A 72089-nucleotide genomic window follows, 5' to 3' on the forward strand; every position below is an offset into this window, starting at 1 on the left:
GATGAGGTTGAAATATCGACTCAATCGGTCCACTCCTTCGGGTACCTCCCACACAAAATTTCGGAAAAGTTCAGTTTAGAACCTGCTCTCGAATCTCTTTGATTTTTGTTGTAGCAACTTGTATTTACTGTTCCCCATACGACGCTAAAAGTTTTATCAGGGGCAAGTCACTACTTCCTGAGAAAATAGCCTGAAATGTACAAAAAAAACCTCTGACACCGATTGTAGCGGTTGGAGCGCAAGATAACTCTCGAACGAATCTGCCGATTCGGTCCAAAATGTGGTCTTCGTAACATTTTGTCCAAACAAAGTATAAGTTCGAATAGCACCATATCGGTCCACTACTTCAGGTACCTCCCCACCAAATTTCAAAAATTTTCGGAAAATTGTGCGCACGATAACTCTTGAAGGTAGTTACCGGTTTGGTCCGTACTTTACCCAATATTGTACCAGATATAGATCAGGTTTGAATATGGAAAAATGGCCCCCGAAAACAGGCTACATATTTTATTGAATTTCAGAGGAATTTACATATTATTCTACAATGTAGTACTTCTTTGGGGCCTAAAGACCCGACCACGCCTGTTTTTTTTTAACGTTATATCTCCTCTCAAATTTGCAGCAAAAGCTCAATGTTTGCTGTTGCTGTGTATATTTTATGAATTTCGGAGGAGCTGGGGTACCTTCCCCATGCCTTTCTTTTAAACGCTATATGTATAACCCAAACTTATGATTATATCGGTTTCAGCATAAATTTTGGCCGACAATGGGGTTGTGTGAACCCTAGGTACATATTTGGAGCCAAAATACAGGACCACACCCACTTTTTTAAATATGTTATATCTTGAAAGGTGATGACAACGCCCACTCTTTTCATTACGGTATTTTTCCAAAACTACTGAAACTAATTTCATGCAAATGTTCAGGAATATCCCGTGGCCCAAAATGCGGGAGCCTGTTGTTTTATAATCGGTATATTTGCTAAATTTGTGAGTGTAGCGGCTTGCAAGTTAATATTCGAGACAACGGTGGTTGCCCCCCCGATCAAGATATATTTACAAATTTCCTTAAATAGTGAGGTTCAACGGTCCATCAGCCATGAAAAACTAAAACATATAAGTCTCAATAATCTTTAGAATTCGACTTAACCATTTTTTAACTTTTATGAATAGACCGATTTAGGATAAATCCTAAACAGCATCAATGGGCAAAAAAATCCGACAGTCCGTAAAAGAAAACAAAGGTTACAGACAAAATCTGTTGGTAAATTTAAAATCCTACTCGGTTTGACAATGGACCCAAGAAGTGAGTTAGAAATTACTTATTTTTGAATTGTCAAGCGTAAAGTCCATAAAAAGTTGTCATTAAAACTCATTACGACTGCTAGTAAACAATATTTATATAGTGGAGACTGAAAATGTTATGGTATTAATACCTAATTTAATTATTATTATACTTTAAATATTAATACACAGTCGAACTGCTCTATATCGAATACTTCACTGCCACAGATTGCCTCATATACAAAAGAAGTGAGAAAAGGTTATAGTCGGTACGGGGCCGACTATGTGATATCCTACACCACTACCTCTGTGCATAATCTTTTCACTCGAAAACATTTCTTTTAGGGAGATACGAAAGTTTTCACCTATCTGGATTTTATACCAAATGACTTCAGGAGAACTGAACCAAAATAATTAATATTTAGTTTTATATTTGACTACTCTCGACATCAGCAGCATCAATAGGCTTCTATATCTGTCGTGATTATCCGATGAAAATTCCGACCTATAGTGTGATTGCAGAAAAAGTGGAAAAAGGGATGCATTACCGACTATTGTGCTAATTTGCTTTTAGAAGGTCCCCAACCAAAGGTGTGATATCCGTCATTATTATTAAAATTGCAAAAATGAAAAGTTGGGTTCTATTAGCGACTATTGCGATATCTTCGTTGTGTGACCACCTACGACAACTTACGTTACATAGTTTTAAAGGTGATATTTTTAACTTTCATTGCCAAGTTTTGCTTTTGGTATACCCCATATAGAAGCTGAGATATTCGCTTTGGAAAAAAACATTGTCTTTTTATCCACATAAGTTTTTTGCCCATTCCGACCCCTGAATATTATCCGACCATCACCAAAATCAATAGGCTTCTTCCCCTCCGGGACCCTCAACACCCAAAATTTCGTGACGGCCCGATCAAAATTGCGACCTGTAGCGTGATTACAAGGTTTAGATGGACAGACGGACAGACGGACGGACGGACACACATAGCCAGATCGACTCAGCTCGTCGAGACATTCATTTTGGTATATATAAGTATGGGTCTACGACCATTATTTCGATGCGTTACAAACTTTTTGGGCAAAACCAACTTATAATACCCTCCCCACATAGTGGTGTAGGGTATAAAAACGCATTTTGACACAAATAGTCTCATTATAACAAAGTTTCTCTATAATGTATTGATATGTCGTTCTCAACAGATACCTTATAGGGAGTCAAACTTGTAAAAGTTGTTGAGGTGGACAAATCAATACTTTATAGTTTAATCAAGTAAAAAACATTAAGTTCGTCCGGGCCTAAATTTGGTCCAAAAAATTATCTAACAATTTCTTCAATCTGTTGATACCTTTAAAATTAAAATGTCAAATTTAATTTATATAACAAGTGAGCAAAGGATATGGTCGGGACGGGGCCGACCATGTGATACCCTACACCACTACCTCTGTGCATAAGCTTTTCACTGGTACACATTTCTTTTAGGGAATATAATCCGACTACCACTAAACACAATATGCCTCTTTCTCTCTTGGACCCCCATAAGCAACCAAAATTTCGTGACCATCCGATCAAAATTACGACCTGTAGCTTGATTGCAAAAAAATGGAAGAATTGGTTGCATTACCGACTATTGTGGTATCTCCCTTGTTTGACCACCTTCGCCAACCTGCTTTACACCAATGTAAAGGTAATATTTTCTTCTTCCATTTACAGGCATTGCCGTTGGAATACCACTACTAGAAGCCGATATATTCACAAAGAATACAACTTTGAATTTGTCTCCAAATGAGTTTTTCCCCATTCCGACCCCTAAATATTATCCGACTATCACCAAAATCAATAGGCTTCTTCCTCTGTGGGACACGCATCCACGATCCGATCAAAATTGCGACCTGTAGCGTGATTACAAGCAAATCAGAAAATGGGATGCATTACCGACTATTACGATATCTCTGTTGTTTGAGCAGCTACGACAACCTGCTTTACATCGTTGTAAAGGTGATATTTTCTACTTTCCTTCCCATGTATTGCTTTTGATATACCTCTTAAAAGACAGATATAGGCTTTGAAATAAAACGTAGACCTTTTCTCTAAATAATTTTTTGCCCATTCCGACCCCTGAATATTATCCGACCATCATTAAAATCAGCAGGCTTCTTCCTCAGTGGGACTCCCATTAACCCCCAAAATTTCGTGACGATCCGATCAAAATTGCGACCTGTAGCGTGATTACAAAAAAAATCGGAAAATGGGATGCATTATCGACTATTGCCATATATTTACTATTTGACCACCTACGACAACATACTTTACATCGTTGTAAATGTGATATTTTCTACTTTCCTTGCCTAGTTTTGCTTTTGATATACCTCTTAAAGAAACAGAGATATTGGCTTTGAAATAAAATGTTGACTTTTCTCCAAATAAGTGTTTGCCCATTCCGACCCCTAAATATTATCCGACCATCACCAAAATCAATAGGCTTCTGTGTGACCCCCATTAACCCTCAAATTTCCGTGATGATCCGAATTGCGACCTGTAGCGTGATTTCCAAAAAAATAGAAAAATGGGATGTATTACCGACTATTGCAATATCTCCGTCATTTGGTTACCTACGCCGACTTAGTTTGCATCATTGTAAAGACGGGATCTTCTACATACTTTCATAGTCAGGCTTTGCTTTTGGAAAGTTTACAACTAAAGCTGTGATATTCGTCAATATATGAAAATTGGAGTTTTATTTGCTACTATTGTGATATCTTCGTTGTTTGATCACCTTAGAGCACCTACATTACATCATTAAAAAGTTGATATTTTCTACTTTAATCGTCAGGTTTTTCTTTTGGTATACCCCATATAGAAGCTAAGATATTCGCTTTGGAAAAAAACGTTGTCTTTTTATCCACCTAAGTTTTTTGCCCTAAATACTATCCGACCATCACCATCTTCCCCTCCGGCACCCCCATCAACGTGCAAAATTTCGTGACGATCCGATCAAAATTGCGACCTGTAGCGTTATTACAAGGTTTAGATGGACAGACGGACGGACGGACACACATAGCCAGATCGACTCAGCTCGTCGAGACATTCATTTTGGTATATATAAGTATGGGTCTACCACCATTATCTCGATGCGTTACAAACTTTTTGGCCAAAACCAACTTATAATACCCTCCCCACATCCCAGATGGGACAAGGGAGACTTCTCTCATATCAATGAGTGCACCCCGATTCATATTAGCTCAATGATATGGGACCTACTGTTTATCGCCGAGTCCGAACGGCGCACAGTGCACTATAGGTCAAACGGGCCATTTTTTGGCCAAAAGTCTTAAAGTTAAAACAAGTATTTGGTTTAAGTTTTTAGATTCAGGGAGAAAAATGGAACTACATGGGCCAAAAAATTAACCCTTTATGGACCAAATACACAACTGGTACCTTAACCCTTTGGGGACAAAAACTGGAAGGTCTGTTATTTGTCTACAGAATTGAGGGTATCGACGTCCGATAAGTTCAGAAGCTTTATTGTTGTGTTTCGTTTTAGTTTTAATGTGAATATGCCTTAAAATTATTACCTTGAAAATCCCACAATATGATGTGACATATTTTGACTATAACTGTATATATTTATAAAAGATTTGTAAATAATTTGACTTTAGAACACAGCAGGATGCTATAGACTCCAATTTGGCTAACATTATTTGGTAAGAGGTTTAACCCTGACTTCAAAAAAATCAATATGGTAACCTAAAAAAGTTGTATAATTCTTGTTGAGCAAATTTACGCAAAATCACATAAAATTTTCTGCATTCGGCACGAGTTAATGAACCAATTTCAATTTTCACTTTCATTGCCGAACGTTGCCGAGACTTTAAAAGCGTACATAACCTCAAAATGCTCTACTTTGTTCGAAAATTCAAAGTTAACACCCATTTAATAACTATTTATACATATAAATGATGATAGGAGGGCATTTTTGATAAATAGATATCGAATACTTTCTAATCAAATTGTTACTTATGCTAATATTGTGGTTTTGTTTTACCCTGAACGTATACAAGTAAACATACATATTTCGTTAACAAGTTTTTTTTAAAGATATTTGGATATTTGGCAGCCTGCGATGTAACGGTATAATTTCTCATACAAAAACAAAATTTGTTTTTATTATATTTGAAGTGTTTCTTACAAGAAAGTAACACAAAATAAGTGAAAATACAAATTGCGAAATCTGACTTTTGGCCAGTAAAATGGGCTGTTTGACCTATAGTGCAGTGTCACGACCTTGGCAAAAAATGGTAAAAACTAAATACTTCGTTGAACAAATTTATTGATGGGGAGTGATAGAAAACATATTAGTTAAGAAGAATCTGCATTTTGGTACTGATACGTGAAGTAGTTTTTGCTATATGAGGATTTAAATCCGACAATTTTAGTTAATACGTATTTTTGTGTTTTTTTTTTTATACCCTCCACCATAGTATGGAGGGTATATTAAGTTTGTTTTTCCGTTTGTAACGCATTGAAATATTCATTTGCGACCCTATAAAGGGTAAAATTCTGAGTCGATCTGTGCAAGTCCGTCCGTCCGTCCGTCTGTGGTAATCACTCTAGCATCCACAAAAATGGATATAGAACGCTGTAATTTTGGGAAAATGCTTCCTTTGTTTGCAGGCAGGTCAAGTTCGATGATGGGCTATATCGATCCACGTTTTGGTATGGGGGCTATACGGGCTATAACGGTACCCCCCGATTTACGGTATTTTGCCGTTTTTAGCTACATTTTCAGACCGATTTAGCAATAATTTGACAATTAGGGTTCTTAAGTGCCAATAAACTTATATAACAAAAGTTGTGGACATAGGTCCACGTTTTGGTATAGCCCCTATATAACGGTACCCCCGATTTACGGTATTTAGACGTTTTTAGCAACATTTTCAGACCGATTTAGCTATAATTTGACACTTAGGGTTTTTAAGTGTCAATAAACTTATATAACAAAAGTTGTGGACGTAGGTCCACGTTTTGGTATAGCCGCCATATAACGGTACCCCCCGTTTTACGGTATTTTGACGTTTTTAGCTACATTTTCAGACCGATGTTGCTATAATTTGACATTTAGGGTTCTTAAGTGTCAAAAAACTTATATAACAAAAGTTGTGGACATAGGTCCACGTTTTGCTATAGCTCCTATATAACGGTACCCCCCGATTTACGGTATTTTGCCGTTTTTAGCTACATTTTCAGACCGATTTAGCTATAATTTGACACTTAGGGTTTTTAAGTGTCAATAAACTTATACAACAAAAGTTGTGGACATAGGTCCACGTTTTGGTATAGCCCCCATATAACGGTACCCCCGATTTACGGTATTTTGACGTTTTTAGCTACATTTTCAGACCGATGTAGCTATCATTTGACATTTAGGGTTCTTAAGTGTAAATAAACTTATATAACAAAAGTTGTGGACATAGGTCCACGTTTTGCTATAGCCCCCATATAACGGTACCTACAAGTTTTAAACGAATTAGCTGTAATTTGAACATTTGGCATTTGAAGTTCTTTGTGGTCACCACACCTCTCCACCAAGATTGTCTGAAATTTTGGGAAAATGCGTCTTTTGTGTGCAGGCACGTCAAGTTCGATGATGGGCTATATCGGTCCACGTTTTGGTATAGCCCCCATATAACGTTACAGGTATTTTGACGTTTAAATTCACATTTCTAGACCGAATTAGCTATAATTTGATATTTAGGGTTCCTAGTGACCAAAAAACTTATGTTCGAAATAATTATGAATGTAGGTCCATGTTTTGGTATAGCCCCAAAACAAACCTCCCGATTTTCCGTACCTTAACTTTATTTTTTGGATGAACTTTCTGTAATTTGAAATTTAAAAGCCAACAAAAATTGTTCATTTAAGTTCATATTTTCGTATAGCCCACATACCTCCGAAGTTCCCACGTTATGTACCGATTTTCGGTATTTTGAGGATTCTAGCTACAATTTTTAACCGAATTAGGAGTTATTTGACATTAAAGGCCCCCATCAAAAACTGTCAACATAGGTCCATGTTTTATTATAACCCCTATATAACGGTACATAGTTACATACATAGTTAGATATAGGCACCATAAAAAAGGGCCTCCCGAATGAAGCATTTTATGTACATTATCTGACATTTTAACGTACCCACTTAAAGTTGGGGACAGGAATGAAAACTAATTATTCCATTTTAGTTCAGAATATTTTATGGTGGAGGGTATGAAAAGTTCGGCCCGGCCGAACTTAACGCTTTTTTACTTGTTTTTTCTAAAATTAATAAATTATATTATGCGTTAATATTTAAAATTTAAAAGTAACGCTCGCTGCAAAAATGTTTCCTAAGTTCTCTTGGGATGTAATAAACTTGGATACACTTTTGTTTGCATGTAAATATTAATCATATGGTGTTTACATTTACCCAAACACGTATTACTAAGTTTATTAATTTTCTGAAGCAAATTTTAAATTTAGTGGAGTGGGAAAAAAATAAAAGTGTATATCGATATTTTTGCTGTATAAGTAGTAAAAAGTGAGTACTTCAAATATATAAAGGTCCCAGCTGCAGAGGTTTGCAGACGAATGTGTCATTTCTCTTTTTCAGCGACCACCTCACTGAGAGGATACCCCCTTTTGAACATATCGTTTTGCGGTGTTGGCTATTGTGCGAAAACGAATGAACCGAGCATCATATATTTTTGTGGGCTTATTAAGTACCTAATAATCTTGTTTTAAAACGATAGAATTTTAAACATATCAATTTAAAAAAAAAATTGTGTACAGCGAAAATCAAAATTCGATTTTTTACAAAAAATTTACCGACTTTTGACCACTAATCGGTCAAAAAAAATTGTTAAAGGAAATTTCTCATATATAAAGACAATAGTTTGATATATTCATTACGCTCACAAACAATATGAAGACTAAACACCAAATTTCAGTCATATCGGGTGGATATTGAGGCCACAATATTCAAAATACCGAAAATGACTTAATACCAATTTTCAGTCATTTCGGTGTGATAATCAGGCTAAAACCTCCAAAATACCGAAAATCGGGAGGTACCGTCCTATGGGGCTATATGAAGGCGTGGACCTAAGCCCACAATTCTATGTTGGAATGTTTGATACCTCTAACCACAAAATGTGAATACTTTCGGTTGGTCATTGTGTCTAAAACATTCCAAATACCGAAAATACTATATCGAAACGTGGACCGACCAACCCAATTTTTTGTCCTGAAGATTGTAAGTCAATAATAAGTACGTGTACCAAAATTGATGCACCTACGAGAGCTCCTTCTATTTTTGGCCACAGTTAATATGAACTCGCGACATTGTGCGGCGTGTCCTAAGACGCCACTTGTAGAGAAGTTTCACAAGGCACGGTGCGCCTTAACTAATTTTAAATGGAAGGTGCTTACACATGAGAAGTTTTTGCAAACTCTGAAACTACAGTGCCCATAGATGAGAAATATCAAGAAACAAAAAAAAAATCGCCGGAGGGATTTTCAAATAAATCGCGATTTAAGTTCACATTTTTAGGGGTTCTTTAGGTTTTCACGATTTTGCTTGGAAACCGCGAGTACTATGTAAATAGGCCTAAAGAAAATGTTGTAGCTGTTCTGTTTCTTGTCCCGATAAATCTTTTTTATGTAAATATTTAATGACAGCACGCATTTCTAATTTTTCCATTGTAAAACAAGTAAAAAAGTATCAGTCGGCTTTACCGACAGAGATATACCCTCAGCCTGTGTGTATTGAAACAATTTGTTCCCAAAATACGTATGTATTTAGGGGGTTTTAAAAATTGTGGGCATTTGAACCGACAATCATTTTGATTAGGATTAAATATCAAAAGGAGATACTAAAAGAAATGGATTGACATTGACCGTTATGGAAGTGGATCTCCACTCTTCGGGCTGTTTGCTCAAGAAGTATGGACTTGCCCCTCAAAAAAATTTTACCATCGTAATTGAAGCAGCGAATACAAGTTGCTTCAACAAAAATCAAAGTGAATCAAGAATCAAAGTGAACTTATTCGAAATTTTGTGTGGGAGGTACCGGATGGAGTGGACCAATATAGCCCATATTTGAACCTGATCTATATCTGGTAGATATATTAGGATGTGTAAAGTATAGACCAATTCGGCCACTCCCTTCAAGAGTTACCGTACGAACAATTTTTCCGATCATTTGTGGGGAAGATACCTGAAGGAGTGGACCGATATGGCTTATCTTCAAACTTAAACTATGTTTGGGCAAAATATTACTAAGGCCATACGTTGGACCGAATCGGCAGATTCGTTCGATAGTTATCTTGCGCTCCAACCACCTCACACGGTGTCATAGGGTTTTTTTTTGCAACTTTCGGGATATTTTCTCAGGAAGTATGGACTTGCCCCTGATGAAACTTGTACCGTCGTATGGAGGCCAGTGAATACAAGTTGCTAAAATAAAAATCAAAGCGATTCGAGAGATGGCCCTAAACTGAACTTTTCCGAAATTTTGTGTGGGAGGTACCCGAAGGAGTGGACCAATTGAGACCATATTAGAACCTCATATTACTCTGGTAGAAAGTTTACGCTATACAAAGTATGGACCAAATCGGTCACTCCCTTAAAGAGTTATCGTGCGCACAAATTTTCCGAACATTTTCGAACTTTTGTGTGGGAGGTACCGGAAGGAGTGGACCGGTATAGCCCATCTTCGAACTTAAACTAAGTTTGGGCAAAATATTACGAAAGCCAAAATTTGAACCGAATCGGTTCATCCGTTCAAGAGTTATCGTGCGCTCCAGCAAGCCAGACAGACAGACAGACGAACGGACATGGCTAGATCGACTCCAAATTGTCTGAAACACATTTCGTCCAAACATACTTGGGGTTTTAGACCCCAAGGCACATTTTCATCGTATCAAAGTGTATATACCCTCCTTAGCCTAAAGGCTGAGGGTATAAAAATTGCGGATGCGTCTTTTTTGAACACCTGTTTCTATATGAAGGAGTTGCCAGATCGAAACAAAATTTAACATGTGTTCATAACAGAGATGGAAGTTTCCAAAACACTTAACTTGTTTCTGTTTATACCGCGCTGTTTGTGCTAGGCTAAGAAGTTTCCGAACTGCCCTCGTATACCAATACGTAGAGCTTTCTTGATAAAAGAAGTTTCTTTTTGTAGAGAAGTTTTTTGGTCATTGGGAATATCAAATGCCAAATTTCAACTAATGTAAATTTCAAATTTCAGAAAATGTAGCTAAACGCCTCAAAATACTTTAAATCGAGAGGTACCGTTATATAAGGGCCTATACCAAAACGTGGATCTACCACCATTTTAAGTACAGACGTTTTTTGGCCTCTTGAAATTGCCAATTTGGGCGGAAAATTTAGGTAAAATCCTCAAAATACATTATATCGGTAAGTACCGTTACATATGTGCTATACCAAAACGTGGACCTATGTCAACGATTTTTGGTGGAGAAGTTTCGAGACTACTGAAAACCTCAATTGTCAAATTACAGCCAATTCGGTCGGAAAATGTAGCTAAACGCCTCAAAATACCTTAAATGGTAGGTACTGTTATATGGGGGCTATACCAAAACGAGGATCTATCTCCACCATTTTTAGTACAGAAGTTTCTTGTAGCTAAAATCTTCAACATACCTTAAATTAGTAGGTACCGTTATATGGGGGCTATAGTAAAACGTGGACCTAAGTTAACGCTTTTTTGTGGAGAAGTTTCATAACCACTGAAAACTTCAAATGTCAAATTACACTTGGTTCGGCTACAAATTGTAGCTAAAATCCTCAGAATGTCGAAAATCGGGGGTACCGTTACATGGGGACTATTCCAATATTGACGATTTTTGTTGGAGTAGTTGCGGGACCACTGAAAACCTCAAATGTCAAATTACCTGGTTCGGTTAAAAAATTGTTGCTAAAATCCTCAAAATGCCGAAAATCGGGGGTACCGTTATATGTGGGTTATTCGAAAACATGGACAATATTGACGATTTTGGTGGAGAAGTTTCGGAACCACTGATAACTCAAATGTCAAATTACAGCTAGTTCGGTCAAAATTAGTAAAATACCCAAACCTCAAATGTCTAATTTGAGCTAATTCGGTCGAAAAATATAGCTGAAATACTTTAAAGCGGGAAGTACCGTTACATGGGGCCTAGGCCAAAACGTGGACCTATATAGCCTATCGTCGAACTTGACCTGCCATGGAAAAAAGACACTCGATTGCAACATTTTAGCGATCTATCTCAATTATTGCGGGCGTTAGAGTGATTACAATCGACAGACGGATCAAGATCAAGAATATACATATCGTCACCATAAATGCCCGAAGACGTAACCCACAAAATCGAAACTTTACAGGAGAAGCAAAAAACGTTATAAAATGAAAAAAACTGTTTTATGGAATATAATTCTTATGAGGGCGACTATTCGTGATATTATCAATCCTATACAAATGGGAGTAATAAATGAAACCAAAACAGCGGAAACGCTTGGTTTTGGGATCCGTCATTACAACAAAATCTGCAATATTATCCCATTTTCCGAAATGCCATTTCTTGAATAGGATCGTTGCTTTTGAACGTAGAAGCTTGCCAGAGCATGTATTTTAATTTTATGTATCAGATCCCATCAAAAAACGAATTTCGATTTGCGTGTGGGTTTCGTCTTCGGGCATTTTTGGTGACGATATATCCGTTATATGTTCGCAAATAATTAGTTCAATGTGTAAAAATTTAATATATGTACCTTCTATACTATGGTGGAGGGTATAAAAACAGTTCCTTTCATTTAATAAAACCCCTCAAAAACACAATTTACTATTCCGAAAAATGTGTACATGTGACTTAGGACTTACATTTTCACACCCACAAAATCGAAAAGCCGCGTAATTTCTATTCATTTACCTATAGTCGGTCGACGAGAGTATATCACTTTAGGTGGTTCTTAGATGCCAAGTATGTTTGGACGACAATTTAGAGTCGATTTAGTCAAGTCAGTCCGTCTGTCTGGCTGGAGCTAACTCTCGCACGGATCATACGATTCGGTCCAAAATTTGGTCTTTCTAATATATTGTTCAACCTTAGTTTAAATTCGAAGATGGACCCATATCGGTCTAAACCTTCCGATATCTCCCTCAAAAGTTAAAAAAATTAATTTTAAGTGTAGTTTAGAATCCGTTCGAAGATCCTTTGAAAAATTATACCGAAGCTATTCCTTGTAGTTGTGTCTATAGCGATATTGTGTTTTTCGTGGGAAAGTCCATGCTTCCTGACATAGTGGTTCAAAACCTATAAGTTATACTGTGATCAATTGAAAAGACTGGTGGGCGCGATATTGTCGACATGTTCATACGTCCAAAGAGGGTCACAAATCTGAAAACCTCCTAAACACATAATTATTAGGTAAAGAGATTTTAGTTGTGTTACCGGCATTCAATTCGATATTGTCAATAGATGAAAGTTTTAATTCACACAAACTAAGGGTATATCTCTGTCGGCAAAGCCAACTTATACTTTTTACTTATTTCAATAGATTTTAGGCTAGAGGTTTTTAATCCGATAATATCGATGTACAAGACTATCTATCGATACATAATTGTTTAAAAAATAATCGATACTATCGAGAGTTCCATCGATTTTTGACATTTCAAGTGTAGATGATTTGCCGTCAATCACAAATTTCTTCACTTCTAAAATGAAATTAACCACTGTGGACACGGAGAACGATTTTTGAACCTTAATTACAGTAACTCAGACGCTTAACACAAAAGACTTTGGTTGAGAGCGGGGACAACACGTCAATATTACAGTTTAACTAAGCAAAGTGACTCTTCAATCTAATCAAGAAGATTGTCCGCCAAAAGTTAGTTAGAAGATATGAGCCTGACAAAATTATCCTTTATAACATTAAGGCCTCAGGTCTTTAGGCGCCCATAACCGCTAAAGTGGGTTATGGTCTTCTGTCACGCTGCGGTGTCAGAATATGGTTAATAAACCATGACTCAAAAAATGACACACAGTGTAATCATTACATTAGAAAAGATTTCGGGAAAAGCTAAGCACATAAATGCAGTAGAGATGTATAGTTCACGAACGAACTAGTTCAATTGAACGATTCATTGAAAAGAGTGTGTGAACTGGATCAGTCGATATAGTTCATTATAGTTCAGTAGTTCACTGGGCACAGACCGTAAGACAAAAGAAGGATCAACGAAGGCGCGAAAGATAACCAATCTAGTTAAGCAGGTTTACAAATTCAAACACACTCACTACCTACTTTGTTCCTTTCGGTATATGTATGTATACATGTGTTTGTATACAAAGGAACGAACTTGCACGCGAACGATTCAGAGCCGTTGAACGATAGAACGAAAAGACAGCTGACTGACAGAGCTTATTGACGAACGATTGAACTAATGAACTAAAAAAACGACCTAGTTCACTTAAAAGAGCTGAACTAAAATGAGCGATCCGCTCAAAGAGCTAACAAGTACAACTCTAAAATGCAGTCTGAGAATGGGAAACATTCATTCAGAATAAATAAACAATAGCTGATAGTTCAGTGGAGTTGGGATGAGAATTTCATTAATATCTGTAAATATATACATAAATATCCGATTACCCATGGAAAGAAAACTCAAATAAACCCCCTAATTTTTCACACACAAATGTTTCAAGGACTATGATCGGAGGATCATTTCGAAAATTTCACCGACGGCAGTCCTTGTTTTCGTGGGGAAACTTCGACGAAATCGGCGATTAACTCTACTGGTTTGTGGACGCTATAGTTATCGAAAGGAGTGTCTCCCAAAGATGGACCAAGTTCCACGATGTTAAGTTTTTTTCAAGTAACTCCTCCATTAAAGTTCATCAGTTGTAATTTTAATACCGGAGAGAATATGTGATGGCCACTACAACAAGTTTTTTTTTTTCTAGAGGACGCCAATACTTCCCAAATAATGGGCTACTCCTTCAGATATCTTCCTCAAATAAGAAAAGTTAAGACCAGTGTTTTCACTGCAGGTATGCTTTATGGTATCTATTTAAACGCTATAATTTTATTCTTCCCATCCAAGAGGCCTTATTGTAATATTACGTTGGAAATTTCCAAAACTTCCTTGTCCATTAAGTGCACGTTAACTGTCGAAGGCAGTAATCGATTTAGTCTATACTTTGCACATGGTAATATTTCTGCGAGACGTAGATCATCTTCGAATGTGGACTATATCTATTCACACCTTCGTCGACCTTCTACATAAAATTTCGGAAAGGTACAGTTTAAGAGCTGCTCCCTAATTGCTTTTTTGTTGTAACAACTTCGCTGCCCCCATTACGACGGTACAAGTTTTTTCAAGGGTAAGTCTACACATTCCACAGTGGATGCGCCCAACGACAAAATTCAAAAATGCATGTCGTCATTTTAAACATTTAAATATGCAAATCGCTTTAAAACATTCCAAATTTTTCGAAACTCAACTTATTTTGTCCATTTTTCGCGGTTCTTAAGGAGAAAAAGCCGCACAAGCATGACTAATTTTGAAGAAAAAATTTTATTTTAAAATGAGAAAACATGGTTATATATATATATATATTTATGAAACAAAGGACTATTTTAATGCCTTAAGTTAAGTTGAATCATTTAGTAAATTGCCTTAGCTTAATTTTTCTAGTTATGAAAATTCCTCTTAATTGCAAGGGTTGCCATATATTTTGGTTATAATATCGGTCAAAATAAAAATATTTAATAAAGATTTATGGATTTCCTTAAAGTTTAAGTTACTTTCTACAAATTCGAACAAATGGCCACTAGTACCAAATTGAAGCCTAGCGCCTGTAGATTTCAAAACTGTATAGACTTTTTGCGGAAATTTGCGGTTTTGGCAGTTATGACCAAAAGTTTAACACCTTTTTTTAGCTGATGAATTTATATTTTTTTGGAATATTTTTATTTAATTTTATTATCCTTTCTTAAATTTGGTTTCAATATAATGTTTTTTGTACTATTAGCGATTTCTATGATCATGGTAACTTAGAACTGTAATGAAAAAAAGATTTGGGGGTATTCACTTTAACAAATAACTTATTTTTTTTTTTTAGGACACCCTAATGTTGGACCACGCTAAAAAGTGGAGATTTTTCCCCGCATTTAGAACCAAAAATACATTATTACAAGTAATTCTGTAGACAAATGTAGTTAAATCTTATAAAGTACCAAGAAAAGGATGGTAACCCTATATGGAGGCTGTGGTCAAAAGTGGACCGATAAGACATTTCTTAATAAGATGGTGTTCTGAAGTCTGAGATCATTATAAGAACATAGTCGTTTAGAATATTTGGTTGCTATCTGCCCAAATAAATCGATATATAAATCATAGGGGAGTAAATCAAATCATGGACCAATACTGACAATTTTTCGTGGGGATGCTTACAATGCAATAATAACTCCTGGTACCGGATTACAGCAAATTTGGTTCAACAATGTCTTGGTAACTGTAAAATACCATTGATAACAATATCAGTTCGATATAGCATTTAGAAGTATTTTTGTCACACCTTCTCTTGTAAGTGCCACCACTGTGCATTCTGAGCAAATGGCCCGAAAGCAGTCAAAAAAACATATTGTACCATGTGTAGTGCCTTGAGTACATGATAACTCTCGAAAGGATCTGTCGATTCGGTCCAAAACGTAGCCTTCGTAATATTTTGTCCACACATACATTAATTTGAATGATGAGACATATCGGTCCACTCCTTACGGTGCCTCCCAAAATTTCAACATTTTTTTTTTAGTGCAGTTTTAGGTCTGTTCGAAGATCCTTTGGAAATATATACCGATGTTACTCCTTGTGGAGGCGTTCTGAGGCGTGGATTTTTCAACGAGATGAAGAGAGTCTTTACAAACGGCTTGAAGGGAGTCTTTATAAACGAGGTGGAGGGAGTCCTTTAGACGAGATGGAGGAATTCTTTATAGACGAGCTAGAGGGAGTCTTTATAGCAAGGGGAGTCCTTGTAAACGAGCCGAATGGGATCATTAAAGACCAGCTTAGGATATTTTTTACTAGGGAATCTTTATAGTTCTATATAGGGAATCTTTATGGTTCAGTAAGCCCCAAGTCATCTGATATAAAAGCCAGAAGTGTATATAGGTGAAAATCTTATACACATGGTAGTGATGTAGGGTATTATATAGTCGGCCCATTCCAACTCCTCCATAGTATGAAGGGTATACTAAGTTTATTTTATTTTTTTATTTTTTTTTTTTTTTTTTGTTTGTAACATATCGACCTAATCATTTGCGACCATACACAGAAAAAAATGGCCTCTCTAACATATGTGCCAAACATATTTTAGTAGTATTCCCAAACATAACATATGTTTGGGTCCTGCAAACAAATTATATGTTTGGGTGCAAACAAATACAAACCCAAAAACACATGCTTCACTGGGCGCTTTCTGAGAGCAAGGGAGCGTAAATGTCAGTGTGAAACACATTGAAATGTATGCTCACTTGCTCTCAGCAAGCACTCACTGGCTATTTCTAACATGTAACCACATTTATATATGGTGGTGTTTTTTATTGAAGGGCATAGAGTAAAAGCAAAGCAACAAAGACACATAGGTACATACAAAATTCCAAAGAAATACATAACAGACTTTAACAAAAGAAAAACTGAAAGAAATAATTTATAAAAAGTCGCACTTTTAAAAAGCAAAAAATTATAAAGAAACATCGTGGAACCCTTCTCCTTAGGTCTGAAATAAACACATTTTCCTCAAAGTTGAATTCATAAGCGGGAAATCGGCATCTGGAATCAAATGATTATATAATGTAATAAATAAGTACATCCATATTTCAAATATACATATATGTATATGTATATATATGAAAAATATATTGATGTAATTACCAATATTAAATGCGACTTCTTCCTTGTCCAATAAAATATTTATATTCATCTTTTTGATTAAATTATAAAATGTATTGGACATTTAATTTATTATAATGCACCATTTCTTTAAGAAAAGAAAAAACACTGATTTATTCACTCACTTTACCGTCTTTACCCAACGATAGTATTTAGACTACTGAAGAAAAAAGAACAACATCATGAATACCATTTTTTCTGTTCCTCTTCGCTTGCTACGTTGGTTAACAGCAACAAAGTACGAAACACACGTGTTTTACCGCATACACACTACCAAACCTTCTGTGTCTCCTATTACACTAAACACACAGCTCTTTATTATAAACCAGCATTCCGCAGCCGCTAGAACCCTGTTGTTACTCTCAAAAAAATCCTCTATCAACCCATAAAAAATATGTTCTAACATAAAAAATATGTTGTTACCCAAACAAATAAAATTGAGATATGTTACAAAATTTTGCAAACATATATTTGTTTGGACACAAACAAATTATGTTTAGATCCAAACATATATTTGTTTGCAATCCGTCCCTAACAGATATTTGCTCGGATCCAAACCTCTCTCTAACATATATTTTTCTGCGTGTATAAGTATACCCGCCTTGATTAAGAATACATCCGTATATCCTGCTTTGGCAAGGATATTTTTTATAATCAAGTGTAATGCCGGACAAGACTTGACTTATTCCTTCAACTAGTTAATTTTTGGAGGCGTACTGTCTACTAGAGTTGTAGATTTTACGCATAAGCGATTTCCATACAATTAGAGATTATTTACCAGTGTAGAATATGGCGGCCCCTTCGGATATCCGCATTTCTTCTCAAAAATTTAAGTTTTATTGACTCGAAGCGTACAAAAGTTTATAAAATCGAGATGAAATTACTTCGGACTGAAAAATTTTGCACCGTCGTAATGAGGGCGGCGAATACCAGTGGTTACAAAAAAATCAAAGTGACTCGAGAGTAGGTCTCAAACTGAACTTTACCGAAATTTTGTGTGAGAGGTATTCGTAGGAGTGGACCGATAGAGTCCATATTGAAACCTCATCTATGTCTGGTAGCAATTTCACGATATGAAAAGTATGGACCAAGATTAGTTAGTCCCTTCAAAAGTTATCGTGAGTACAATTTTTTCGAACTTTTTGAACTGTACGTGTGGGAGTGGACCGAAATGGCTCATCTTCGAACTCAAACTAAGTTTGGAAAATTATTACGAAGGACAAGGCGGACATGACTAAGTCGACTTCAAATTTTCTGAAACGGATTTCGTCTAAACATACTTGGGTGCCCTATGAAACTGATATACCCTCGTTAGTCAAAAAAATGAGGGTATAATGAATAGAAATTACGCGGTTTTTCGATTTTGTGGATGTTAGAAAGTGTCCGTAGTCACACGCACAATTTTGTGTGTGTCTTTTTATGAAATGAAACCAATAATTTTTCTCCTTTATATTTCTGTGAAGTACTTGAAAGCATAAACATTTGAGCCATTTTTATTTCCAGATTAATGATGATGACAACTAAACTGTTACTTGTAGCGGTGCCCAGGTGTCAACCCGTTTCCGTTCGAATTCAAACGGTCTGGAAAAAATAACAAATTCACATTTGTTATTAAATATTTATTGTCATTTCATCCTCATATTCCTTACAAACTAAATATTTGATCACTTAATTATAAAAATGGATTGCTTTGTTTGCGATTAATCTCTTTGGGAACTACATATTTTCGCACAGGATCTTTGTATATGGGACTTTCCATAAGATAACTGTTTTTCTTATCAGCTTCAAAGCGAGCATATTCACGGGCATCTTTGGCACGTATACAACCCCAGATTATTAAAACTATAAGGAGGCCCAAAATAAATGTGGCCACCGAAATAAAACTAATTAGGGCCACATAATTCAGTGGCTCGCAGGTGTTAATTTGTATCAGTAGGTAATTCTCCAAATGATCCATTATTCTATAGGTAAAATAATGATCACATTTAATGCCGAATTCATTTTCCACACGGGCCAAGCAGCGATCTTCGATATCTATGAAAGAAATACAAAATAATTGAATACCGTATCTTCAACAATCCTCACATGAACCGGAACTTACCCAACTCCTCATTAACATAAACCGTGGTGAAACGTTCATGCTTCTCTGCTTTACCGCAAATCTCCGTTATATTCTCACACTTCCGCACCGCAGTCTTCTCCTCAATCAAACAGCTTACACATGGCTCAAAGAACGTACAGAATTTATTATCTGTCGCCGAACCAATTTCACAATATTTTCCCACATATGGTTCATCGCAAACACAGGCACCACATTCACAATAACCACGATCTGAACAGATTTCTCCAGTGGGACCAATACAACCATCGTTACTCTCTTTACAATTGCAACGATTGCCAGACCAACCATATTTACAGACACATTGGCCGCAAACACAATCTGCTCGTTCCAGATCGCAGTCTACATCACATTCCTGGCATTCACAGAATTTACCCTCATATCCGGGGAAGCAGAAGCAGGTACCACAATCACATTCACCGCGATTAGAACAGACTGGACCCAAATCGTCAGGTTGTGTCACATCGTATGGTTTGCGACAAAGACGTTCAATTGCCTCGGTTGTAGTGGCATTTGTAGCATCGGTGGGGCATGTACAAAATGTTCCAGTCCTGAAACGAAAAGGAAAGTATAGTTTATTTCCAAACCAAAATGTTCACCATAAAAAATTTAATTGTAACATAAATTCATAGCATTCCTGCAAACATTTTACCTTGTAAACCAATAACTAGAAAAAAACAATGAAAAGGAGATTCACAATAACAATTCTACATCATTACTATGACTACCTTCTTTTAATAGCCTGTGTATAGAATCACGCTTTCCTCTGAAAGGAATGATTTGAAGAAACCTATCCTCTGGAAAGAATGTTTTGAAGCACAATGTAAGAATCCTTTCCTCTGGAAAGAGTCTACAGACTCTATTCACTGGACAGGATCTATAGAATCACCCTTCTTTACTCTGGAAAGGGTACATAGGATCACCAATTCGGGCCCAATACGAATTGTGACGGCTGCCACTCGTGTTTGTGTTTTATAGACCCTTTCCAGAGGAAAGGGTGCTTCTATAGACACTTTCCAGAGGAAAGGGTGTTTCTATAGACCCTTTCTAGAGGAAAGCGTGCTTCTGTAGACCCTTTCCAGAGCAAAGGGTGCTTTTGTTGACCATTTGTAGAGTTAAGAGTGCTTCTGTAGACCGCTTCTAGAGGAAAGGGTGCTTCTATAGACCCTTTCCAGAGGAAATTGTGCTTCTATAGACCCATTCCAGGGGAAAGGGTGCTTCTATAGACACTTTTAAGAAGAAAGGGTGTTTGTATAGACCCTTTCCAAAGGAAAGGGTATTTCTAGAGGAAAGGGTGCTTCTATAGAGCCTTTCCAGAGGAAAGGGTGCTTCTATAGATCCTTTCCAGAGGAAAGGGTGCTTCTATAGATCCTTTCCAGAGGAAAGGGTTCTTCTATAGATCCTTTCCAGAGGAAAGGGTGCTTCTATAGAACCTTTCCAGAGGGATGGGTGCTTCTACACTTCCATTACAAAGGAAGGGGTGCTTATATAGAGCCTTTCCAGAGGAAAGGGTGCTTCTATAGAGCCTTTCTAGAGGAAAGAGTGCTTCTATAGAACCTTTCCAGAGGAATGGGTGCTTCTACAGCCCCATTACAAAGGAAAGGGTGCTTATATAAAGCCTTTCCGGAGGAAGGAATGTTTCTATAGAGCATTTCCGGAGGAAGGAGTGCTTCTATAGAACCTTTCCAGAGGAAAGGGTGCTTCTTTGGTTTTTTCCATATACCCTTTCCAGAGGAAAGGGTGCTTCTTTGGTTTTTTCCATATACCCTTTCCTGAGGAAAGGGTGCTTCTTTGGTTTTTTCCATATACCCTTTCCAGAGCAAAGGGGCGCTTATATAGACCCTTTCGAGGGGAAAGGTTGCTTCTATAGACCTTTTCCAGAAGAAATGGTGCTCCTATAGACCCTTTCCAAAGGAAAGGGTGCTTCTATAGACCCTTTCCAAAGGAAAAATACATCTACAGACCCTTTCCAAAGGAAATGGTGCTTCTACAGACCGTTTCCAAAGGAAAGGGTGATTCTACCGATCCGTTCCAAAGGAAAGTGTTCTTCTACAGACCCTTTCCAGGGGAAAGGGTGCTTCTATAGACACTTCCCAGAGGAAAGGGTGTTTCTAAAGACCCTTTCTAGAGAAAAGGGTGCTTCTATAGACCCTTTCTAGAGAAAAGGGTGCTTCTATAGACCCTTTCCAGAGGAAAGTGTGCTTCTATAGACCCTATCCAGAGGAAAGTGTGCTTCTATAGATCCTTTCGAAAAGAAATAATGGTTTTACAGACCCTTTCCAAAGGAAATGGCGCTTATACAGCCCTTTCCAAAGGAAATGGCGCTTATACAGCCCTTTCCAAAGGAAATGGACCCTTTTCAGAGGAAAGGGTGCTTCTATAGACCCTTTCCAGAGGAAAGGATGCTTCTATAGACCCTTTCCAGAGGAAAGAGTGCTTCTATAGACCCTTTACAAAGGAAAGGGTGCTTCTGTAGACCCTTTTTCAGAGTGCTTCTATAGACCCATTCCAAAGGAAAGGATGCTTCTATAGACCTTTTCGAAAATAAATAATGCTTCTATAGACCCTTTCGAAAATAAATAATGCTTCTACAGACCCTTTCCCGAGGAAAGGGTGCTTCTATAGACCCTTTCCAGAGGAAACGGTTCTTCTATAGAGCCTTTCCAGAGGAAAGGGTGCTTCTGTAGACCGTTTCCAGAGGAAAGGGTGCTTCTGTAGACCATTTTCAGATGAAAGGGTGCTTCTGTAGACCATTTTCAGATGAAAGGGTGTTTCTGTAGACCATTTTCCGATAAAAGGGTGCTTCTGTAGACCATTTTCCGATGAAAGGGTGCTTCTGTAGACCATTTCCAGAGGGCGCTTGTATAGACCCTTTCCAGAGGAAAGCGTGCTTCTATAGATACTTTCCAGAGTAAAGGGTGTTTCTATAGACCCTTTCTAGAGCAAGTGGTGCTGCTCTAGACCCTTACCAGAGGGGGTGCTTCTCTAGACCCCTACCAGAGGGGGCGCTTCTATATACCCTTTCCAGAGAAAAGGGTGCTTCTACAGACACTTTCCAGAGAAAAGGGTGCTTCTATAGACCCTTTTCAGAAGAAAGGGAGCTTCTACAGACCCTTTCTAAAGGAAGGGGTGCTTCTACATACCTTTTCCGAAGGAAAAATGCTTCTACAGACCCTTTCCAAAGGAAAGGGTGTTTCTATAGACCCTTTCTAAAGGAAAGAGTGCTTCTATAGACCCTTTCCAGAGTAAAGGGTGCTTCTATAGACCCTTTCTAGAGGAAAGGGTGCTTCTATAGACCCTTTCTAGAGGAAAGGGTGCTTCTATAGACCCTTTCCAGAGTAAAGGTTGCTTCTATAGACCCTTTCTAGAGGAAAGGGTGCTGCGGTAGACCCTTTCCACAGAAAAGAGTGCTTCTGTGGACTCTTTCCCGAGGAAAGGGTGCTTCTGTACACCCTTTCCAGAGGAAAGGGCTCTTCTGTAGACCCTTTCCAGAGGAAAGGGCTCTTCTGTAGACCCTTTCCAGAGAAACGTGTGCTTCTGTAGACCCTTTCCAGAGGAAAGTGTGCTTCTATAGACCCTTTATAGAGGAAAGGGTGCTTCTATAGACCTTTTCCAGAGGAAAGGGTGCTTCTATAGACACTTTTAAGAAGAAAGGGTGTTTGTATAGACCCTTTCCAAAGGAAAGGGTATTTCTAGAGGAAAGGGTGCTTCTATAGAGCCTTTCCAGAGGAAAGGGTGCTTCTATAGATCCTTTCCAGAGGAAAGGGTGCTTCTATAGATCCTTTCCAGAGGAAAGGGTTCTTCTATAGATCCTTTCCAGAGGAAAGGGTGCTTCTATAGAACCTTTCCAGAGGGATGGGTGCTTCTACACTTCCATTACAAAGGAAGGGGTGCTTATATAGAGCCTTTCCAGAGGAAAGGGTGCTTCTATAGAGCCTTTCTAGAGGAAAGAGTGCTTCTATAGAACCTTTCCAGAGGAATGGGTGCTTCTACAGCCCCATTACAAAGGAAAGGGTGCTTATATAAAGCCTTTCCGGAGGAAGGAATGTTTCTATAGAGCATTTCCGGAGGAAGGAGTGCTTCTATAGAACCTTTCCAGAGGAAAGGGTGCTTCTTTGGTTTTTTCCATATACCCTTTCCAGAGGAAAGGGTGCTTCTTTGGTTTTTTCCATATACCCTTTCCAGAGGAAAGGGTGCTTCTTTGGTTTTTTCCATATACCCTTTCCTGAGGAAAGGGTGCTTCTTTGGTTTTTTCCATATACCCTTTCCAGAGCAAAGGGGCGCTTATATAGACCCTTTCGAGGGGAAAGGTTGCTTCTATAGACCTTTTCCAGAAGAAATGGTGCTCCTATAGACCCTTTCCAAAGGAAAGGGTGCTTCTATAGACCCTTTCCAAAGGAAAAATACATCTACAGACCCTTTCCAAAGGAAATGGTGCTTCTACAGACCGTTTCCAAAGGAAAGGGTGATTCTACCGATCCGTTCCAAAGGAAAGTGTTCTTCTACAGACCCTTTCCAGGGGAAAGGGTGCTTCTATAGACACTTCCCAGAGGAAAGGGTGTTTCTAAAGACCCTTTCTAGAGAAAAGGGTGCTTCTATAGACCCTTTCTAGAGAAAAGGGTGCTTCTATAGACCCTTTCCAGAGGAAAGTGTGCTTCTATAGACCCTTTCCAGAGGAAAGTGTGCTTCTATAGATCCTTTCGAAAAGAAATAATGGTTTTACAGACCCTTTCCAAAGGAAATGGCGCTTATACAGCCCTTTCCAAAGGAAATGGACCCTTTTCAGAGGAAAGGGTGCTTCTATAGACCCTTTCCAGAGGAAAGGATGCTTCTATAGACCATTTCCAGAGGAAAGAGTGCTTCTATAGACCCTTTACAAAGGAAAGGGTGCTTCTGTAGACCCTTTTTCAGAGTGCTTCTATAGACCCATTCCAAAGGAAAGGATGCTTCTATAGACCTTTTCGAAAATAAATAATGCTTCTATAGACCCTTTCGAAAATAAATAATGCTTCTACAGACCCTTTCCCGAGGAAAGGGTGCTTCTATAGACCCTTTCCAGAGGAAACGGTTCTTCTATAGAGCCTTTCCAGAGGAAAGGGTGCTTCTGTAGACCGTTTCCAGAGGAAAGGGTGCTTCTGTAGACCATTTTCAGATGAAAGGGTGCTTCTGTAGACCATTTTCAGATGAAAGGGTGTTTCTGTAGACCATTTTCCGATAAAAGGGTGCTTCTGTAGACCATTTTCCGATGAAAGGGTGCTTCTGTAGACCATTTCCAGAGGGCGCTTGTATAGACCCTTTCCAGAGGAAAGCGTGCTTCTATAGATACTTTCCAGAGTAAAGGGTGTTTCTATAGACCCTTTCTAGAGCAAGTGGTGCTGCTCTAGACCCTTACCAGAGGGGGTGCTTCTCTAGACCCCTACCAGAGGGGGCGCTTCTATATACCCTTTCCAGAGAAAAGGGTGCTTCTACAGACACTTTCCAGAGAAAAGGGTGCTTCTATAGACCCTTTTCAGAAGAAAGGGAGCTTCTACAGACCCTTTCTAAAGGAAGGGGTGCTTCTACATACCTTTTCCGAAGGAAAAATGCTTCTACAGACCCTTTCCAAAGGAAAGGGTGTTTCTATAGACCCTTTCTAAAGGAAAGGGTGCTTCTATAGACCCTTTCCAGAGTAAAGGGTGCTTCTATAGACCCTTTCTAGAGGAAAGGGTGCTTCTATAGACCCTTTCTAGAGGAAAGGGTGCTTCTATAGACCCTTTCCAGAGTAAAGGTTGCTTCTATAGACCCTTTCTAGAGGAAAGGGTGCTGCGGTAGACCCTTTCCACAGAAAAGAGTGCTTCTGTGGACTCTTTCCCGAGGAAAGGGTGCTTCTGTACACCCTTTCCAGAGGAAAGGGCTCTTCTGTAGACCCTTTCCAGAGGAAAGGGCTCTTCTGTAGACCCTTTCCAGAGAAACGTGTGCTTCTGTAGACCCTTTCCAGAGGAAAGTGTGCTTCTATAGACCCTTTATAGAGGAAAGGGTGCTTCTATAGACCTTTTCCAGAGGAAAGTGTGCTTCTATAGACCCTTTATAGAGGAAAGGGTGCTTCTATAAACCTTTTATAGAGGAAAGGGTGCTTCTATAGACCCTTTCCAAAGGAAAAGGCGCTTCTATAGACCCTTTCCAGAGGAAAGTGTGCTTCTATAGACCCTTTATAGAGGAAAGGGTGCTTCTATAGACCTTTTCCAGAGGAAAGGGTGCTTCTATAGACCTTTTCCAGAGGAAAGTGTGCTTCTATAGACCCTTTATAGAGGAAAGGGTGCTTCTATAGAGCTTTTCTAGAGGAAAGGGTGCTTCTATAGACCTTTTCCAGAGGAAAGGTTGCTTCTATAGACCCTTTCCAGAGGAAAGGGTGCTTCTGTAGACCCTTTCTAGAGGAAAGGGTGCTTCTGTAGACCCTTTCTAGAGGAAAGGGTGCTTCTATAGACCCTTTCCAGAGGAAAGCGTGCTTCTGTGGACTCTTTCCCGAGGAAAGGGTGCTTCTGTAGACCCTTTCCAGAGGAAAGGGCTCTTCTATAGACCCTTTGCAGAGGAACGTGTGCTTCTATAGACCCTTTATAGAGGAAAGGGTGCTTCTATAGACCTTTTATAGAGGAACGTGTGCTTCTATAGACCCTTTATAGAGGAAAGGGTGCTTCCATTGACCTTTTCCAGAGGAAAGGGTGCTTCTATAGACCCTTTCCAGAGGGAAGGGTGCTTCTATAGACCCTTTCCAGAGGGAAGGGTGCTTCTATAGACCCTTTCCAGAGGGAAGGGTGCTTCTACAGACCGTTTCCAAAGGAACCTTTTTAAAGGAAAGTGTTCTTCTACAGACCCTTTCCAGAGGAAAGGGCGCTTCTATAGACCCTTTCCAGAGAAAAGGGTGCTTCTATAGACCCTTTCCAGAGGAAAGGGCGCTTCTATATACCCTTTCCAGAGGAAAGTGTGCTTCTATAGACTCTTTCCAGAGGGAAGGGTGCTTCTACAGACCGTTTCCAAAGGAAAGGGTGCTTCTATAGACCCTTTCTAGAGGAAAGGGTGCTTCTATAGACCCTTTCCAGAGTAAAGGTTGCTTCTATAGACCCTTTCTAGAGGAAAGGGTGCTTCGGTAGACCCTTTCCACAGAAAAGAGTGCTTCTGTGGACTCTTTCCCGAGGAAAGGGTGCTTCTGTAGACCCTTTCCAGAGAAACGTGTGCTTCTGTAGACCCTTTCCAAAGAAACGTGTGCTTCTATAGACCCTTTATAGAGGAAAGGGTGCTTCTGTATACCTTTCCAGAGGAAAAGGTGCTTCTATAGACCCTTTCCAGAGGAAAGTGTGCTTCTATAGACCCTTTATAGAGGAAAGGGTGCTTCTATAGACCTTTTCCAGAGGTAAGGGTGCTTCTATAGACCTTTTCCAGAGGAAAGTGTGCTTCTATAGACCCTTTATAGAGGAAAGGGTGCTTCTATAAACCTTTTATAGAGGAAAGGGTGCTTCTATAGACCCTTTCCAAAGGAAAAGGCGCTTCTATAGACCCTTTCCAGAGGAAAGTGTGCTTCTATAGACCCTTTATAGAGGAAAGGGTGCTTCTATAGACCTTTTCCAGAGAAAAGGGTGCTTCTATAGACCTTTTCCAGAGGAAAGTGTGCTTCTATAGACCCTTTATAGAGGAAAGGGTGCTTCTATAGACCTTTTCTAGAGGAAAGGGTGCTTCTATAGACCTTTTCCAGAGGAAAGTGTGCTTCTATAGACCCTTTATAGAGGAAAGGGTGCTTCTATAGACCTTTTCTAGAGGAAAGGGTGCTTCTATAGACCTTTTCCAGAGGAAAGTGTGCTTCTATAGACCCTTTATAGAGGAAAGTGTGCTTCTATAGACCCTTTATAGAGGAAAGGGTGCTTCTATAGACCTTTTCCAGAGAAAAGGGTGCTTCTATAGACCTTTTCCAGAGGAAAGTGTGCTTCTGTAGACCCTTTCTAGAGGAAAGGGTGCTTCTGTAGACCCTTTCTAGAGGAAAGGGTGCTTCTGTAGACCCTTTCCAGAGGAAAGAGTGCTTCTGTGGACTCTTTCCCGAGGAAAGGGTGCTTCTGTAGACCCTTTCCAGAGGAAAGGGCTCTTCTATAGACCCTTTGCAGAGGAACGTGTGCTTCTATAGACCCTTTATAGAGGAAAGGGTGCTTCTATAGACCTTTTATAGAGGAACGTGTGCTTCTATAGACCCTTTATAGAGGAAAGGGTGCTTCCATTGACCTTTTCCAGAGGGAAGGGTGCTTCTATAGACCCTTTCCAGAGGGAAGGGTGCTTCTATAGACCCTTTCCAGAGGGAAGGGTGCTTCTATAGACCCTTTCCAGAGGGAAGGGTGCTTCTACAGACCGTTTCCAAAGGAACCTTTTTAAAGGAAAGTGTTCTTCTACAGACCCTTTCCAGAGGAAAGGCCGCTTCTATAGACCCTTTCCAGAGAAAAGGGTGCTTCTATAGACCCTTTCCAGAGGAAAGGGCGCTTCTATATACCCTTTCCAGAGGAAAGTGTGCTTCTATAGACTCTTTCCAGAGGGAAGGGTGCTTCTACAGACCGTTTCCAAAGGAAAGGGTGCTTCTACCGACCCTTTTTAAAGGAAAGTGTTCTTCTACAGACCCTTTCCAGAGGAAAGGGTGCTTCTATAGACCCTTTCCAGAGGAAAGTGTTCTTCTACAGACCCTTTCCAGAGGAAAGGGCGCTTCTATAGACCCTTTCCAGAGGAAAATGTGCTTCTATAAACCCTTTGCTTACGGAACCTATGCTGATGATCGTAACCGGATACCTATATCTGACTTTGGGGTAATTAACGCACCAAAAGTCTTTGCTATGGGCTACAAAAGCGAAATCGGTCTCTACGATTTACTTTTACTGTTATCCTTGTCTGGCTTCAGTAGCGGGACAACCGTGGTCACTTTTCGGACTTCAGGCACGATATGCGCGCCTGATGACATTCTCAATATCATCCGTTGTAAATTGTGGAGGTTCCTCGTCGGCAGAGAAGAGATCTATCAATTATCAGGTCTGATCTCATAGCAAATAGACGACTTAAACATGTTACCGAACCTTACACACAATATTTTGCATTATTTAGTAGTGGCAGCCGCTGGCCGGAACGCTGATATAGTGTGGTTCCGGGTCACATAGATAAAACCCCCATTTGCGGAAATCCCTGCTTGGCTGTTCGGGGTTGGGACTTCTTCTCACTGAATTCAACGAATGTTGACTCGACGTTTCGAACTAGATCCGAGGGTGGTACTTTCGATATCTTCGAATAACTTAGCATGGCTGACAGCATTAATACCGTTAGTCATATCGAATGCAGCCATTACGGTTGTGTGACACAGACTGCTCTGGTTGTTTTCAGCGAGTGTATCTGTGTTGTAGACGAATACAGTATTTAAAGATATTCGGACTATGGGGTGGCAATATTTTGTCGTATTCCAAAAAAGAAACTAAATAACACCCTCCCCTTATAACGTAGAAAACATTAGAACAAAGCAATCCTTACCATGCCGAATCACACTGGCACATGCCACACTGCAGATAGCCATTGTCATTGCATTGGAAACGTGCGTATTCATCGTTGGGATCAGATTCTTCGGCACATGGGCAGGGTTTTTGAATTTCAACATCAATTTCCATGAATTCATTTAAGGCTGATTCCTCAATGCGGATTTTGTGGGTCTGAAATTTTGAGAAAAATACAAATTAAATAAAACACTGTAAAATGAATTTTCTCCTCCTCTTTAATACTTACATAAACACCATTTTTGGGAAAATCGGTTAGAGTCAAATTTATATAAAAATCTACAGTTGTACCCAGGGCCACATCATTGCAATAGTTGCGTTTCAGCAGGGTGGGAAATTGACCACCACAATCGGTTTCATATTCCACTTTTATGAATTCTGGACTGTTGTCGGAAAATTGAGTTCTCTTGATGAAGTTTTCATAACTGCAAAGAAAAACCAACTACATTAGGTAAGATACTCCAGCAAACCTCCGCCATCTCCACTTACCTTTTCTTTATTAGCTCCAAAATATTCGAAGAATCTGCACTTAATATCTCCACATTGCTTATTTCTTTCATGAGGTTACTAAATTCACGATAAGTTGGCACCACATCCTCGGTTACTGCAAATATAACACTAATTTTCCTCTTCAGCAACTCGCGATAGATTTCCTCCAGCGAGGGATAATCATAGACCAATGAGCCCAAATATTCTCCTTCGCTATTCAAATGACATTTCTTGTCATTCTTTTTCGTTATACCAGCCAAAAGACCATCACCAGCGAAGTGCATAAAACCATCTGTGACCAATATCACAACTTTACGTGCCTCTTCTTTCCAACCGATTTCCTTGGGGCATACCAGCACCTGCATTAGGGCATCGAGGCCACCCTCAAGATTATCTAAATTTCCCGTAACTTTACTGGCATTCACCGAATTAACAAATCTCTGCTCATCCTCCGTGAGGGCCAAATGATGACGATAACCATAGGTGGGTTCACAAACTTGCCTCTCCTTGGCACAAGGATTTTCTTTTAACTGTGGCATTATCATTGGCATTTCAGGCTTATCGGCAAAACTACCAAAGCCCAAACGATAATTTGATGTTAGATTACGTAATGTTGTTGCCAATTCGTAACCGAGCTTAACCAATGTCTCCCGATCATCTTTCATCGTCCATGTCAAGTCCATCAGGACATATAAATCTAAGGGATTGTTACGAGCCGGGCGGTAGGAGAGTTTGATGCGTTCTGGATGAGCTGGAAAAAGGTGAAAGGGGTACAATTAAAATGCAAAATATGCCGTCTATTGAAGGTAATGTAAAATCTTTCCAAATATGAAATAACTATGAAATTTCCAAAGGAAATCTTCTATTCAGCCTGGCTGAATAGGAATTTCCATAGGAAATCTTCTATTCAGCCTGGCTGAATAGGAATTTCCATAGGAAATCTTCTATTCAGCCTGGCTGAATAGGAATTTCCATAGGAAATCTTCTATTCAGCCTGGCTGAATAGGAATTTCCATAGGAAATCTTCTATTCAGCCTGGCTGAATAGGAATTTCCATAGGAAATCTTCTATTCAGCCTGGCTGAATAGGAATTTCCATAGGAAATCTTCTATTCAGCCTGGCTGAATAGGAATTTCCATAGGAAATCTTCTATTCAGCCTGGCTGAATAGGAATTTCCATAGGAAATCTTCTATTCAGCCTGGCTGAATAGGAATTTCCATAGGAAATCTTCTATTCAGCCTGGCTGAATAGGAATTTCCATAGGAAATCTTCTATTCAGCCTGGCTGAATAGGAATTTCCATAGGAAATCTTCTATTCAGCCTGGCTGAATAGGAATTTCCATAGGAAATCTTCTATTCAGCCTGGCTGAATAGGAATTTCCATAGGAAATCTTCTATTCAGCCTGGCTGAATAGGAATTTCCATAGGAAATCTTCTATTCAGCCTGGCTGAATAGGAATTTCCATAGGAAATCTTCTATTCAGCCTGGCTGAATAGGAATTTCCATAGGAAATCTTCTATTCAGCCTGGCATTTCCATAAGAAATCTTCTATTCAGACGGTCTGAATAGGAATTTCCATGGGAAATGTTCTTATATTCAGTCTGGCTGAATAGGAATTTCCATAGAAAATGTTCTTTTATTCAGTCTGGCTGAATAGGCATTTCCATAGGAAATCTTCTATTCAGCCTGGCCGAATAGGCATTTCCATAGGAAATCTTCTATTCAGCCTGGCTGAATAGGCATTTCCATAGGAAATCTTCTATTCAGCCTGGCCGAATAGGCATTTCCATAGGAAATCTTCTATTCAGCCTGGCCGAATAGGCATTTTCATAGGAAATCTTCTATTCAGCCTGGCATTTCCATAAGAAATCTTCTATTCAGACGGTCTGAATAGGAATTTCCATAGGAAATCTTCTATTCAGCCTGGCTGAATAGGCATTTCCATAGGAAATCTTCTATTCAGCCTGGCTGAATAGGCATTTCCATAGGAAATCTTCTATTCAGCCTGGCTGAATAGGCATTTCCATAAGAAATCTTCTATTCAGCCTGGCTGAATAGGCATTTCCATAGGAAATCTTCTATTCAGACGGTCTGAATAGGAATTTCTATAGGAAATCTTCTATTCAGCCTGGCTGAATAGGCATTTCCATAGGAAATCTTCTATTCAGCCTGGCTGAATAGGCATTTCCATAGGAAATCTTTTTCTATTCAGCCTGGCTGAATGGGAGGAATTTCCATAGGAAATCTTCTTCTTCTATTCAGCCTGGCTGAATAGGAGGAATTTCCATAGGAAATCTTGGAAGGAATTCCTGGCTGAATAAGATTTTTGGAAATACATTTTCGCTAAAATTTGCCAAGATATTTATTTAAAATTAAATTTGTACACAAAGCTTCCTGAAATATGTTTGTTATTAATTAAATTGCTTACTCTTGTTGATATTATCTGATAACATACCTAATCATGGTAATCGTGTTTCCCTCCTTCCCCCATTTACTTTACAAACGTCTGTCTAAATGTGTGATTCAAAATAATAATCAAAACAAAATAGTGTCAAAACTGAATCCAACTTAATCACAAATGTAAACAAACAAATGTCAAATTAATAGGTGACATAAATACCGTACAATCATCTGCTCTCATCATCACATCAAGAGGAACATTATGAACGACAAGAACAACATTTGGCGGCAACGAGAACGGTAGGCATTGTTAACAGAAAAAAATAAATTAACAAATAAACAAACAAACGAACGGAGTCGATCTAAAACAAACCTCATTTCTCAACAACTTAACAACGTAACACAAAAAAGTGGGACTATAACACCCCCAAAAACTGATAACAACCTACCGTAAATAAAATCCATACGCAACAACAAAATAATAAATATCAAATGCCTACAAACAAGGTAGCTCCTCCGAAAAAATATTAGATAACATTCTGGGGTTCTTATCTAGCCAAAGAGTTAGACGGAGAATAGTGGAGACCTAATTGTTAAAAACAGAGAGTGAGAGAAACACAGTTACACTATTTTGCAATTTCGTAATTCTCTTTTCTATAAAAAAAATGATAAAAATAAAAAAGAATTACTTCTAATCAACGCAATGCTAATGCAACGACAGACTTCACAAAGCGCATACATTCATTCAATTCATTCATTGACTCATTATGGTGTGGCTAATTGATTTTATTGATGATTTATAGCGATAAGAGTATTTATAGTTCACGGCAAAACTACGTCTGAGACAATAAAGACGCATTGATTTGAAACCCTTTGACCAACAATGAAACACAAACTTTTTCTCAGCAACAAATTAGAACAAATATATCTATATTTTTCTTATACCCTCCACCATAATGTGGAGGGTATGTATAATTAAATTTGTCATTCCGTTTGTAACAGATCGAAATATTCATCGGTGACCCTATAAAGTATATATATTCTTGATCTGGATAAAATTCCAAGTCGTTATATAAGCCATGTCCGTCCGTCTGTTGAAATCAAGATACAGCTCGCAATTTTTAAGATAGTGCTTTGTAATTTAGTAAACAAGTTTCTATTACTTCTAGGATGTTTGGTATTGCAAAAGGGATATATCGGTCCACGTTTTGATATAGCCCCCTATAGAACGGTATCACCCGATTTTCAGTTTTAGCCTCATTATCACACCGAAATGGCTGAAATTTGGTATTTGGTCTCCATTTGAGGTATTAAACATTCCTTATGAAATTGGTCGGTATAGGTCCACGCCTTCATATAGCCCCCATAGAACGGCACCACCCAATTTTCGGTATTTTGAAGGTTTTAGCCTCGTTATCACACCAAAATGGCTGACATTTGGTACTTAGTCTTCGTTGGGGATATTAAACTTTCTCCCAGAAATTTGTGGGTATAGGTCCACGCCTTCATATAGCTCCCATAGGACGGTACCTTCCGATTATCGGTATGTTGAACGTAGTGGCCACAATAACCCACCAAAATGGCTAAATTTGGTATTTGGTCTTCATTTGTGGTATTAAAAGTTCCATATGAAATTTGTCGGTAGAGGGCTACGCCTTAGTATAGCCCCCATAGAACGGCACCTCCCGATTTGCAGCATTTTGAAACGTGTGGCTTCAATATTCCTCTGAAATTTGGTATTTAGTCTTCATTTGGGGTATAAAACTTTTCATATGAAATTTTTCGGTATAGGTCCACGCCTTCATATAGCCCACATAGAACGGTACCTCCCGATTTTCGGTATGTTTAAGGTTGGGGCCACAATAACCCACCCAAATTGCTGGTATTTGGTCTTCATTTGGGGTATTAAACGTTCCATATGAAATTTGTCCACGCCTTCATATCGCCCCCATAGAACGTACCTTCCGATTTTCGGTGTTTTGAAGGTTGTGACCTCAATATTCCTCAGAAAAGGTTGAAAATTGCTACTTAGTCTTTGTTAGGGTAATACTGTTTTCCCCCAGAAACTGGTCGGTACAGGACCACACCTTAGGACAGCCCCCATAGAACGGTACCTCCCGATTTTCGGTATGTTGAAGGTTGGTGCCACAATAACCCACCAAAATTGGTGGTACTTAGTCTTCGTTGGAGGTATAAAACTTTCTCCTAGAAATTTGTCGGTATAGGTCCACGCCTTCATATAGCCCCCATAGAACGGTACCTCCCGATATGCGGTATTTTTAAGGTTGTGGCCACAGCAACCCACCGAAATGGCTGAATTTTGGTATTTAGCCTTTGTTGGAGGTAAAAACCTTTCTGACTGAAATTCGTCGGTATAAGGTTCACGTTTTGATATAGCCCACTTAGAATGGTACCTCCCGATTTTCGCAATTCTGAATGTTGTAGCGTCAATATCCCACCGAAAGACTGAAATTTGTTATTTAGTCTTCCATGGGATTATCAAATATTCCAGAAGAGAATTATAAGTATAGGTATAGTATAGGAACCCGCGATCCTTTTTCCGCTTAGAAACGTACCTCTTGATTTTAGGTATTTTGAAGGTTTTACCGAAATATTGGAAATTTCGTATTTAGTCTTCTTTGAGTCTAAAAACTTTCCACCAGAAATTTGTTGGTGTAAATCGACGTTTTAATATAGCCCTCCAAGGAATGGTGCCTCCCGAATTACGGTATTTTGAAGGCTAACCTTGTTTTACCGAACTTGCTGATATTTGGTTTTTAGTCTTTTTCATAAACGAAAGGAACCAAACTGTTGAATTTTACTTCAATACAACTCGTGTTGGAGGGTATAACAAGACCGGCATAGCCGAACTTAACGCTGTTCTTACTTGTTTATTTATATTTTTATACCCTCAGCATTTATGCTAACGAGGGTATGTGCACTTTGATACGGATAAATGTGCCGAAATAATGATTTTAGACCCCGAGTTTGCTTGGACGAAATCCGTTTCAGACAACTTAGAGCTGATTTAGCCATGTCCGTCTGTCTGTCTATCTGGTTGGAGCGCACTATAACTCTCGAACGGGTCAACCGATTCTGTCCAAAATTTGTCCTTCGTAATATTTTGTCCAAACATAGTTTAAGTTCAAAGATAAGCCATATCGGTCTACTCTTTCAGGTATCTCCCCCACAAAAGTTCGAAAATGTTTGGAAAATTGTGAGCACGATAACTCTTGCACATCGTGAAATTTCTACAAGATACAGGTGAAATTTCAATATGGACTCTATCGGTCCACTCCTTTGGGTACCTCCAACATACACTTTCGGAAAAGTTCTGTTTAGGACCTGCTCTTGAATCGCTTTTAATCTTTTTGCAAACTTTGTATTCGCAATTACAATTGTTTTCATGGGCAATTCCATATTTCCTGAGAAAATTTTCCGAAAGTTGTAAACAGCCCTACGGCACCATGTGTAGTGATTGGGGCGCCCAATAACTCTCGGCCAACTCGGTCTAAAAATTGGCCTTCGTACTATTTTGTTTCAAATTTTCAACAGTGGCAAAATACCCCTCAGTAAGGTTGGCGACATTTCCTGAGTATTTCAGCCATGTAAAACTTCTCTACAAGTAGTGTCGTAAGACACTCCGATCGGATTCAGTAATAAACAGTATGTCCCAATATCAGTCCAACCATTCGGGTACCTCCCCCACAAAAGTTCAAAACTTTTCGATAATGTTATGCGCACGATAACTCTCGAAGGCAGTAACCGAATTGGTTTATACTTGCACATCGTAAAATTTCTACCAATATGGACTCTATCGGTCCACTCCTTCTGGTACCTCTCATACAAAATTTCGGATAAGTTCAGTGTATGACCTGCTCTTGAATAGCTTTGGTTCTTTTTGCAAGAACTTGTATTCGCTGCATCATACGTTTTTAGAGGGATAAATCCATACTTCTTGAGAAAATAGCCTGAATGTTCGAAAAAGCCCTACGGCAATATATAGTGCCTGGAGCGCACGATAACTCACGAAAGTATCAGCCGATTCGGTCCAAAATTTGTCCTTCTTTATATTTGTCAAAACTTAGTTTAAGTTCAAAGAAGAGCCATATCCGTCCACTCCATTCGATACTTTCCCCTCAAAAGTGAAAAAATCGCTTAGAATGGTACGCATGATTATCTAAACGGAGCAGCTGTCCAAAATTTAGACCTCCTAACATTTTGCCCAAATTAATTTAACTTTGAAACTAGTTCACATCGGTCTTCTTCTAAAAAGTTCAACATTCTGTTCAACGATCCTTTGCTTCTCCTTGTGGTCCCGTTTACAGCGTTATGTTGTATTTCGTGGGAGGTCCATGCTTCCTGTCACAGTTTCCCTAAAACTCTAAATTATGCGGTGATTAACTGAAATGAGTGATGAGCGCCATATTAATCGAAAATAAATGACTTCCCAAAATAGGATCCAAAATGGACTATGTCGATCCATTCCTTCAGTTATCTCCTCCGCAATACTGTTGAGTTCTAATCCAAGTGTATGTATTTTTCGGCAACTTCACACGGCCAAAAAGGGCAAAAAAATATTGAAAACTCCCTAATACATAATTGGGGAAAAGGATTTTGTTTACGAAAAAAATTTGCTATTCGATTCGGTATTGTCACTAGATGAAAGTTTCAATTCACACAGCCTGAAGGTATACTCAGTCGGCAAAATTTGTAAAACTAATAAAAAAAGGCTGGGATACGATAGTTATAAATGGCAAATCACGGAAGATATAGATAGAAATGTCAACATTATAACGGAAGCCATAGTAAAGCCATTCGAAGAAAGTTGTCCCCTTCGAGAGCGGAAATTTGCCTATGAAAAACCCTGGATGACAGGAGAAATTCGTAACTAAGGCAAAGAGGTCCGAAGGCTTTATAACAGAGCTCGACGTAAAAAATTAGCTGTATTCTGGGACAACTATCACACAAAACTTAAAGAATACAACAAACTGACTAGAACGCAATTCCTGGAAACTCTTCTGTGAACAGGTAGACAGCGAAAATGATGTATCAAAAACAAGTAAAAAAGTATCAGTTGTGGGGGAGGTATCGGAAGGTCCGTTCCTTCCACCACAGTATTCGAAGAAACATTACGATATCTATAGTGTGGAACAACGCAGTATTCGGTTCGAGCTCTCCAGTCACTACATATGGTGTCATAGGGGATTTTTACAACTTTCGGGTTTTTTTTTTCTCAAGAAGTATGGACTTACCCTTGACAAAAAACTTTTAATGTCATAATTGAGACATCGAATGCAAGTTGCTTCAACAAAAATCAAAGTGATTTGAGAGCAGGTCTTAAAGTGAATTTATCCAAAAATGTGTGTGGGAGGTACCCGACGGAGTGAACAAATATAGTCCATATTCGAACCTGACCTATAACTGGTGGACATATTAGGATGTGTAAAGTATGGACCAAATCTGTCACTCCCATCAAGAGTTATCTTACGCACAATTTTTCCGAACATTTTTGAACTTTTGTGGGGGTGGTACCTGAAGGAGTGGACCGATATGGCTTATCTTCGAACATAAACTAAGTTTGCACAAAATATTACGAAGGCCACATTTTGGACCGCAACGGCAGATCCGTTAAAGAGTTATCTTACGCTCCAACCACTACACACTGTGTCATAGGAGTTTTTTTTTGCAACTTTCAGGCTATTTTCTCTGGAAGTATGGACATGCCCCTGATGAAACTTGCACCGTCGTAGGGCGGGCAGTGAATATAATTTGCTGCAACAAAAATCAAAGCGATTCGAGAGCAGAGGCCCTAAACTAAACTTTTCCGAAATTTTGTGTGGGAGGTACCCGAAGGAGTGGACCGATTGAGTCCACGTTGAATCCTCATCTAAGTCTGGTGCACATTTCACGATGTGCAAAGTACGGACCAAATTGGTTACTCCCTTCATGAGTTATCGTGCACACAAATTTTCCGAACATTTTCGAACTTTTGTGAGGGAGGTACCTGAAGGAGTAGACATATTCCAACTTAAACTAAGTTTGGACAAAATATTACGATAGCCAAATTTTGGATCAAATCGGCTCATCCGTTTGAGAGTTATCGTGCGCACCAGCCAGCCAGACAGACGGACGGACATCGACTCCAAATTGTCTGAAACACATTTCGTCCAAACATACTTGGGGTCTAAAACCATTATTTCGATGAGGCACATTTTGCCCGTATGAAAGTGTATATACCCTTTCTAGCCTAAAGGCTGAGGGTATAATAAAACAGTTTCTATCGAAAACCCATACACGAGGACACGTTGGAACTTTTGATAAATACGCATTTCCCGCCCTGCACTGCGGTGCACGCAGGGGTGTCGGCATAGAGAATATATTACAGACAAAGCACCAACAATTGAAGAAGCGATGGTAAAGGATGACATCAAGAGTTTCAAAGCAGCGGGACCGGATGAGATATTTCGGGCCTTACTCCAGAAAAAGATGGACTACATTGCGCCCAAACTATATGGAATCTTCAACTCATGCGTATACTCCTAAAGCCTGGCAGGAGGCAAGGGTAGTATTTATCACCAAACCTGGGAAGGCTAGATACGCAATTCCTAAGTCTTATCGTCCGATAAGCCTAACATCCTTCTTGCTTAAAACTATGGAACGTATAGGCGATACCATGATTAAGAGCAAGATTCCAAAAGATATGCTTAAATACAAACAACATCCATACGTTAAAGGTAGATCAGTGGAAACCTCATTATAGAGGTTGTACACCACATCGAGAGCATCTTCGACAGGAAGATGTATACACTAGCGGTGTGCATTGACATCGAGGGTGCTTTCAATAACCGAAACAAGTATCCAATCCTTAGATAAATTTCAGGTGAAACGAGCCTTTAGGGACTGGATGAGCCAGATGCTAAGGAATAGGTGGATAAGCTGCGGGCTACATGATGTAACAATACGGGACAAAGTTGGTAAGGGAACGATGCAGGGCGATATTATCCCCACTCCTATGGGTCACTACCGTAAATACCCTATTAGGGATTTGGGGGATTTGACCCAGTCTGATATGCAGACGACGTTATAATACTTCTGAGGGGTAAGAATTCAAATTTGCTATGCAGAAGAGCTTAATAAGCCCTAAAATTCGCGTACAAGTGGGCTACACCAAGAGGTCTTAACGTAAACCCGGAAAAACGGAAATATGTATTTTCACTAGGAAAACAACACTGGGACACTTTGAAGAACCAGTTTTCCTAAACAAGACAATCAGTATTTCCAATAAAGTTAAATATCTGGGAGTAATCCTGGATAGAAAACATAAATGGAAAGACCATATTCAAGAGAGAGCTAACAACGCTTATATGTGTTGGTCAACCTGTAGAAGGGTCATAGGCTCCAAATTGGGTCTTAATCCTAAGATGACACTATACAAAAGCTTAGTTAGTAACATACGCTTCAGTAGTCTGATGGACAGCTATGGATAAAAAGTGTAATATTAAAATACTACAGAAAGTCCAACAAATGTGCTGCTTAAGTGTAAGCGGCGCAATGAGGACAACACCAAAAAGGGCATTATAAACTTTTCTATATATGTATGCACCCAATAGAAATTCAGATAAGGTATGAAGCGGCCGTCGCAGCTATACGACTTAAAGCGTATATCAAAACATTTTACGGGTAACAACGAGAGAGTCAATGGATAACATTGTGTCGGACCGTATACCTGAAACAATAGTAGCTGTCTCATGTGAGACATTAATTCCAGACAGAGACTCGTGGATCGGCGGAGCTCTAGCACAAATGCCGACTGGAAACTGTTGTTATACAGACGGTTCCATGTGAGGTGGGAGAATGGGACTGTGTCTTTTCATTGACGGTCCAGATACCGAAATGTCTCTTCATTTGCCATCAAGGGGAGATCTGAGGAAAAAACTAAAAACCTATTATTGCTATTATAGGCTTACAGGTGTCCTTACAGGTCACCTGGGTTTACAAGCTTATCTGCACAAAATTAATTGTGCAGATAACAGCATATGCAGGGCATGCGGAAAAGATGACGAAACACTAGAACATGTTCTCTGTCAATGCCCCGCTTTCGCAAACATCAGATCCCAGTTTTTAAAAAACGACACAATACCAGATCCTAATCAAGTAATGATATATGATTTGAAACTATTAAGGGATTAAGGGTACAGAATTCCTTAAATAAAATACGGCAAAGTCGCCTTCTTCAAATAAATCTAGTCTAGAGCGCACAACAGGGTTACTTTTGGCTTAAGTGTATGTTCACTTAAGTACACTGGCGCCACTGACCTCTCTTTTCAACCTGACCTAAACTATGGTGACCAACTGAAATGACTGGTGGGCGCGATATCTATCTAGAGAAATGACTCCAAAATTGACTATGTCAGACCATTCCTTTAGGTACCTCCCCCGCAAAACTTTTGAGTTTCAATCCAAATCCATATTTTTGTCGGCAAGTTCATATTCCTCCTAAATTCATACGTTTTTTGGGAAAGAAGTGTTTCAATTCACACAGGCTGAGGGTATATCTCTGTCGGCAAAGCCGATTGATACGTTTTTACTTATTTTCTGAATTTCTAAAATTAAAAATTTTAAAATTTGTTGCTACTTACATTTGACTAGCTTCACATAGACTCGCTGCGGCTGTACTTGAACTGCTCGATTGCTGGTTAATTCATAATCCTTAAGGGGTGCATTCATGAGGGTGTGTAATTCTGGTTCATTTTCGTAAATATAATCAGCACCACAGCCATGCTCTAAAAGTTGGGTGCGATTAAGACAGCGATAGCGTAGCTCATAAAGCTGTTCGAGATTACGAAGAAATCATAATTTAGTTTTTTTTTCTGATATCAATCGATGACGAAATATTGGGTATGGGTGTTTTATATATAGATATTGTGTATGAGTTTCGAACGATAAGTCGGGTAAATTGGAAAATTGATTAAAATTTTGATTAAAGTTATGAGTGGTAGAATTATTTTAACCTCTGTGGGTTTAGTACAAATTTAAAATAGCTCATCTTCTATATGCAAACAAAAGACGAATCTTTGCAAAATGTTAGCGTCCTACTTCAACTTGTTTGGATGCGTGTTTACAGGAGACGGACGGACGGAGAAGTCTATGTCAACTTGGCTTTAACATGGCAAAGCTAAGAATTTATATTGGACCCTCTTTTATCTCAAGTGAACACAGACCTCCACATAGTGTAACCTGGGAAGCGGCCTTTAACACCAGTAAAAGGTAGTGAACTAATAAGCGGCGCGCGTTCACGCATAAGAACATTTAAATTTTAAAACTTGGCTTGGGTGTTGGGCTATAGACTAGAGTTGACAATCTAGTTCCCGAAGCGGATCGATATTTTAGTTCCTTTTCCCAAAAAGAACTAGTTCCTTAATTTAGTTCAGAAAACCAAATAGTTGAGAAACTAGTAGTATTTGAAGAATTGTTCTATTTTATCGTTCTTTTCGTTCCAAATAGTTCCGAGACTGAAATAGTTAATCGAATCTTTCTGCTTCATCGCTCTTTTTGTTTCCTTCGAGACCGAAATGTTTTCATGGTTTGGTGGATGACTTGACATAAAAATAAATTGCAGCGAATAAACAGCAACGACGAAAGATCGACGTAGCCGTTAAATTGAAGAAACGAAAGGAACGCACAAAATGATTTTAAAATTTGAATTTATCAAAATTATGGACAAGTTTTTGAAGTCACTGAAAACAGATATATAATTGAAAATAAGCTTTAAAGCCACATGAGATAATTAAAATGACATAAAATTTATTTCTCACTATTATTCTTCAATTCTGAGAATCGTAGAAATGTCGTAAATGCTTTTATTCAAAAATTTAATTTTTTAACAAAAAATTTAAAATTTTTTCAAAGTGACTTTTTTCGCGACTTTTTTAATATTTGAATGAAATAAACGTTATTATAGTTATTAGTAGGCTTATATTTATTCATTCGTGCAACAAAAAATAATTTTTTTCACTTTTCATGTTGTTTTCTCAAGAAGTATAAACTTGCCCCTAAAAAAACTTTTACCGTCGTAATTGAGGCAGTATGTTGCTTTAACAGAAACCAAAGTGATTCGAGAGCAGGTCTTAAAGTGAACATATACGAAATTTTGTGTGGGAGGTATCCGACGGACAACTATAGTCCATATTCAAAACTGATCTATATCTGGTAGATATATTAGGATGTATAAAGTATGGACCACATCCGTTACTTCCTTTAAGAGTTATAGTACGCACAATTTTTCCGAACATTTTTGGAGGAGGTACCTGAAGAAGTGAACCGATATGGCTTATCATCGAACTTATACTAAGTTTAGACAAAATATTACGAAGGCCAAATTTTGGACCGAATCGTCATATCCGTTCGAGAGTTATCTTGCGCTCCACTTATACTAAGTTTGAACAAAATATTGCGAAAGCCAAAAAAATAAAAAATATTGCGATTCGGTTGATCCGTTCGAGAGTTATCGTGTGCTCCAGCCAGCCAGTCAGACAGACGCACGGGCATTGTGCGAAACGGATTTAACCAATCACGAAAATCAATAGCCTTCTTCCCCAAAATTTCGTTTCGATCCCATCAAAATTGCGACCTGTAGCGTGATTACAAATAAATGTGAAAACCAGATGTATTATCGACTATTGTGATATCTCCATTGTGAACTTTTCTTCTTCTCAACATTAGCTTTTTGCCCATTCGGACCACTCAATATTGACTGACCATCTCCACAATCAATAGTTCTCTTCCTCTCTGGGACCCCCATCAGCCCCGAAAATTTCGTGAACGTGATTGGATCAAAATTATGACCCGTAGAATTACAAAAAAAAAATGAAACAATGGGATGTATTACCGACTATTGCGATAACTCCATCGTTTAACCACCTACGTCAACCAACGTTGCATCATTGTAAAGCTGAGATTTTCTACTTTCATAGACATGTTTTGCTTTTCGAAGGCCACCATCTAACGCTGTGATGCTCGACATTACATTTGAACTCCCAAAAATGAAAACTTGGGTTGGATTAGCGACTATGAGATATATCCGTCGTTTGTCCACCTACGCCAACCTACTTTGCATCGTTGTAAAGGTGATATTTTCTTCTTTAATTGTCGTGCTTTTCTTTTGGAATACTCTTAATAATAATTATAATTGTTCCACAAACATCCCAGAAACGACAAAGGAGACTTCTCTCTTATCAATGAGTGCACACCGATTCATATTAGCTCAATGATATGGGTCCTACTGTTTATCACCGAGTCCAACGTCGTGTCCTAACACACCACTTTGTAGAGATGTTTTACATGGCTGAAATACTCAGAAAATATCGTCAACATTACTGAGGGGTATTTTGCCGCCGTTGAAAATTTAGTGATGCTTGGCCGGAGAAGCGAATCCACGATCTTCGGCGTGCAAGGCGGGTGTGCATATCATTGCACCACGGTGGAATACTTTTTATAGAAACGGATATATTCAAATTAAAATAAAACCTTGTCTTTTTTTCTCTGCACATAAGTTCCCACATAAGATCCTACTCCAGGACCCCCACCAACCCCCAAAATTTAATGACTCTCCGACCAAAATTGCGAATAGTAGCGTGATTACAAGGTTTAGATTGACAGACGGTCGAACGGACACACATAGCCAGATCGGCTCAGCTTGTCGAGACATTCATTTTGGTATATACGTATTGTACGACGATTATTTCGATGCGTTACTCTTGTGTCAGACACTGAAAATAACACATGAAAATATTTTAGCTTTTAGGAGAGAGCGGAGTTGAAGGAGCTCCCTTTCTCCCTTCTTACCCATAAGCTCAAAACATTTTCATGAAAATTTTCATAGTCTGGCAGAAGACTTACATACTTTTTGGCCAAAACCAACTTATAATGCCATCCCCACATAGTGGTGTAGGGTATAAAAACTCGCTTATAGTTTTGCCTTGGATCCATGTTATATACATTTTTAACTGCCACAGGATCAACATTTTATACCCTCCACCATAATATGGGGGGTATAATTAAATTTTACATTCCGTTTGTAAAACATCGAAAAATTCATCGGAGACCCTATAAAGTATATATTCTTGATCAGCATAAAATTCTAAGGCGAAATATACATGTCCGTCTGTCCGTCCGTATGTTGAAATCAAGATACAGCTCACAATTTTTATAACCTCAACCTTTAGGCTAGAAAGGGTATATACACTTTGATACGACCAAAAATGTGCCTCATCCAAATAACGGTTTTAGACCCCAAGTATGTTTGGACGAAATTCGTTTCAGACAATTTGGAGTCTATTTAGCCATGTCCGTCCGTCTGTCTGTATGGCTGGTGCGCCGACGACGACGGCACAATGTTTTTCTTGCGCAAGTCCATATTTCCAGAGATATTGGCCTAAAAGCTGCATGAAACCCTGACGACACTAACCAAAATGGCAAATCAGCAAGATAATTCTCGCATGGATTTTCTGATTGGTGCAGACTTTCCACATCGTATTATTTCATGTAGTCATGTATCAGGTTGGAATATGGATTGTATCGGTCCACTCCTTCGGATATCTCCCACACAAAATTCGGATAAAGTGAAGTGTAAGAGCTCCTCTCGGATAGTTTTAAAATTTTTCAGTAAGTTTTTCTTGCGGCTCCCTTTACGATGGTTCAATTTTTTTCTTGCGCAAGTCCATACTTCCTGAGATATTGGCCTAAAAGCTCCAAGAACTCTGACGGCACCAACCAAAATGGCGAATCCGCAAGATAATTCGTGCAGAGAGTTTAAAAGCTGCATGAAACCCTGACGACACTAACCAAAATGGCAAATCAGCAAGATAATTCTCGCATGGATTTTCTGATTGGTGCAGACTTTCCACATCGTATTATTTCATGTAGTCATGTATCAGGTTGGAATATGGATTGTATCGGTCCACTCCTTCGGATATCTCCCACACAAAATTCGGATAAAGTGAAGTGTAAGAGCTCCTCTCGGATAGTTTTAAAATTTTTCAGTAAGTTTTTCTTGCGGCTCCCTTTACGATGGTTCAATTTTTTTCTTGCGCAAGTCCATACTTCCTGAGATATTGGCCTAAAAGCTCCAAGAACTCTGACGGCACCAACCAAAATGGCGAATCCGCAAGATAATTCGTGCAGAGAGTTTCTGATTGGGGCATTTATTTATTGTGTTTGGTTTAGTTTAGTGTGTCAAGAAAGAATTAATTTCGCTATAACTCAGAAGTTTGACCTACGGCAAAACTGTCCTTCCGGGTCCATCACATTATCTTCGTCGACATTAATCGCCAAAAAGAATTTTTTACCCCCCAGCCTTTGATCTCTATATTTGCGAGTATTGATATTTTTCCTTAAAACGGTTTAAGAAAACGGGTTTCTTGTTCTAGAACTGCAACTAACAAAGTTTTCAAAAGCTAATTATTTTAATTTGATTGACAACTCTACATGCTTTTTAATGGTATACATATAAGTTTAATCGGTTACTTAAAACCGGTTCAAAAATCGGTTTTGATGTCGGAATATCCGGTTCAAAAAATTGACAATGAAAACGGGACAAAATCGATTAGATGTCAAAGAGAACCGTACCTAAAATCTTCTGAGCAAAATTTTTGTAGAATATATGGATGCTGAAAAATCTTATCTTGTGGTACTTTCACTACGTTTCAAGAAATAAAGGACGAAAAGGACATGAAAGGCATTGAGTTAGAAGAATGAAATGTTCTACAAAAAGATTTGCCAATTGATTTCACTGAAGACATGTCACCTCAAAACGAAGCTACAACAACGTCAAACAGAGATATGGAGCTATTTTCCCAAGTACTGTAGGGAAAAAATCAAAAACTTCATCGCGCGATATCTCAGAAACTTGACCTATGGCGAAAATTTCCTTTTGGGTTATTAGTATACTCATCAAGGGCTTTCATCTCCAAAAGAAATTTTCCACCCCCCAAAAATGCTGCTGCACAGTGTTATCACACAAACATGGCTGACATTTGGTACTTTGTCTTCGTTGGGGGTATAAAATATTGTTGACATAGGTTCACGCCTTCATATAGCCCCCATAGAACGGTACCAACTGATTATCGGTTTTTTGAAGGTTTTAGCCTCAATATTCCAGCGAAATGGCTGACATTTAGTATTTAGCCTTCGTTGGGGGTATAACACTTTGCCGCTGACATTTGTCGGTATAGTTTCACGCCTATATCCACATAGAACTGTACCTCTTAATTTTCGGTATTTTGAAGGTTTTAGCCTAAATTTGGTATTTAGTCTTCGTTGGGGGTACAAAAATTTGCCTCTGAAATTTGTCGATATTGGTCCACGCGTTCATATAGCCCCTATAGAACTTCGGATTTTCGGTATTTTGAAGATCTTAGCCTTAATATTCCACCTATATGGCTTCATTGCCTTCGTTGGCGGTAAAAAACTTACCACCTGAAATTTGTGTGTATAGGTCCTTCATATAGCCCCCATAGAACGGTAGCTCCCAATTTTCGGTATTTTGAAGGTTGTGGCTTCAATATTCCACCGACATGGCTGAAATTTGGTATTCTGTCTTCGTTGGTGGTATAAAACTTTCACCCAGGAATTTGTCGGTACAGATCCACGCCTTCATATAGCCACCATAGAACGGTTCCTCTCGATTTTCGGTATTTAGAAGGTTGTGGGCCCAACAATCTACCGAAATGCATGAAATTCAGTATTTAGTCTACGTTGGAGGTAAAAACTTCCCGACTGAAATTCGTCGTTATAAGCACATAGAACGTTAATTTTCGTAATTCTGAAGGTTGTGACGTAAATATCCCACCGAAATGACTAACATTTGTTATTTAGTCTTCCATGGGGTTATACAATATTAATGAAGAGAATTATCTGTAAAGTTACCAGGGTTCCTATATCCGCCATAGAAGCGTACCTCTTGATTTTCGGTATTTTGAAGTTATTACAGAAATATCGGACATTTGGTATTTAGTCTTCTTTGAGTATAGAAACTTTTCGCATGAAATTTGTAGGTATAGATGGACGTTTTGATATAGACCCCATGGAAAAGTACCTCCGAATTTCGGTATTTTGAAAGTTAGCCACATTCTTTTACCGAACATGCTGAAATTGGTATTTAGTCTTCTTCATAAACGAAAGGAAACTAATTGTTCCATTTTCCTTCAATACAACTCGTGGTGGAGGGTATAGCAAGCTCGGCCCGGCCGAACTTAACACCGTTCTTGTTTGTTTGTAAAAGCGATTTGCGGTGCCAACTCTAGCTCGAAAACAAATTAACCGATCGTTTTATATTTTTGTGGGCTTATTCAGAACGTAAAGATTAAGCCCTTCACCGTTCGGTTTTATAAAAGATATTTAATCTTACTGAAATGTCAAAAAAGTCAACATTTAAATTTTTGGCTTAAACAACTGACGCTGTTTGGTCATAAAACGGGCAAAAAAATTATATAAAACCGATCGATGAAGGACCGGATTTTGATGTCCTTGATAATCTCACAAAATTGTTTGACAATCGGTTCATTAGTTTTTGAGCTAGAGTTGGTACCGATTTGAAAATGTTATTTCAAGAAAAACACATTTTTAGTTTCTATGTTGCATACAAAACAAAAAAAAATTGTTCCCTTCCAAAGCTCATATTGTTCCGATCGGCTTGAAAATTGTACCACATATTATATGCTACTGCTACTCTAAAATAAGCCATTAAAAGTTTTTCGATTTTCGGAAATTTACAAGTGGGGGTCACCCCTTAAATGCCACTTTCCAATAAAATCATTTGATTTTGAACAATGAATCACACCTTATGCAATTAATTTCGTTTTTCCGTCGACTTATCGAACCATGATTATTTTTAAATAAAATCAATTTTACCTTATCCGTACACCAGGCACACGATATATCCGCACTTAAACATCTTTCACAGGTATCCTCGAAAATGCAAGGATTATCTGAATTAAAATGCAACGAAAATAATTAAACATAATTTTAATACTTGCTTTTAATATGTAATATTTTTTAATAGCATTCATAATACATATGTATTTTAATTTAATTTTCTTTATGAATAAAATTTTAAACACAAACGCACACACACACACACCTCCGTTTACAGCAATAAAATTTAAATAAATTAAACAAACTATCAGAATTTTATATAATTCACACATTTTTCTGTTATTTTTCTATTCATAAATTTTGATTCTTAAGGTGCTATTTTTTATTGTTGTTGTTCGTTTTATTCTTATTGTTGTTATTATTATTATTTTTATTATATCAAACAAAATCGTCGTCACGGCACATATTAGCGTTCTTAATTAACACGGCTTGGTGGCACAAACTGCCATGCTCACGTTACCATTATTTTAACAATACTGAGAGGCCAACCGCTCGCCACCCATTGGAAATTGTTAATAATACTTCTTTTTTTAGTTTTTGCGTGAGTGGGTTTTTAGTTGTTGTTGTTCTTTCTGTGTTCTATCGCTAGAATTTTTTTTTTGCTTATCAAAAGTTTGATAAACAAACCAGCAAGAGAAATTCGTAAGAATTATGAGTTGTGGAGCATGGTGGGGTTAAATGGAAATCCAAAAGTATGACACAGGGGTTGGTAGCTGATCGAGTTGGGGGTATAAAACGCTGACGGGCACGTACCTACTGATACATTTAAATGTAATCCATTTGCATTCGAATGCTTTAACTAGAACTGTTAAACATTTGCACTCGCAATGGGCATTACTAAATTCCATTAATTAGTCATCTTCGTTATCGATGAATGAAATTTACTGAATCGTATGTGTTTAAAAAAAAAAATGTTAGTAATTATTACAATGACATTACAATGCCGAAAACCGTTCAAATATTTTCCATTCAGACTCGACGAAATGTTCATTGGTAATGAGAACAAGTAAGAACGTACCCTCCACAATGAACTCTATTGAAGTAAATATGAACAATTTGTAACCAATAAGCTCTTCATCTACGTTATGTCTAATTTCTTGGAGTAGAATAATATTTTAACTGATTATAATCACTTTATACTAAAAATTTTCTATGTGGAGGTTTTCTACCCACGGTGAGTGCGGTTCTTTGGGGGCTACATGAAGACATACACAAACAAATTTCTTGTGGAAAGTTTTATACAACCAACGAAGACTAAACACTCAATTTCAGCCATTTCGTAGGGATATTGAGGCCACAACCTTCAAAACACCGAAAATCGGGAGGTACCGTTCTATGGGGGCTATATGAAGACTTTGGCATATACAGACAAATTTCAGGCGGAAAGTTGTATACCACCAACGAGGACTAAATACCAAATCTCAGCCATTTCGGTGGGATATTGAGGCCACAACCTTCAAAATACCGAAAATCGGAAGGTACTGTTCTATTTGGGCTATACCGGCAAATTCCAAGTGGAAGTGGAGTGCCCCCAATGAAGACTAAACACAACATTTATGTCATTTCGGTCGGATATTGAGGCCAAAAACTACAAAATATCGAAAAATTGAGAGTTAATGCTCTATGGGATATATATGAAAACATAGACCATTATAGCCTTTTTTTAATACCGAACATCCTAGAAGTAATAGGATCTTCTATACCAACAAGTAAAAAAGGATCAGTCGGCTTTGTCGACAGAGATATACCCTCAGCCTATGTGAATTAAAACTTTCATCTACGGGGAGATCGAATGTATTTAGGGTCATTTGGACATTCGAACTTGCCGACAAAAATGTGGATCTGGATTCAAGTTCAAAAGTGTTGCGGAGTAGATACTTACAGGAATAGACCAACTGGGTCCATTATGGAAGTGGATCTTATTTTGGGAGTCATATCTTTTCGACAGATATCGCGCCCACAAGCCATTTCAGTGGATCATCGTATAACTTTTGGACCAGTAGGCCAGGAAACATGGAATTGTCCACGGAAAACATAATATCGCTTTGAACAGGACCACAACTAACAGCATCGGTATACATTTCCAAAGGATCTTTGAACATACCCTATACTGCACTTAGACACAAATGTTGAACTTTTGTGGGAGAGGTACCCTTAGGAGAGGAGGATAAATTTGGAAAAAATATTAGGAGGTCCAAAGTTTGGACCAAATTGGTTGATCCGTTCAAGAGGTATCGAGCATTCCATTTTATCGACATTTTTACAAATTTGGGGGAAGTACCGGAAGCTGTGGACCGGTATTGCCCATCTTTGAATAGAAACAAAATATGGACCAAATCGGTTGATAATTGAACTTTTGTGGGGAAGGTACCTGAAGGAGTGTACCGATATGGCTTATCTTCGAACTTAAAATAAGTTTAGGCAAAATATTACGAGGGCAAAATTTTGGAACGAATCGGCAGTTCCGTTCGATAATTATCTTGCGCTCCAACCACTACAAACGGTGTCATAGGGTTTTTGTACTTTTCAGTATGGACTGGCCCCTGAAGAAACTTGTAACGTCGTTTAAAGGACAGTGAATACACGTTGTTACAATAAAAATCAATGCTATTCGAGAGCAGGTCCTAAACTAAACTTTTCCGAAATTTTGTGTGGGAGGTACCGGAAGGAGTGGAACGATATAACCCAACTTCGAACTTAAACTAAGTTTGGGCAAAATATTACGAATGCGACATTTTTTCATATAAGAATAAAATAAATAAATATAGGAAAAAATTGCCCGGAGTCGGCGTGGAGCTATTTTTTTGACTCAGACTCTGACTCCAGCAAAATTGCTCGACTCCGGCTCAGACAGATAGACAGACGGACATTGATAACTCAACTCCAAATTGTCTGAAACGGATTTCGTCCAAACATACTTGGGGTCTAAAACCATTATTTCGATGAGGCACATTTTGCCCGTATGAAAGTGTATATACCCTCGTTAGCATAAATGCTGAAGGTATAAATATCTGAAATATTGCGAGCTGTATCTTGATTTCAAAAGACAGACAGTCATGGCTATATCGTCTTAATGCCTGGGTACATAAGCTGCCTCGCCTACTTGCCTTGCTTGCTTCTGATAACATAATAAACAAAGATGTCAATATTATAAGATGTCAATATTATAAACAAAGACGTATAGCAATAAAGACCCGAACAAATGCATTTTCCAAAAACATATGCTAATAGTTACACATTTTGGTTACAGATGGCTACACAACTCACTGGAATTGATAACAGCAATGTCAATCGCTTTTGATTCCCATTTCTCGCGGCAGAAAACATTAACGTCGTGTTTTGTGGCTAAAATTTGTTTCTTTACTATTTTTTATTTAAAAAAAAAAAAACAAAAGTCAACGCCGTAAAATTTGAGTTTTAATGTTTTTCTTGTCAATATTCCAATGAGTAACAGTTTTCGTTTAACAGAATGTTGCTATGATATCGTAGCAACAGAGGTTAACTCCCTCTACAGTTAATTTTTAACAATTGACTTTTCCTATCTTATAATAGGTTTGTCCTTTTACGTACTGAACTTTACTGAACATTGTTTCTTCAGTAATGTTTAGCAACATTTCAATTATACAATTGTCAAAACTTTACTGAAGAAAAAATGTTCAGTAAAGTTCAGTACGTAAAAAGACAAACCAAATATTGACATCTTTGTAATAAAAACAAAGACATAAATACAACAAGATAAGACATTTCTTTTGCTATCATTCTTCAGTGAATGGCTTTTGAATTTAACATAATGTTATGTTACGATATGGTGATATAACATTTTTTTCTTTTATACATTTTTACGTATTTAACCGAATTTACGGGTCCAATTGACATGGAATTATTCTTGAATAGATCCTTGAATTCATAAGTTTCGTTTCTGATACCATTACATGAAATGTTCCTCCTTGGTTGCGATTTTGAAATAACTGCAACCTGTTAAGGGTAATGTTTCGATACATAGTTTCGTAAACATTTTTTTGTTGCATGCATTTTGTCAGGTCTTTATTACTTTATGTCTTTGATAAAAAAGAAAAGGGCAACCTAGATCGAAATTGCCTCTGCCTTCTTTATTCTTTTATTTTTGTTATGTCAGAAATGAAGCAGGGAAGCAAGGATCGAGAATTTAAAAAAAAATCTGATCAAGAACATATGGTGATTTCTAAGTGAAATCAGACACTTTTCCAAAAAGTTGTTTGATTTCCTCTATTTTTTGCAAAACATTTCAGTATATTTTCAGATTTTTTTTTTCTATTTTGACAAATATTAAAGAAGATATGATTTTTTCTTTGCCTATAGTTTTTACAGAATTTGACTTTTTCATGACGCGATATCGCTGGAACCATTAGTCAAATAAAATATGAAATAGACGAAATCAAAAACCAATTTTTAAAACAAGTGAGCAAAGGCTATAGTCGGGAAGGGGCCGACCATGTGATACCCAACACGATTACCACTGTACATAAACTTTTCACTGGTAAACATTTCTTTTAGGGAATATAATCCGACTATCCGACATAATATGCCTCTCTCTCTCTTTGGGACCCCCATAAGCAACCAAAATTTCGTGACCATCCGATCAAAACTACGACCTGTAACGTGATTGCAAAATATTGAAGAATTGAATGCATTACCGACTTTACACCAATGTACATGTAATATTTTCTTCTTCCATTGACAGGCTTTGCCGTTGGAATACCCCTACTAGAAGCCGATATATTCACAAAGAATAAAACTTTGAATTTGTCTCCATATGAGTTTTTTCCCATTCCGACCCCTAAATATTATCAGACTATCACCAAAATCAATAGGCTTCTTTCTCTGTGGGCCCCCATCTACCCCCAAAATTTCGTGATGACTTGATCAAAATTGCGACCTGTAGCGCGATTTCGAAAAAAAATTAAAATTGGGATGTATTACCGACTATTGCTATATTTCCGTTATTTGGCCACCTAAGCCAACCTACTTTGCATAATTGTAAAGGTGAGATATTCTACTTTCATAGTCATGCTTTGCTTTTGGAAGCTTACCATCCAAAGCTGTGATATTTGTCATTATAATTAAAATCTGAAGCGGATCAACTTTTATTATTATAATTTCTCTTATGTACATATTTTATTTTAATACTTTACGTATACGTTCTCACTAATTCAATTATTATTACGCATCCTACAATTAAATATTTGAATTCAACGGTTAAAAATGCAACCATGTACATATTTTGTAAATAGTACTATTAATTAATTTGGGTGCCACCGTGGTGCAATGGTATGCACACCCGCCTTGCACACTAAAGGTCGTGGGTTCGATTCCCCGGCCAGGCAACATCAAAAATTTCAACGGTGGCAAAATACCCCTCAGTAATGTTGGCGACATTTTCTGAGTATTTCAGCCATGTAAAACTTCTCTACAAGTGGTGTCTTAGGACACGCCGCACAGTGGTTCAGAATCGTTTTTTCCTGGTCAAAATTCTGTAACTTTTGAACGGATAGAGATATATTCATAATTCTTTTTTTGTTAGGCAGATAACACAATCAGCTTTCAGACGAATTATAAGCGGTAAAGTTCGGTCCGGTAGTTGCAGAGAAATTCAAGGTCAAAGTTAAACTTTTGAGTTTTTTAACTATTTTTCATCAAAATATGAGTGTTTTTGGGGTTTTTATATCCTCCTATGTATTAAAGATGGTCAAACAAAACAAACCAAACAAAATAATTACCAAAAAAACTTAAAAAAAAAATTCGAAAAAATTTCGAAAAAAAAAAATTTTCAAAAATTTTTAAAAAAAAAATTTTACAAAAAAAATTTAATTTTTTTCAAAAATTAAAAAAATTCTCCTTGGGTTTTAATAACACTTATATAACTCGTATAAAAACTCATATACTCAAAAAAGTTGTAATTTGTGTCAAAAAACTGTAATTCATATAGAAACAGTATAGAAAAACACACATTTTTACCCATGTAGTTTCAATAAATTGAAAAAAGTGTTAAACGGACTGAACGGGACGGGTACAAAAGTATATATGGGCTGGAAGAGGAGACTTTCGGTTATCTTTCTGTGAAAACAGAACTTTGTTCCATGTTGTTCCACAAAAGTTCTAGTCCACTAAATTTGGAATTTCATAAAATTTAGTACCTGAGGAATAATAAAATAGATCATATTGTGTAAACGCTACGATAATTTACTAAAACTATTTTTAAAGGCCACAATCCTACCTACCATACAAAAAAACAATGAACACAATAACTGTTATAGTTTCAGAGAAATAGCTTCGTCTTTCTCCAGAAATTTGCAAAAATTACGTATTTCCCAAAAATGGGGAAAATGCTCGTCTTTAGGGGCACGCCACGCCCACACCTTCCAATATTTGGGCCTAAGTTTTTGGTTTCCTTAGTTTCAATATGTTTACTATCGAATCCTATATAGAAATTAAATATCTTTGACGAAACAAAATTTTGATTTTTGGCCAGGAAAATCGATTCCTGAACCATTGTGCGCCGTTCGGACTCGGCAATAAACAGTAGGTCCCTTATCATTGAGCTAATATGAATCGGGGTGCACTCATTGGTATGAGAGATGTCTCCCTTGTCCCGTATGGGATGTATGTGGAACAAGTATTATTATTATTACTATTAATTTACATCTTTGATCATACTACGTTCTTGTACAACTAATACTAATCGCGTCTCATCCTAAGTACTTAAGTAATCAAAATTGCAATAAAATCGCTCTCATTCTACAGCTAGAGTTGAAGGCTTAACATCAATACCACGCTTGGCCAAGTTGATGGACTCAGATGTTTTGCTGGAAATAATAGCTAAATGGAGAGTCAAGTATCATCTTAAATTAATTTCGTTGTTTTGTTCTTCTTGAAATCGCAAAAATGAAAAGTTGGGCTGTATTAGCGACTATTGCAATATCTTCGCTGCTTGACCACCTATAACAATATTATGCGCCGTTGTAAAGGTGATATTTTCTACTTTCATTAGCAGGTTTTGCTTTTGATATTCCCCTTATAGATGCGGAGATATGCGCTTTGAAATAAAACGTTAACTTTTTCTCCAAATAAGTTTTTTGCCCATTCCGACCCCTGAATATTATCCGACCATCACCAAAATCAATAGGCTTCTTCCCCTCCGGGACCCTCAGCAACACCCAAAATTTGGTGACAATCCGATCAAAATTGCGACCTGTAGCGTGATTACAAGGGTTAGTGGGACAGACAGACGGACGGACACACATAGCCAGATCGACTCAGCTCATCGAGACATTCATTTTGGTATGGGGTATAAGTATGGGTCTACGACCATTATTTCGATGCGCTACAAACTTTTTGGCCAACACCAACTTATAGTACCCTCCCCACATAGTGGTGTATGGTATAAAAAGTGTCCAATTTCACTCAGAAATCCCCATATTTACTTCATAGGGTCTCTGATGTTTATTTTGCTGTGCTACCATAGACTAAAGAAAGCATAGACGAAGAAATCCTCTCACTCTCCTCTTGGCTCCATACAAATTACTACGGAAACTTTGAGGCCCCAGTGACACGTGTTAACATATTCCGATTGTACTCAAACTTTGTCAATTTTAAAATCTAACAAAACCAAAATCTTTAGGGGGCCGCATTAAAAATCCGACAACGATTTTTTCCCTTTGAGTTAAAACCAGTCTAATGTGGGTGGTATTTGGCAGGATATACACACATCCTCATATAAAAAAAAAATCAACAATATCTTGCAATTTACCCCAAATCATTGCTCAATTAAGCGAAAAGACTGGCAGTCTCCGTGAGTGCGACCCCTAGAAAAACACAAACAAACACATTAACATCTCAGTTTATACTTGGTCTGTTCCTTTACTTTTGAAAATGGTAAAACCGGCAAAAGTAGCAAAAGTTGTGAACTGCTCTCATATGAATTGTATGGTGTCAGAAGTAAAGGAACGCTTTTCGAGTAAAAAGTGGTAAAACTTGAAGATTCTTGCACGTAAAGGAACAGAGCTACTTTCATTACTTTATGTTGTTACAAACGGAATGATAACTTTAATTATATTCTCCATACTATGCTGGATGGTATAAAAATAAGCGAAGGCATCCTCTGGTGAAATAAATAGGAACAAACTTATTCTCTTACAAGATTGTTGTCTATGCTAACATATTTTCTTCTTTAAAAATTAAGGAATTAATAGTTCAGCCTAAAAACATACTTTAAATCAAGAAGTATCAATAATTATCGATAAAAATGTTGTTATCGGGAAATTACTTTATAATGCTACACAATTTTGACAGATGTCGCCCTTGCAAAAATATTCTTAAAAATCCACGCCTAAAATTGTGATGGTCCCTTGCAAAAATATTCTTAAAAATCCACGCCTAAAATTGTGATGGTCCCTTGCAAAAATATTCTTAAAAATCCACGCCTAAAATTGTGATGGTCCCTTGCAAAAATATTCTTAAAAATCCACGCCTAAAATTGTGATGGTCCCTTGCAAAAATATTCTTAAAAATCCACGCCTAAAATTGTGATGGTCCCTTGCAAAAATATTCTTAAAAATCCACGCCTAAAATTGTGATGGTCCCTTGCAAAAATATTCTTAAAAATCCACGCCTAAAATTGTGATGGTCCCTTGCAAAAATATTCTTAAAAATCCACGCCTAAAATTGTGATGGTCCCTTGCAAAAATATTCTTGAAAATCCACGCCTAAAATTGTGATGGTCCCTTGCAAAAATATTCTTAAAAATCCACGCCTAAAATTGTGATGGTCCCTTGCAAAAATATTCTTAAAAATCCACGCCTAAAATTGTGATGGTCCCTTGCAAAAATATTCTTAAAAATCCACGCCTAAAATTGTGATGGTCCCTTGCAAAAATATTCTTAAAAATCCACGCCTAAAATTGTGATGGTCCCTTGCAAAAATATTCTTAAAAATCCACGCCTAAAATTGTGATGGTCCCTTGCAAAAATATTCTTAAAAATCCACGCCTAAAATTGTGATGGTCCCTTGCAAAAATATTCTTAAAAATCCACGCCTAAAATTGTGGTGGTCCCTTGCAAAAATATTCTTAAAAATCCACGCCTAAAATTGTGATGGTCCCTTGCAAAAATATTCTTAAAAATCCACGCCTAAAATTGTGATGGTCCCTTGCAAAAATATTCTTAAAAATCCACGCCTAAAATTGTGATGGTCCCTTGCAAAAATATTCTTAAAAATCCACGCCTAAAATTGTGATGGTCCCTTGCAAAAATATTCTTAAAAATCCACGCCTAAAATTGTGATGGTCCCTTGCAAAAATATTCTTAAAAATCCACGCCTAAAATTGTGATGGTCCCTTGCAAAAATATTCTTAAAAATCCACGCCTAAAATTGTGATGGTCCCTTGCAAAAATATTCTTAAAAATCCACGCCTAAAATTGTGATGGTCCCTTGCAAAAATATTCTTAAAAATCCACGCCTAAAATTGTGATGGTCCCTTGCAAAAATATTCTTAAAAATCCACGCCTAAAATTGTGATGGTCCCTTGCAAAAATATTCTTAAAAATCCACGCCTAAAATTGTGATGGTCCCTTGCAAAAATATTCTTAAAAATCCACGCCTAAAATTGTGATGGTCCCTTGCAAAAATATTCTTAAAAATCCACGCCTAAAATTGTGATGGTCCCTTGCAAAAATATTCTTAAAAATCCACGCCTAAAATTGTGATGGTCCCTTGCAAAAATATTCTTAAAAATCCACGCCTAAAATTGTGATGGTCCCTTGCAAAAATATTCTTAAAAATCCACGCCTAAAATTGTGATGGTCCCTTGCAAAAATATTCTTAAAAATCCACGCCTAAAATTGTGATGGTCCCTTGCAAAAATATTCTTAAAAATCCACGCCTAAAATTGTGATGGTCCCTTGCAAAAATATTCTTAAAAATCCACGCCTAAAATTGTGATGGTCCCTTGCAAAAATATTCTTAAAAATCCACGCCTAAAATTGTGATGGTCCCTTGCAAAAATATTCTTAAAAATCCACGCCTAAAATTGTGATGGTCCCTTGCAAAAATATTCTTAAAAATCCACGCCTAAAATTGTGATGGTCCCTTGCAAAAATATTCTTAAAAATCCACGCCTAAAATTGTGATGGTCCCTTGCAAAAATATTCTTAAAAATCCACGCCTAAAATTGTGATGGTCCCTTGCAAAAATATTCTTAAAAATCCACGCCTAAAATTGTGATGGTCCCTTGCAAAAATATTCTTAAAAATCCACGCCTAAAATTGTGATGGTCCCTTGCAAAAATATTCTTAAAAATCCACGCCTAAAATTGTGATGGTCCCTTGCAAAAATATTCTTAAAAATCCACGCCTAAAATTGTGATGGTCCCTTGCAAAAATATTCTTAAAAATCCACGCCTAAAATTGTGATGGTCCCGTGCAAAAATATTCTTAAAAATCCACGCCTAAAATTGTGATGGTCCCTTGCAAAAATATTCTTAAAAATCCACGCCTAAAATTGTGATGGTCCCTTGCAAAAATATTCTTAAAAATCCACGCCTAAAATTGTGATGGTCCCTTGCAAAAATATTCTTAAAAATCCACGCCTAAAATTGTGATGGTCCCTTGCAAAAATATTCTTAAAAATCCACGCCTAAAATTGTGATGGTCCCTTGCAAAAATATTCTTAAAAATCCACGCCTAAAATTGTGATGGTCCCTTGCAAAAATATTCTTAAAAATCCACGCCTAAAATTGTGATGGTCAATTGCAAAAATATTCTTTAAAATCCACGCCTAATGCTGTGGTAGTCCCTTCCAAAAATATTCTTAAAAATCCACCCCTAAATTTGGGATAGTCCCTTGCAAAAATATTCTCAAAAATCCACGCCTAAAATTGTGATGGTCCCTTGCAAAAATATTCTTAAAAATCCACGCCTAAAATTGTGATGGTCCCTTGCAAAAATATTCTTAAAAATCCACGCCTAAAATTGTGATGGTCCCTTGCAAAAATATTCTTAAAAATCCACGCCTAAAATTGTGATGGTCCCTTGCAAAAATATTCTTAAAAATCCACGCCTAAAATTGTGATGGTCAATTGCAAAAATATTCTTTAAAATCCACGCCTAATGCTGTGGTAGTCCCTTCCAAAAATATTCTTAAAAATCCACCCCTAAATTTGGGATAGTCCCTTGCAAAAATATTCTCAAAAATCCACGCCTAAAATTGTGATGGTCCCTTGCAAAAATATTCTTAAAAATCCACGCCTAAAATTGTGATGGTCCCTTGCAAAAATATTCTTAAAAATCCACGCCTAAAATTGTGATGGTCCCTTGCAAAAATATTCTTAAAAATCCACGCCTAAAATTGTGATGGTCCCTTTCAAAAATATTCTTAAAAATCCACGCCTAAAATTGTGATGGTCCCTTGCAAAAAGATTCGTATATGCCTTTATTCAAAATATTTCCAAATTAACGTCTAAGAATTATTCACTTTCCTCGCATTAGTCATCTGCATGCATTTCCTGACTAAACAAAACAACTCCCCAATTCTGTTTTGTTATCGTTGCCCTTCCATCCAATGACGTTTACCAACACTGACTGTCTGTGCGGACAGGACGAATAAACAAAACAAAGCAGAATTAAGGAATTTGTCGGCAAATCAGTTGAAAAAGAGTGGTGCGGTGTTGTAGCGCGTAAAAATCTCGTTCCAATAAACAAATACAAATAAATACAGTAAACTTTTCGAATATTTAAAAAGTGTGAATTAAACAACATTTATAAAGGACTGCAGTGCCACGAAACAATGAAGATTCAATTGAAATATTAAGAAAATGTATCGAAAACAAACAAACAAAACAACTGTCTGCTTGAAACAAGTGAAATGTCCAATCAGACGAAACAAGTGAGAGAAACGGTATTCGGTAAAAAATTGTTGTGGTAGGCTGAGGAGACAAGTCAGAAAGTCAGACAGCTAGGCAATTCGACGTTTTGTCAAATTGCATTGAAAAATAACTGAAAATCGTTTAAAATGTATTAAAAGAATTGTGACAATTTTGTGCCATAATAACAAATTAAAAGACGAAAAAGTCTCGTTTGCTTGTTTTTAACGTGTGTTCGTGCGTGTGTGTGTCGCGTTTTGTGTTTATCGGCGTTTTTTGCTGTTCGTTTAACAGACTGGCACTGATTTTGTTTGTGGAAAAAATACAAAACAAAACTGCCTGCCCTTCGTGAGTGTAATGAAAACATCTGTTAATAACAGCAATTGGGGTGACATCTGTTAACAACAGCAATTGTCTCCCCACAGAGAGAAGAGCATAACGTCTCTGTTTGGTCTCCGCTGCAGAGATTTAGTGAAATAATAACAAACATTTTAAAATTCCCAAATTCATGTGCGTGTAATAATAAATAATAATAATAATAATAAATATTAAATAAGTAATAAATAATAATCAACAATTAAATAAGAACTGACGAAATTAATTAATGCATGGATTTTTTAATAAATAACAACGTTTAAAATAAATATTAAACATTTTAGCGTGTTAAGTAATTTTAGCAGATAAGTGAAATTTCCAACAACCACAAACGATGTTTCTGTAGCGGCACAACCAGGTAAGTTTTGATTAATCAAAATTAAGTTATCATAGTACACCATAGTATGGATTGAAGTGGGTTAAGTGCAATGGTGCACAAGAAGAGAATGCTATTTTGGGTTTTTGTATGGGAAACAGAGTTGTAGTTAACTTTTTCGTAAAGACGCGTACATGGCTGGTTAAAGCCCTCGGCACATACAGTCCGTATAGTGACACGTTGGGACACGCGTTGTCCCAAAACAGTTAAATTATGTTTACCTTAATGCGTCAGTCATATTGTTGTTTTTGAAAAAACTTGGCTTCATTTACACTTTTTTCATGTGCTTGTTGGAACGCAACGCTCAACGCAACGAGGGCTTAAGCGCTCGGCACATACGGTCCGTTTAGTGACACGTTGGGACACCCGTTGTCCCAAAAAAGTTAAATTATGTTTAACTTTAATGCGTCAGCCACATTGTTATTTTTAAAAAAACTTGGCATCACTTACACTTTTTTCAAGTGGTTGTTGTACCGCGACGCTCAACGCATTGTATGTGCCGAGCGCTTTAAGCGTGATGCTACGGGGTCGATTATGCATTGCCACTAAACTTGAGTTGCGTTGTCAATTGTCAGCACAACTGAGATGAAACCCAACTGGGTTGTCGATAAACGTGTTATCGATCAGTGTTTTTTTTCAAACTTGTGAACTCTATTAAATCCAAAAGGCACAATTCGCCAAAAAAAAAAAAAAAACTAATGACAAGTTCAGTGGAATTATTTTTTGATGATTACGAAATGTACAGGACATGACATCTATTAAAAGAAATTTGAGGGACAAGTCGAATCCATTGGAATTGCCATCTGTACTGTAAGTTGAAGCTCATGTTGGGAAGATCTGTATAATCAGAAAATTATTTTAGGTTTAAGGCTATTTTCCATTGCCAAAGGATGCCGTAGTTTACATTGTGGAAACGTTAAATGTTGACTTCAGATCAACAGCAATACCCCAACTTTCAAAAGTGTGCGCTGCGTTGAGATTTTTTGCGGAGGGAAGTTTCCAAAAGTCCCATGGCAATGATTATTACAACAATTGCATGGCTCAATCTACATTGTCGATCGTATTGAAGGAAGGTGTCCACTTGATAGAGGACAAATTGGTTCGTTTTGAAGTTGACGGAGGAGGAAAAAAGACAAAACAAAAATCATTTTTATTCAAAAACGAAATTCCCTGGTGTAGCCGGCTGTATAGATGGAACCCATGTGTACATTGGATTTGCACTCAATTTATCAATTAATATTTCAAACTGTTGTTATTTTCACCATATTTTTGATACACAAAATTAATTAATCATGCAAATAATCAATGATTGCTAAGAAAATGTATTTTTCCTTTCAATTTTACTTCTTGTTTCTTCGAAAATATTCACTGCAACTGAAAATAACTGGTTGTTGAAAAAATAGATTCGCAACTTCAGTTGAAGGTTGCCATACATAAAGTAATTTTGACAACTGACAACTCCACTCAACGATAATTGATATCGACAATCGACCCCTACGTTTGTAACGCATCGAAAGAACCATCGCTTAAATGTCGTGTAGGGAAATTTTCGGATCACGTTAACATTTTTACAATAAGTAGTAGGTAGGTAGTCATTAGCTTTGTTCCAGAACAAAGAAGTTTTTACAATTTTTACCACTTTTACAACTTTTACCCGAAAAAGCGCTCCCGTACAGAAATGTTCGCTTCTCTTTAAACAAAATGGCGCTAAATGACTTCTCTCTTTAAAAACTTTTTAAACGACAAATTTGGGCGAGTAAAAAATAGTAACATGGTTGCCGGCGTCTGATTGGCTTATATGCCGACTTCGACATTTGTTCCATTTTTTTTGGCGTATATTCCATTTTTCCGTTCCCGAACTATTTCAAAAAACTTTTGTGTGAGAACAATTTTTTACAGTTCTCTCTTTTACGAGTTTTACTATTAAAAAGTACGGGAACGAAGCTATTGTTGCTTAGGGAGGCCCGCTCGGATCGATTTAAAATTGTTTGTTATAGGACTCTACCTAATACTGATAACGATATATAGTTTTCGAAACAAATGGCATACTCTCCCAACTGATTTTTTATATCCTCCACCCTAGTATGTTTGTTTGTTTTTTTCGTTTGTAATGCATTGAAGTAATAACTTTGGACCTTATAAAGTACATATATTAAAATTCTGAGTCGATATAGCCACGTCCGTCTGTTGTAATCACTCTAGTGTACACAATAATTGAGCTAGAACGCTATATTGCACCAGGATGTTTTTTTGTTTCATAGGCAGATCAAGTTCGAAGATGGGCTATATCGGTCCACGTTTTGGTATACTCCGATTTTCGGAATTATGAGGATTTTAGCAACAATTTTTAATAAAACCAGCTGTAATTTGAGGTTATTAGTGGTCACAACACTTCTCTACTAAAAATTCTCTATACATGTCTATGTTTTGGCATAACTCCGATTTTCTGTATTTTGAGGGTTTTATCAACAATTTTTAACTAAACTAGCTGCAATTTAACAATTGGTATTCTCTGTTGTCACAAAATTTCTCCACCAAGAATCGTCAACGTAGAGGTCCGTGTTTTGATATAGTCCCCATATAACGGTACCTCCCGATTTGCGGTATTTCGAGTATTTTAGCTTAACTTTTTAACCGACCTAGCTGTAATTTGACACTTGAGGTTGTCAGTGGTCACAAAACGTCTTCACTAAAAATCTCCAATCGTACCTCCTGATTTTCGGTATGTTGGGGGTCGTAACTACATTTCTTGACATAACTATCCATAATTTGACATTTTAGGTTCCCTGCAAATACAAAACTTTTCCACCAAGAATTGTCAAGATATTTCCACACTTCGATACATCCCCCATATAAAGATACCTCCCGATTTTCGGTATTTTGAATGTCTTAGCTACATTGTTTGAGGGAACTAGCCGTAATTTGACATTCGAAGTTCCCTGCAGTTACAAAATTTTTCCACCAAGTATTATCAAGATTGTTCGACACTTTGATACAGCCCCCATATAAGAGTATCTCCAGATTTTCGGTATTTTGAGGATTTTAGCTGAAATTTGTAATATAACTGGCTGTAATGTGACATTTGATGTTTCCAGCGGTCATGAGTCATGAAAAATCGTTAGCATGGACCTATGTTTTGGTATGGCCCCATTATAACGGCACCCCCGATTTTCGGTATTTTGAGGGTTTTAGCTAAAATTTTTAACCGAACTAGCTGTAATTTGATTTTTGAGGTTCTCTGTGGTCACGAAAGTTATCCACCAAAATCATCAACATATGTAGGTCCATGATTTGATATAACAGTACCTCCCGATTTTCGGTATTTGGAGGATTTCAACTGAAAATTTTAATCGAACTAACTGTTTTTTGGCATTTGAGTTTTTCACAAAAGATATCCACAAAAAAACGTCAACATAGGTCCATGTTTTGATATAACCACCATATAACGGTGCCTCCCGATTTTCGATATCTTGAGAGTCTTAGCTACATTGTTTGACAGAACTAGCCGTAAATTAACTTTAAGCGATTACAAAACTTTTCCACCAAAAATTGTCAAGATAGGTCCACACGTTTATATAGCCCCCATATAAAGGTTTTCAGATTAGATAATTTATGCATTTGGGTTATCCGTTGTCGAAAAATGTTTGCACCCAAAATTGTGAACAGGAATATAAGCCCATTATTGCATTTTATAAAAAATTCTGTCCGGCCGAACTTTATTTTTTACTTGTTTTAATAGTAAAAGCAGCCGGCATTCGGCCTGTAATTTAATACTTTCTCCTATGGACAGGTGCAAATCACGCGCACGGTGACAATTTTTTTAAGTTGTAACTCTTTTCTAAGTAGCCGGAAGGGAATTTTCGGCAGTTTAGAGGCCCATATCTCGGGAAGTATGGACTTCTCCCCAACTTTGTAATCTAGAGGAAAAGATCTACCTGTGGTAAAAACTTAAAATTTTCCTGCCAATTTATGGCTTTTCCAGGGGGAGTCTATACATCTCGGGCAATGTTAATCACTTTTTACTATTCGAACAAGGGCCATACGGGCACGCTTTAAAGCATTTGAAGAGTACATTCGTTCGCTTTGTCAAATTTTACATCTGTCTATTGGAGAAATTCCTAAATCCTCATCCAAAATCCGTCAACTTAAAGAAAGCTTTTAATTTCGAAGAACGTTTTGTTTTGTGTAGCAGGCTACTACACCTGCCTTTAATTAGGGTACTTAAAAGCCAAAATCTCTGGAAGTATGGACTTCCACACGAAAAACTGTGTTCAACGCAACCGAGAGATGCCCATAAATGACACTTGTTCCTAAATAATTTCTAACTCCATAAAATATACATATATAGTTTTGATCGGGATAAATTTCCAAGGTGGAAGGCTATAATTGTGCCCACGTTTAGTACTGTTCGCCTTATTATAAAAAACAGGTGATTTTCGGTATTTTTGTAGCTTAAGACCAGGGTTTCGGAGTCGAGCCATTTTTCCTTCGACTCCGACTCCGACTCCAGGCCAGTTTTTTGTCACGACTCCGACTCCGGAGTCGACTCCGAGGGTAATTTTCTATACCACTAAAAATTAATAAAATTTGCTAAATTTTTCAACTTTTCCTATACTAGGACCCTATATGCTTATCTGTTCTTTTCTCTAAGACAATTTGTAATAAAGTAAATTTTCGAAAACTAAGAAATTAGGTGAACATTAAAATGACATTATTTTCGCGAAAACTTATATTTTTCAAGATTTATTGTTTTTGTACAGTCTCCGAACAAGATTAGCATTTATAATTTTCAGATTGATTTTACATCTTTGCTCTTTAATAATTGTAATACATATCCTCTTTATGAAAATTGTTTATGATCATTTTTAAGATTACTATAATTTCAATAGTGAAACAGTCTATTTCCCCGTCGTTTCCCGACCATAGTTTCTTCTAATGTTTTATGCGATTGAGCCTCAAATATCAGATTCAATCGTAAAAAAATGCGCATATTTGCGCCATTCCGAAAAAATATAATTTTTCTCAACTAAAGTATGAAATATTTTTATATGGAATTGAAAGGTTTACTCACACTAAATTTTGCTCCGCGTTATAACCGGGGCTCTAATTTATCAGACTAAACCAACACCTATCAAATATGTTTGCATTATTCAGAAACATTCACGGCTTTTCTCATGTGAATTGAGAAAAATTTAATTTAAGTAAATTTCAAAAAATAAAATTTGGAATGAAATATATGTATGTATATGGCACTATATGGTAAATAACAAAAATGTTTTGCAATCGATGAATCCGAGTTTCACTCTTTCAGAATTCGCGAACTATTAACATATTCTATAAAGTATGACTGCAATTCTTCAAAATAAAGTGTTTTAGGAGGGATCCCATAATGTCGACCATTAAAATTAATTTTCGTGGAAGCTGTGTTGGCATCAATGTAGAAAAATGGGTTAAAATGGGTTGAAGCCAACAAGTTTTTTTTATGTTCCCATGCGATTTCTGGCTTAACCTTACATTTTATAGACCTATTCTCAAAGAATGAATCAAAGAATACTCCATGGGCAGTAAGATAGCTGTGTATGATTTTTCGATATATCCACTGCATCCACCTAAAATTGATGCTGACATTTTGAAGCCGGAATTTCGGGGTTTTTTGAATTTTTTTAATAATCCGGACACGCAAGAAGATAATATTCCAAACTCATAACACGATTATAGAACTCGTGATTTTACGTCGTTTGGTGCATATCTCATGAGTGTGCTCCTTACAGCATCCTAGTAATTGGAGTCGAAAGGCCAAAATTTCATGCGTGAATTTTCTTACAAAACATATTTTTTGCGTATAAAATTTACAACTGTCATTCAATTTCTTTTGAAACCCGCGTGAATTTAGTTTTTTTACGCGACGGTTCTAATGAAGCCTTCCGCGATCGAATTCATCGACTAAAACCGCGGATATAGATAACTTGAAAATCGGAAAATCAGCAAAAATATATTTTGACAAATCCGCGTACTAAGCCGCGATTTTCTTTAAAATGGTTTACATAAATGGAATCCTTTACTCGCGATTATAATATATGCGAAAACACGTGTCATAAAAAACAGAGATACGCGAGTAATATGGGTATTTCGCCAAAAATTTAATGTGGAGGCACATCCGCGGTTTTTGAAGAATCTATTTGAAATAGGTGTATATTGATGTATTTTTGATGGGCGCTAATGAAACCGGATGCGCATCAAAATCGTATCCACATTGCGCGACTTTTACCAACTTTAAGGTTTTTTGCAGTGCATAATGCAACTGGCGGCACACAATGGCCGCTGACTGAAACATCGAAATATGCATAAATATTGAAAGAGATTGATTCGCTTTATCCAAAATCGGATGCGCATAAACCGACTTTAACTAATTCGCGAATTACAGGCTTTTTAATTTTCATATCTTTTAAATGATAGTAATTTCAATATTACTCTTAATTCCCTATCCTTACAAGTTATCACAGTAAGCAGTAAAGCTTTCACGATGGTAAACCATATATGTTGATAAAGTTTTAACAGAATACTATAATTTATGTATTAGATAAAGTTAATCTCTCTATCATAAAAAAATAAAAACTCTTTTGATAAATGTAGAAAAAAACATTTTGCCCGGAGTCGGAGTCGAGCTTTTTTTCACGACTCCAGACTCCGACTCCAGCAAAATTTGCTAGACTCCGACTCCAGACTTCGACTCCGAAGCCCAGCTTAAGACACATATTTAAACCATAGCCGACCAAGAAGAGCGAGCGCTTAAATTGTTTATGTGTGGGTAAAATTACACTGACAGAACAGAACAGGGTGATGATTTTCATATTGAGTATGAAATGAAAAACACAGGAAAAAAGTTGTCACGGCGTGTTAGCGTTCAGAGCCAAACATAGTGGTGGGTGTATGGGTTCGAATCGTCGGCTTTCCTTTTTCATTTGCATTATAGATCATAAAAAAGCTCGATTAATAAATTAAAAAAAAAATAATACTAAAAATGATCTTCGCCAACAAAGGCAAAATTTTCAAATAGAAAAAATATATTGTTGGCGCGTTCGCTTTGTATGACCAAAATTAAAAATAATATACAGTGAATCACAGTCAAAAGTATCCACTTCAGTTTCTTTTATTAAAACTGCGATTGCTAAGAGTTAATTAATGATAGCGATTTCAACTTTAAAATTTATTCAAATGCATTGAACAAATTGTCTACGGTTCTAATATAAATTAGCATTTGACTTGTGTCCCTTATATCAGTGCTTTCATCAAAGCAAACAGATACATATACCGCATTTCGAATCCTCTCCTTTGTTTATATACATTTTTTTATTGTTACATTGCAGACGAGGTATTCTGCGTCATTAAAAATATTAATACAAAACAAAAAATCATTTTCAAATTCTTCCCTCCACATATTTGCTGTACAACTGCAAAAACTTTTCAGTGTACCCAAAAAAAAAAAAAAAAAAAAAAAAATAAAGCGGCATCAACCTGCTTGCATGACATTCAGTACAAGACTGAAGTAAAAAAATCAAAACATTTGCTCTCTTACTTTGCGTTCGGTTCGGTTTGATTTAAAGCATAGCCGACCAAGAAGAGCGAGCGCTTAAATTGTTTATGTGTGGGTAAAATTACACTGACAGAACAGAACAGGGTGATGATTTTCATATTGAGTATGAAATGAAAAACACAGGAAAAAAGTTGTCACGGCGTGTTAGCGTTCAGAGCCAAACATAGTGGTGGGTGTGTGGGTTCGAATCGTCGGCTTTCCTTTTTCATTTGCATTATAGATCATAAAAAGCTCGATTAATAAATTAAAAAAAAAAATAATACTAAAAAATGATCTTCGCCTAAAAAGGCAAAATTTTCAAATAGAAAAAATATATTGTTGGCGCGTTCGCTTTGTATGACTAAAATTAAAAATAATATACAGTGAATCACAGTCAAAAGTATCCACTTCAGTTTCTTTTATTAAAACTGCGATTGCTAAGAGTTAATTAATGATAGCTATTTCAACTTTAAAATTTCTTCAAATGCATTGAACAAATTGTCTACGGTTCTATTATAAATTAGCATTTGACTTGTGTCCCTTATATCAGTGCTTTCATCAAAGCAAACAGATACATATACCGCATTTCGAATCCTCTCCTTTGTTTATATACATTTTTTATTGTTGCATTGCAGACGAGGCATTCTGCGTCATTAAAAATATTAATACAAAACAAAAAATCATTTTCAAATTCTTCCCTCCACATATTTGCTGTACAACTGCAAAATCTTTTCAGTGTACCCAAAAAAAAACAAATAAAGCGGCATCAACCTGCTTGCATGACATTCAGTACAAGACTGAAGTAAAAAAAATCAAAACATTTGCTCTCTTACTTTGCGTTCGGGTCGCGTGTGTGTGATTTGCCGAAAAACTTCGTAACCATATCAATACCTACGAACGGGTTTGATTTAAAGTTTTGATTTAAAGTCACAATGCCTCCTCCTGATTTAAACCAAATCAGGTTTCACACAATTTGAAGTCATTCGAGGTATGTCCGAGGTTGGTTCATCAGCTGGTTAACACGATAAATCCCTCGAAGGGATTCGGCCCATGCCTTGTAGATTGCAATATTTCTTCAAAACAATATACTAATATGTCATCCGAGATGCAAAATATCGATCCTTTCACGTTAATACCACAGTTCTTCTCCATAATATGGAGGATATAATTAAATTTGTCATTCCGTTTGTAACACATCGAACTATTCGTCTGAGAATCTATGAAGGATTTCCTTTATTTTATGCTGTATTATCAGGGGTTGTTGTAGCAGCATAGAAATTGGTACGAAGAGTCCACAGCCGTGGGATTGAATTTTTATCGATTTTGTAGAATTTTTTATATTAAACAACATGCAGAAAAAATATGTTAAAAAAATATGTTTGGATCCAAACAAATTTATGTTTGGGACTGGTTGCAAACAAATATATGTTTGTTGCAAAATATGTTTGGGATATACATATGTATGTTAGAAAATTATTCTTTCCTCCTTGGTAGTGGGATTCGAATAATTACTCTTTTTTCTACTTTTTTTAAATCTGTCAATAAAATTGTTCCTTCATATCAGTGTGGAGCATTTGTTATTTTACCAAAAAAATAAATTTTTTAAACATTTTTTTATTTAGGAATTTATCTTAAAAATCTTAAATACTGCTTCATTTTTCGATTTTGCCGGACAATAATCTAACTAAATTGATAATCAATTAACCACAGCATGGGAATAGCCAAAGCCGAAAAGTCTACCAATTATAAAAGTGATACTTTTACTAGAAGATGATTATTTAAATAAGAAAGAGGATTTTGAATTTGAGATATGAAAGCAAAAAGATAATCAAAAAACACTTTTTGCAAGAGTGTCCGACTTCATTCAGAATTTCTCATATATAATTACAAAAGTCACGTAAAAGTTCAAGTTCAATTTCTGTCAAAAGGATGGAATAAACAATTTCATTCAGAAAAATTTTGAAAAATATTTATGCTCGGAGTTGAGCTTTTATATCCTCAGCTTTTAGGCTGATGAGGGTATACACCGGGATTATGCTTTTTACAAACTCGTATACCTATATCATATTTCAAGAAGTTTCACCTAAGATTAGACAATTATAGGTGAATACGTTTTGCGACCACTGAGATCCTCAAATGGCAAACTACAGCTAGTTCGGTTAACAATTTTAGCTAAAATCCCCAAAAACAACGAAAATCGGGAGGTACCGTTATAAAGTGACCTTACCAATACATTGACTATGAGCTTTGGGAACGTCAAATGTTAAATTACAGGTAGTTCGGCCGAAAAAATTTGCTAAAAACCTCAAAATACCGAAAATCGGAAGGGACCGTTATATGGAGGCTATACCGAAAAATGGATCTATGTCGAAAATGTTTGGCAGAGTAGTTTTGTGACAGTTGGAAGCCTCAAACGTCAAATTGCAGGTACTTTTGTCTAAAAGGGTAGTTAAAAATAAATACCGAAAATCGGCAAGTACCGTTATAAGGGGGCTATACCAAAAATTAACCTATGTTAAACAAGTAAGAAAAGTCTATAGTCGGACGGAGCCGACCATGGGATACCCTATACCACTATCCCTGAACAATCGCTCTCCACGGAACTTCTTTTCAATGATTGTGAAAATGTAATTATCAAAAATCAGAGATGTAATGTGTAATACTTATGACCAAAACCAAAAAGTTATCTAGCATGACAAAGACATTTTTGTAGCAGGAAAGGAAAATTTAGTTCACACAAACTAAAATGTAATGAAACCCACTTACGTAGTACTACTACTTCCGTTGTTTAACCGCTATGTTATTGAAATTTTTACCAATTTCACACAAACGCTTCAGTCCATTTACATTTAAACTAAAATGTAATGAAACCCACTTATGTAGTACTACTACTTCCGTTGTTTAACCGCTATGTTATTGAAATTTTTACCAATTTCACACAAACGCTTCAGTCCATTTAACCCGCTAAGTATTATCTGATCTTCACGTTGGTTTGTACGCTTCTTCTTCATCATAAACTCAAACTTTGTTTAAAATTTTGCGGGTTATTATTTTGACCTACAGAGCCGCTACAAAATTGGTTAAAATTTTGTTTTTGGTCCATATCATCCCCTGAACATTTCACGATCATCACCAAAAACTAATCATTTCTATTCTGGCCCGAACACAACCTCCTTAAAAAATTCGTTAAAATCGGTCCATAATTGCGGCCTTAAGCATCGCTTAATCGCTTTATCTCGTCGAGATATGAATTTTGGCATACCAAATAAGGAGTCTATGACGAATATTTCGTGGTGTTACATAAACTTTTGGAGAGAAAATATGTAGCATGGGATAAAAATTTGGTTCCCCACACATAACCCATTATATGTTAGGCAGTAGGCCCGTTATCTAGCAAACACTTTATTGCAATTTTCATCAGAGGAAAGGTCAGTAGTTTTTTTCCATATGTAGGCTACTTTGCGAAATATATATGTCCTCAAGGAATTAAAATATCGACCAAAAATAAAATTGTTATATTTTTCATACAAAAGTAATGGTCCATTTCACCCGCTAAAGAATATCAGATCATCATTCAAAATTGTAGGCATCTTTTTCGACCTATACTCTTACCCGTTGCAAAATTTCGTGACTATTGATGTATAATTGCGACTTCTAGCGAGTTTATTTTTACACTACAAACAAATAACGGAATATATAAGGCTGTAACTCTGTTATCTGATCGTGCACACCAACATAATTGGCATCAATTGAAAGGTCAAGTGTTCAACTTTCAACAATATCTCACTCATCCGGAATGTCACTTCCAGGAATTAAGATATAAGCTGTATATTAAAAATTTTCACAATTTTCACACAAAAGTTTTGGTCCATTTAACCCTCTAAATATTATCCGATCGCCATCTCAAATTGCAAGCTTCTCCTTTGTGATATACTCTTACCTTATTTAAAATTACGCGTTGATCGGACTATTATTGAGACCTACAGAGCCGCTAGAAAATTGGATAAATATTATGTTTTTGGTCCATTTCACCCGCTAAATATTTCACGATCATCACCAATAACAATAGGGATCTATTCTGATCTGAACCCGACCTCCATACAAAATTTC

At 37.2% G+C, this 72089-nt stretch overlaps 2 protein-coding genes across 4 annotated transcripts in view; one reads left to right on the plus strand and one right to left on the minus strand.

The window, feature by feature from the left end:
- Positions 1–18878: 18878 nt before the first annotated feature.
- On the minus strand, positions 18879–48521 carry LOC141395162 (integrin beta-nu-like). Of its 3 annotated transcripts, none has more exons than XM_073970664.1 (8): positions 48223–48521; positions 47739–47815; positions 40469–40658; positions 29425–30175; positions 29165–29360; positions 28916–29091; positions 19376–19944; positions 18879–19308 (listed from the first exon to the last, which is right to left on the minus strand). In XM_073970664.1, exons 3-8 carry the CDS (start codon positions 40554–40556, stop codon positions 18947–18949), a joined length of 2142 nt encoding a protein of 713 aa, XP_073826765.1. In that variant the 5' UTR covers positions 40557–40658; positions 47739–47815; positions 48223–48521; the 3' UTR covers positions 18879–18946. The 3 variants fall into 3 exon arrangements, with proteins under 3 accessions (XP_073826765.1, XP_073826764.1, XP_073826763.1); XM_073970663.1 differs by having other exon boundaries at positions 47968–48520; XM_073970662.1 differs by having other exon boundaries at positions 47956–48240.
- Positions 48522–59437: 10916 nt separating this feature from the next.
- LOC141395166 (uncharacterized) overlaps positions 59438–72089 on the plus strand; it is a 1209623-nt gene continuing 1196971 nt past the window's right edge. The window contains exon 1 of the mRNA XM_073970671.1: positions 59438–60388. The gene's annotated coding sequence lies outside the window, so the exon portion shown is untranslated. The remainder of the gene's footprint in view (positions 60389–72089) is intronic.

Source organism: Musca autumnalis, unplaced genomic scaffold, assembly GCF_047663935.1.
Source record: "Musca autumnalis isolate F117 unplaced genomic scaffold, ASM4766393v1 scaffold_2, whole genome shotgun sequence".
NCBI lineage: Eukaryota > Metazoa > Arthropoda > Insecta > Diptera > Muscidae > Musca > Musca autumnalis.

Coding starts and splice junctions, on each gene's coding strand:
- LOC141395162 (XM_073970662.1), bottom strand. CDS start 48,034: ATGTGTGAATTATATAAAATTCTGATAGTTTGTTTAATTTATTTAAAT. Junction 47,816..47,955: donor AAACGGAGGTGTGTGTGTGT/GTGCGTTTGTGT, acceptor ATTTTAATTCAG/ATAATCCTTGCATTTTCGAG. Junction 19,309..19,375: donor TTATGTTAATGAGGAGTTGG/GTAAGTTCCGGT, acceptor TTTCTTTCATAG/ATATCGAAGATCGCTGCTTG.